The following is a 72,089-nucleotide window of genomic DNA, read 5'->3' on the forward strand; positions in this document are numbered from 1 at the left end:
CTCATTAAACAGTAGCCACAGACACTAGCGCCCCTGTGTCCAACAAAATTTTAATCTTTACAGTTCCTATCGATCCTACCACTAAGCATTCCACCGATGCAAACGTATTTGTAGAACTGAAATTAAAAGGGAGCTCCCTTAGTTGGGTCTTGGGCCCCCTCTGCCGTATAACGCTTGTCCACCTCTACTAACTCCACTTCTCCATCCACCTCGCTGCTGATTTCCACCCCTTCCTCCATTCCTCTGGACATGTCCCAGACGACCACACTTATAACATCTCATACTTGCTGTAAACACTGTGTGTCTATCATGTACCCCATGGCCACGTCTAGTTCCTCACATTGGATTGCCAGCTGAATGGCCGAATACAAATCTTTCGGAGTCCCTTCACGCACTTTCCGCAATATATGCGCCGGTAACACCCTCAAAAATACATCTGGTGCCATTTCCTCGGCCTCCTGCAACAGAACACCATTCACCTCATCGCTCTATCCAACTCGTAAGTATACTCGGTAATTTCTCTTATCCTGTCCACCATTTCTCTTCCATTCCCCCCTGTCTCTTCGTCATTGTACTCAACCTCTGTGTAAAGTACCGAGTGCTCATCCTCAAATGCCTTGCCAGAAAACAGAATAATCAAACTCGTGGCAGCTGGATCAATCTCCTGCTGTGGCATTCTGGGGAACAACGACTGATCCCATGTGGTTTCCCTCTCACTTCTAGATGTTAATTCACTACTGAACTGTGTATTGTCTGCTGTCAACTGAGCTACATTTTCCAACAAAATCCGTACCGCTTCTGGTTCCGACACACCTCGCGCTTCTGACTCGGCCATTCTGTTGCTTTCGTTACCCGTTAATCCCGAAACAAGACAATTAAATAGAAAAATAACCCGAGTCCCTACACCTCAGTATCATCATACTCAGTAACATCATACTCAAACGAATACAAAAGTAATTAAATGCCGCCAGCCGGAGTGGCTGAGTGATCTAGGCACTACAGTGTGGAACTGCGCGACCTCTACGGTCACAGGTTCGAATCCTACCTTGGGCATGGATGCGTGTGATGTCCTTAGGTTAGTTAGGTTTAAGTAGTTCTAAGTTCTAGGGGACTGATGACCTCATAAGTTAAGTCCCATAGTGCTCAGAGCAATTTAATTAAATGCCAGAAGAAAATCTTAGTGCCCCAAATACACTAACGCCTACTCTGACAACAAAAAGTAGTATGCCCAAGCAAAACATCTACAGTGTCCAGCCATGAGCCATACTCAAAAACCCTAAAAAGAAAGGAAATGAGCAGCACTCAGAAGAAAATTGGTCGAAATACACCACATCTTGTGACTGTAATGCAGGCGGTAGGCTCGAACGTCATACTGTACAGATAGCTTCTGCTATTCTGACACCAAATGTAGCGGTAAGAGGTAGAATGCACCATATTAAGACTTGTAAGAGCTTCCCAAGTGATTTACTGTTTCCAACTACAGTGCTGTGTTCCCCTCGGTCTGTGTCACCAGGTCCCACAATGCTGAGGACGCCACCTCAGTGACACATCAAGTGCTCTGCTAATGTGACAGCCTTGTTCAGCCGCAGTGATATGACGGCGCCAGGGCTGCGTCAGGAGCTGACTAACCAGCCTTTCCCCTGCGCTGCCTCAGCGCCACACGCTGACAACTGCAAGGTGGCCTGCACCATGCATCCCCGCTGGATGGCTTGGATTGTGGCGAAAACAAGCGCACATGATCCAGCAGCTGAATCTGCGGCCCTCGCCCTACCAGTGTGTGTTGGGAGCCAAGACACATGCCCGCAGTAGCGAGCCATGGTGTGTCCCACTGCTGGCTGGGTGCGGACCCTGCATTGGCCTCAGAGGGTCGAACCAGCAACCCGCTGTGTACTGGAACGCTGTCAACCCATCTGGTGCTGTGTGTAGCCGGTGGTGTGACATGCTCCGCTTTCCCGGAGAGCTGCCACACTTAAATGCTTTTTTAGTGAATCAGCACTTATTTCTATGCAGCTGTGTACCTCTGGTTTGTTAAACGCGCCACTCTGTGTCACATAATTATAACAGTTAGGTTGGCCAGTGGGCCCCTTCCGCCTGTGACTTGCACCACGCAAACTGCTGCATGTACTTTTTCCGATGGTTCTTCACCCCTGTGGCCTCCATCTTACTTCGGAACTGCTGGTGAGCAAAACTCACTGTAAACAGGCACGTGCATGGCTGTAACTTGCGCGCTCAGAAATATTGCACCAAAACTGACTTTTCCTATCCCAAATGATAGTGCCACTACACTAGACAGGAACTACACAAATACGCACTGTTGGACGTTCTACCTTATATGTAAACTGAAGGTTAGGGACTGATGGGAGGCGAAAGGAAAGGTATTACTGATGTGAGCTGCATCAGAACATTACGCGGTATACCAGACTGGGATTCGAACCTGGGATCTCATATTTACGAGGCAGGTACGTCAACCACTGAGCCATGTGGCACACAGTGTTATCGCAGCTGTGCGGAACATCCCCACACGCCTCATGGCCGACATATATTCCCACCGAGAACCACCTATCCACAGTCCCTGTCCATCCCCTCCACGCTCGCTACTCTGAGATTTCCGCAGGAGGTCTCACGTACCTGTGCATCCGCACTGAAAAAGGTGGATCCATTGCCCATTCAGGCGAATCAATTACATGAATGCATGGGGTCTGTTCACCACACATGCATATATAGACGTCTTACCAGTTACAGAGAATTATACCTAGAATCGTTTATGTGGCAATGGATAGTGTGTACATTTATGAAGAAACATAAACGTCGTACCCTGTCCTGTGTATGCTTCGCTCTTTTTGTAAAGCAGTGTAGATAAATCACCAGACGACTCGACTTAACTTTGTGCGCTTCCATAGAATGTCTTCATTGCATAAGATATGTTCTGGATTGTGCTGTCTGAGCACAGTAGACCTTTCTATGTCCATTCATGTTTTGTGTCACCGGACAGGATATGTGGTCTTTGCACTTTCTTTTCTTCTCCGTTCATTGGTCTCCAATATCCTCACTCTGACTCCTCGCGTATTTCTGATCTTGAAAAACTGAACACAGATCAATCGAGAAAACAGGAAGAAGTTGTGTGGAACTATGAAAAAAATAAGCAAAATATACAACCGAGTAGTCCACTTGCGCAAAATACGGAACATCAAGGTAGTATGAGCTCAGGAACGCCGTGTTCCTGTCGTTAGCGTGAGTAGCGGCGGAACGACAGGTCCTTGGTTCAAGTCTTCCCTCGAGTGAAAAACTTAATTTTTTATTGTCAGGCAATTATTATCTGTCCGTCCGTCCGTCCGATGCGAGATAACTGCGCCGTAGTATGGGGACGCTACACCTAAACAAACATCGAAACACAGTTTTCTGGGAGTGATAATCACATCCACAAGAAACCCTTAGTCGGGCAAGATACAAAAACCTTTTTACCCATTCGCCAAGTGTACAAGTTAGGTGGGTCGACAACATATTCCTGTCATGTGACGCACATGTCGTCACCAGTGTCGTGTAGAATATATCATACGTGTTTTCCTGTGGAGCAATCGGTTGACCTGTGACCTTGCGATCAAATGTTTTCAGTTACCATTGGAGAGGCACGTCCTTCCGTCTACTAATCGCACGGTTTTGCGGTGCGGTCGCAGAACAAAGACACTAAACTTATTACAGTGAACAGACGTCAATGAACGAACGGACAGATCATAACTTCGCGAAAATAAAAAAAGTAAACTTTCCGCTCGAGGGAAGTCTTGAACCAAGGACCTCTCGTCCCGCAGCCGCTCACGCTAACCATGGGACTACGGCGCTCACACTATCCTTGATTTTCCCTATCTGCGTATGGACTACTCAGTTTGTATATTTTGCTTATTTTTTCATAGTTCCACACAACTTCTTCCTGTTTTCTCGATTGATCTGTGTTCAGTTTTTCAAGGCCTATCCACTGTGCCAACTTATAACTAAATCTGAGCGGGGTGCGATGGGGAGGTTCCCTTGTTAGCAGCAACAGTGCAGTTCCTGCATCTCTTTCTTCGTTTCACCCATATGACTGGAGTAGAATATCCAGTAATCTGTGAATGATTCGAATTCACCCTACATTCAAGATGAGATCAAAAACATATTATTACTGACGGAACTCTCCAGTCGACATGTATCAGCGTCAAAACTATACCAGCTCTCCTCATCCTTACACATATCAAACGGTTTTGCCTAAATATAAGATAGTTTTGCAGGTTTTTCGTCACTCTCCCAACGGTTTGTCAAATTCTATGGAGCTGGTTCCCACTATGGTTTTGTATCAAGCGAGGCAGAGTGGTAGTTCTCACACTGTACTCCCACACTGGTGGACGACGCTTCATATCCCTTGCCAGCCAACTGCATTTAGGTTCGCCGCGTTATGTCTACGACGCTTAAGGGGAAATGCCAGGACAGTTCCTCTTAAAACGTCGCGCCCGCTTTCCTCACGATCGTCAACTAATTCGAGCTTGTGTTCCAATAGTCTCGCTGTCAGTGGGACGATAAATGATTTCTTCCGCTTTGAAGTATTTCTATTGGTATGTAATTACTCCCATTCGACTAGAACGCCACGTTCTGTGAAAATTGGTGGATCAGTGTTAACAAGCCCGCTGATAGTGTAGTAGCTGTACTACTGTGCTATACTATTATAACTTCGATTATTAAGTCTAGCTCTTGCACTCTACACACTGTGACGCTACCTCTCTAAGGATGTCTAGTTAGGGTTATGGCTGGAGGTGAGACCATAACGTCTCCATGTGTAGTAGTTAAATAAATACATAAGAAACAGTTGAAACAACACGAATTTCCCGCTACACATTCTCTATGTGCAATGGCGTAGCCTACTGCGTAAGCGGTACTCATTAATAGCCTTGTAAACAAAACTTTTTTATTGTATATTTGACCCTAGAGTGGGCTCATTATCTGCTTCGACTTCTTAAAAAAAGAACATCAAAGAATGTCTTTAAAAGAGAGGAATAGTAAAATGCTAAACCAATGAGTTAGGAACCAAACGAACCTCCCTATACACTTGCACGTACTGAACACGGTAAAGGTACGGAAAAAAGGCCAAAAGAGGGGGCACAGTGCAAGTGTACGAGCTCTCCGACACATGGAACTGAAGGTTACAGTTTCGTACATAATTGTTGCACCTTACAACTCTTACACCACGTAAAAAATATCATTCAAAAGTAAGAATTAATGAAAATTACGTCACTTAGTGTATAGTAGCTTCCGTACACTAGTAGTTGCGAAACGTATCTTCGTTTAGCCGATTGTGCAATGTTATATGCGTTGGTGAAAGTACACACTATTAACCATTACAGAAATGTCAGTTAGTAAAATGATCTATTCGTGTGTTCCAAGGCACAAAAATGTAATAAAGAAAAAAATTACTTATTCCTTACTTGACTAGAAAATGTTCGAGACTCTAACGCAGAATCACAACCGATAACACAGTAAGGAGTACGAGAACGGAATGAAGGAACAAATAAATAACAATAATAATAAATATTTTGAAATATTTCAACTAGGGGGAGGGAACCTATAGTTTAACGAGGAATCCGAACCACGTGACGTTTCTGGCTCATCTCCAAGTCATTGAAAGGTGAATGCTTGGTTGAAGTCAGAGTGAAAAATCCATAGTCGATATGGCGAAAAGTTTCCAGGGACCCGCATTACCGCTAGACTAACAAGTTCGGCAGCGAATAAATGATCAATAGCGAAAACCAAGTATTAAATTCTGTGGAGTCACCGCCAGACACCACACTTGCTAGGTGGTAGCTTTAAATCGGCCGCGGTCCATTAGTACATGTCGGACCCGCATGTCGCCACTGTCAGTAATTGCAGACCGAGCGCCACCACACGGCAGGTCTAGAGAGACGTACTAGGACTCGTCCCCAGTTGTACAACGACCTTGCTAGCGACTACTCTGACGAAGCCTTTCTCTCATTTGCCGAGAGATAGTTACAATAGCCTTCAGCTAAATCCATGGCTACGACCTAGCAAGGCGCCATTAACCATTTCTATAGAGAGTCTCACTTGTATCATCAAGAATGCTGTATACAAATGATGGATTAAAGTTAAGTATAACCACAGCTACGTACTTTTCTTTATAGCATTCATAACGTATCCTGTTCCAGCCCTCACGCCCGTCTGCGTTAGATTATAGCGTGCATTTCGGCCTCCTCTATCTACAAGGTGTTGGCACATTTGCCAACACATCATTGACGACGAGGCTTAAAACAGGACCTTGTTCTTTATACTTGCTCTGATTTGCTTGTCATGGCTTCGCCACAATCTCCAGATGTACTGTCCGAATTTTATCGCTTGCAGAATCAGCAGACGCAGGCCTTATTGGATGCCCTTGGACAGCTCGTCCAGGGTCAACGTGCAAAGCAAACCGATGCGGCCGCCGCCACTTCATCGCTACCGCCGCCACAACATGCTGTTGCACCCCAGTTCCGGCCCTTTGCCCCGGATGTAGAAAGCTGGACGGAATGGTCACGCCAATTTGGATTCCATCTCGCCGCCTACAGAATTCAAGGTAACGAGCGGCTGCCTTTTTTGTTAGCATCCGTCAGGGTGCAGACGTACCGTGTGATAGTGAAATTGTTTCCCCGCCACGACGTAGCAACTCAGTCCTACAAAGAAATTTTGTGTGCATTGGACGCATATTTCAAAGAAACAGTCAATGTCGTTGCAAAAAGGTATATGTTCTTTCGTACAAAACGTAAGGCCGGTCAAACTAATAGGGAGTGGGTTGCAACTTTGCAAGGCCTTACAAGGGATTGTGCTATTGAGTGTGAATGTGGACTCCCTTATTCAGATACTATGGTGCGTGATGCAATTTCACGGAACGTTTCTGATGTTCGCATAAGGGAACAGATTTTGAAACTAGTCAATCCCTCCCTTCAACAAGTGATAGACATATTGGATAGGCAAGACACACTTGACTTTGCTCAGGAATCATTTGAAACTTCCCCAGCTGTGTGTCACATTAACCGGCCCGCCGGGCGAGCTGCACGGAACTGTAAACTGCCCTCACGCACGTCTGCACAGCCACGTGTCCCGCGAAAGCAAGCAAATGCACTGAAATCATGCCCGCGGTGAGAACTAGACATTCGCGTGAAAATTGCCCACCACGCCAAGCTATTTGCATTTTCTGTAATAAGAAAGGACATGTTCAAAGTGTTTGCCAGAAAAAGCTTAGATCGGACACTCACAACCATTCCAGGCTCTTTCCTTCGCGCCGGAATCGAATCAAGGACACTCAGGCTCAGGAACCTTCGCCCATGGACATTCATGTAGTTAATGCCACTCCGCCCTGTGCTACTCTCTCTAACTGTGACTGTGTTCATCCCACAAAAAGTGTGCGTCGACGTCGATGGAAATCCCGTCACGTCGCAAGTGATTCTGTACCAGTGTCTGTTCAAGTTGCACAAAAGAGTCGCTCTTGTCGTCAGCAGGACAATAAACTTTTTGTAGATTTGGACTTTGCCGGACAAGTGATACTGTTCCAGCTCGATACCAGAGCTGCGGTTTCACTACTCAATCACGCCACGTACAAACAACTGGGCGCACCTCCGTTGCTTGCCGCAAATGTTCAGCTCACTAGTTATTCAGGACAGCATCTCCCTGTGTTAGGACAGTGCAGCCTTCTTGCAACATACAAGGGACAAACAAAACTTGTGTCTTTTTACGTCCTCCGTACTTCTTCTGCAGTGAACTTGTTTGGTTTAGATTTATTACAGTTGTTTAACTTGTCAATAGTCAATCAGGTCCTATCAGTGAACAGACTGTGCCTTCAGCCAGTGTTTCCCGTCTATGTGAAGAATTTGCAGATATTTTTGCACCGGGCCTTGGTTGCGCTAAGAACTATGAAGCACATTTGGAACTAAAAGTCAACGCGCAACCGAAATTTTTCGGAGCGCGCAAAGTTCCCCACGCATTGCGTGATGAGTTCGCAAGGACATTAAACGATTTAGAATCACAAGGTGTAATTGAACGTGTGCAGGCTTCTCTCTGGGCTTCACCCTTAGTAATTTTGCAAAAACCTTCCGGAAAACTGAGACTTTGTGTGGACTTCAAGGCCACGGTGAATCCACAACTAGTGACTGCCACTTTTCCTTTGCCCCGCCCGGAAGATCTTTTTGATAAACTGTGCCCGGGAAAATATTTTTCAAAGTTGGACCTAGCAGATGCGTACCTGCAACTACCGGTGGACGAAGAATCCCAGCGCGTGTTGTAGTTAACACGCATCTTGGTTTGTACCGATTCAAAAGACTGCCATTCGTGTGTGCATCCGCCCCTGCATTGTTTCAGCAATATTTACAAACTGTTTGTGCGTCGTTCCCTACTGCAGCAAACTATCTGGACGATATTGTGATCTCTGGAAAGACGGAAGCAGAACATTTCGCTAACCTACGAACATTATTTCAGGTATTGCGACAGAATGGTCTTCGCTTGAGGAAGGACAAATGTGTGTTTTTTGCTCGTGACTTACCATATCTGGGATATGTAATCAATGCTCAAGACATACATCCGAGTCCAGGGCACCTCCGTGCCATACAGGACTTGCCTTCGCCGCAGAATTTGAAGCAGCTACAGAGTGTGTTGGGTAAATTAACTATTACAAAAAATTTGTGCCGCGCGCTTCTTCCATTTCAGCTCCGCTTCATCGCTTACGCCGTAAAGGTGTTCCGTTCGTCTGGTCGACGGACTGCGAACGCGCCTTTAGCCAGTTGAAATCGGCGTTACTTTCAAATACTTGCCTTACGCCATTCGATCCCCAGAAACCCCTTTTGTTGATGGTAGACGCATCGGATTTCGGGATCGGTGCTGTGCTTGCGCACAAAGATGGTTCGCATGATCGCCCTATTGCCTTTGCGGCCAAATTGCTGTCGTCTGCGCAAAGAAATTATTCTCAGATAGAGAATGAAGCTTTGTCTCTCGTGTTTGGTGTTACAAAGTTTCATAATTCCTTGTATGGTCGTCACTTTACCATCATCACAGACCACAAATTATTGACATCGCTTTTTCATCCGAACAAGCCTGTACCTCCACGTACAGCGCAGAAATTCATTCGCTGGTCTATTTTCCTCTCGCAGTACCGCTACGATATCTTGTATCGGTCCACTGCTAAGCACGGAAACGCCAATGCGTTGTCCCGTTTGCCTGTTGCTGAGGATAAAGCATTCGATTCTTCCGAACTTGCTTGCATGTTCATTGATGCGGAAACCGATGACGTGGTTGAATCGTTTCCGATTGATTTTCGACGTGTAGCTACAGCCACAGCTGCTGACCCTGTCGTTGCTACCGCTTTGCGTTTCGTTGCTACGCAATGGCCCTTGTCCAAGTCCCGGATCGAGGATCCGTTGGTTCGCCGATTTTTTGCTCACAAGGAGAGACTTTTTGTTCGACGTGGTGTTTTGTTGTTGCGTTCTGATAATGGTCAGTCTAGGGTCGTGGTCCCACGTTCGTTACAGTCCTCTGTCTTACAGCTTCTCCACCACGGACATTGGGGTATAGTGCGAACGAAACAACTTGCTCGTCAGCACTGTGCTTGGTTCGGAATCGACGCTGCGATTACGAATATGTGCTCTTCTTGCATGGCGTGTGCGAACAACAATCCGCGCCACCGCGGAAATTCTTTGCATGGCCGAAAGCCACTTCCCCTTGGCAACGCTTACACATCGATTTTGCTGGTTCATTCTGGAATGCTCGATGGTTGGTTGTTGTCGATTCCTTCAGTAATTTTCCTTTTGTTGTCCTGATGTCTTCCACGACGTCATCTGCCACCATCCAAGCGTTATCTGCTATGTTTTGCATTGAAGGTCTTCCACAGACTATTGTTTCCGACAATGGCTCACAATTCATGTCCGCAGAATTTCAGTCATTCTGCAAGGCCAATGGTATTGAACATCTGACATCCGCGCCGTTTTCGCCTCAGTCAAACGGTGCCGCTGAACGATCGGTCCGGACTTTCAAGTCACAGATGTTGAAATTGAAAGAGTCGCATTCTCGGGAGGACGCGTTGTTGCTTTTTTTGTCTTCGTATCGCTCTCAGCCACGAGATGGTCGCTCGCTGGCTGAGTTGCTCCACGGTCGTCCTCATCGAACCTTGATGTCCTTGCTGTATCCGCCGCATCAGGTTCCTGTGCAGTGGCAGACTCCTGCTTTTGCTCCAGGCGACGTTGTATTCTATCGCAACTATCGCGGTTCATCGGCGTTGGCTCGCAGGGCGCATTCTTCGCTGCCTCGGCCGCGCGATGTATTTGGTTTTGGAGGCCTCTGGTGAGGTGCGTCGGCATCTCAATTAGCTGCGCCTCATTCGTCGCCTGGGTTCTGCCGCTCCCCGTCTGCTTTCAGCGACGGTGCCGTCCGGTCAGCGCCCTGGGGACCCATCTACTGCCTCGCCTCATCTCCAGGTGTTACCGACGATGCCTTCCATTTTGCCCCATGGCGTCGCGCATCCGCCGCCGCCGCAGCCGCCGCCGGCGCCGCCCGCAGTGGACGCTTCGCTGCCGCCGCCAAGCGCCTCCCTGGGTCACGTGCCGCCGATCGCTTCCCGTGACCAGCTGTCCTCCGCCATGGAACTCTTGCCCGCTCCGGACCACATGGCGTCATCGCGCGTCGGATACCCCGACGCAATGGAGGTCGATCCTTCGGCCCTTCCTGTTTCTTTACGGGCGCATTCACCGCATGTTGTTGTGCACCCTGGACTGGGTTTTCAGGCGTTTCCTAGCTCCCCTCGGACCGAATGGCCGGGTGCGGGTGGCACAGCCTCGCCTGTTGTTAGGCTCCCCACCTCATCGCATACGTCAACATGGGGCCCTCCCCACGGCGGGCGGAAGCCTTATAACACGACCGTTCGCCGATTTGCGGGGGAGGAATGTGGTGTCACCGCCAGACACCACACTTGCTAGGTGGTAGCTTTAAATCGGCCGCGGTCCATTAGTACATGTCGGACCCGCGTGTCGCCACTGTCAGTAATTACAGACCGAACGCCACCACACGGCAGGTCTAGAGAGACGTACTAGCACTCGCCCGAGTTGTACGACGACTTTGCTAGCGACTACACTGACAAAGCCATTCTCTCATTTGCCGAGAGATAGTTAGAATAGCCTTCAGCTAAGTCCATGGCTACGACCTAGCAAGGCGCCATTAACCATTTCTATAGAGAGTCTCACTTGTATCATCAAGAATGCTGTATACAAATGATGGATTAAAGTTAAGTATAACCGCAGCTACGAACCTTTCTTTATAGCATTCATAACGTATCCTGTCCGCCCCAGTAGCTGAGTGGTCAGCGTGACGGATTGCCGTCCTCCGGGCCCGGGTTCGATTCCCGGCTGGGTCGGAGATTTTCTCCGCTCAGGGACTGGGTGTTGTGTTGTGTTCATCATCATTTCATCCCCATCCGGCGTACAGGTCGCCCAATGTGGCGCCGAATGTAATAAGACCTGCGCCAAGGCGGCCGGACCTGCCCCGCGAGGGGCCTCCCGGCCAATGACGCCAAACGCTCATCATCATCATCATAACGTATCCTGTTCCAGACCTCACGCCCATCTGCGTGAGCTTAACGCGTGCCTTACGGCTACTTCCGAGTGGCGTGGCTGTCTTGCTACGCCACAACAAATTCAATGTGTGGGAATATAGGGCCTTAACAGGAACTGTTATCAAGTGTTGCCTGCGACTGGATAGCATGTGTGTTAAGGCATCAGAGAATAGTTCCGATAATTTCGCGGCCGGCCGGTGTGGCCGTGCAGTTCTAGGCGCTTCAGTTTGGAACCGCGTGACCGCTACGGTCGCAGATTCGAATCCTGCCTCGGGCATGGATGTGTGTGATGTCCTTAGGCTAGTTAGGTTTAAGTAGTTCCAAGTTGTAGGGGAACTGATGACCCCAGATGTTGAGTCCCATAGTGCTCAGAGCCATTTTGATAATTTCGCTTTACTAGAAAATGCTGTAATGAGCAAACTTGTAAGTCTGTGACTCGAATATATAGGGTGATTCATCTACCCCTATCGATATCGTTTCATACCAACCGCAATTTTATATGTGGTTCTTAAATACTAAACACGATATTTTCGTAAGCGCTCACTCGTTGTGTGCAAACCGTTAGGCCTACAAATGAAATGAACAGGGCCCTTTTGTAAAAAATTTAATGTAATTAAATTTCGTACTATTTTAGATTTATTCAAGAAAAATGTATAAAAGTCACCCTCAATCGCACTTCAACCCCCACCCTCATCCCTCACCAGACATGACTTCTAGTACATTATCCGTGGCACTCCTTTCTACCACAATACAAAAATTCCCGATCACACGATCTATTCCCGAGTTTTGGTCCCTATCACGCCACCAGCGTAGTCGGCTATTTCGCTAACATTATTAGTTTAAACGTGCCGCTGAGGGTAATTATGGAAAAACGTCTTTTTTAAACGTTATGCTAAAACTAATTACTGCGACAGTTTGATCGAATCATAACCCTTATTAGGACACCAAATTCGAAGTCAGAATGAAATGTAAGAACGTAATTGTTTAATATATGGTGTTAAAATTAACAAAATTGTTACGCAAATTCTACACAAACTTCGATTCTGCAATTTGTAAGTGCTCGATTAGGCCGGTGGCGTAATATGGGTAGTGAGTGAAGATCAAAATAAGGTTAAATGTGGGAAATATTTGTAATTCGTGCTGTCACAAATTTACCTGAACTGTGAGGACCGAATGTGGGAGTAATGGTCGGTTTGAAGGTTACATTTTTCTCTTAAGTCGAAGACTACGACCTCTAGCGAAAACGTGTCCCAGTGAAAAATTTAGCTATATTAAATTAAGTATCATACAAAAGGGGTATTTTCATTTTTCTGTCGGACTAATAGTTTCCACTTAGCAGCGAGCGAGAAAATATGAACATCTCGGGCATGGTTTTCAAAGAGAAGGTATAACATTGTGGGTTGCATAAAACACTATCGGCAGGAGCAACTGAATCGACCTGTACACAGAAAAGAATTGTGGATGTTTGGTGTAAAAGGCAGTCTGTGCTGAACTGATAATTACAGGAGAGGAAATAGCAATACGCTCTGTAACAGCAGTCACACGACTTACGCCGAAAGAATAAAAAAATCAATAAAATTATATGATCTCACGCATATGCAACAGCCATAATGTGTGAGTTGCTCGCCTTCTGTAGTTGGGGACTTTATGACAAAAACAGTACACAGGGATATAAAGCTACTACACCGCTGGCAATTAAAAATCCAGCATCATGACGGCGGAAAATTATCATGCAGATCACTACATGCTTAGATATTCGTATGATTGGATTCACATTTCAGTGTAATCATACTAAATAAGTGGGGGTCGAGTACTTTCAGAAACGGTATTAGTCATCGAAACAAGGAAAATAAGTCCAATAAACATAGATCCGAAAACACATTCCTTCTGAGAGAGTCAGGTAGCAGTAGCCGACAGCGACAGACGCAGCAAAAGATAAGCAACCGCGTCATTTACGAGTTCGTAACCAGGAGGGAATTTTATTATATCGTCTGTGTGTTTTAATAGTTTAGTTTCTTGAGTTTCTGCACGTGCTGATAGTCCGTTTATCTGCACAGTTTAGTTTTCCACGGTCTTTAGTATGAACAGGGATTGCGATTGTTGTGTGCGGATGCGAGCCGAGTTGGTGACACTTCGCTCTAGGCTTCAGGCTGTGATGGTTTCCGTTACACAGCTTGAGGCTGCAGTGGATGGGCACCACTGTTGTGGACCGGCCGTGGGGATCCAACAGACGTCCAGCACGTCAAAGTCCTCCGATCGGTCCTCACCGGTGGCCAACCCAGTTACTGCTCGCATTGAGGCTGACCCCCCACCTGTGGTCGAGTGGGAGGTCGCCCCGGAGTGAAGCAGGTGGCGAAAGACTTCCCAGGTGGCCCCACATAAGGCCTCCCCGGTTTGTCTGACAAACAGGTTCCAGGTGCTGTCTGTGGCTGACACTGTCGCTGAGCCAGATGCAGGCGCCTGTCCTGTTTCAGAGGAAACCACTCAGCCTGCAAGATCCAGGCAATGGCAGAGGGTGGGATTATTGGTAGTTGGGAGCTCCAACGTTAGGGGGCGTTATGGGGCCCCTTAGGGACTTGGCTGAAAAGAAGGGTAAGAAATCCAATGTGCACTCCGTGTGCATACCGGGTGGAGTCATTCCAGATGTGGAAAGGGTCCTCCCGGATGCGATGAAGAGCACAGGGTGCAGCCAACTGCAGGCGGTTGCTCACGTCGGTACCAGTGATGTGTGTAACTTTGGATCAGAAGAGATTCTCTCTGGTTTCGAGCGGCTAACAAAAGTGGTAAAGGTTGCCAGTCTTGCATGCAAGATGAAAGCAGAGCTGATCATTTGCAGCATAGTCGACATGACCGATTGCGGCCCTCTCGTACAGAGCCGAGTGGAGGGTCTGAATCAGAGGCTCAGACGGTTCTGCGACTGTGTAGGCTGCAGATTCCTCGACTTGCGCCAAAGGGTGGTTGGGTTTCGGGTTCCACTGAATAGATCAGGTGCCCACTATACGCAGGAGGCGGCTACACGGGTAGCAGGGGCTGTGTGGTGTGGACTGGGCGGCTTTTTAGGTTAGAGGGTCTCGGGAAAACACAAGAAGGGCTTCAGTCACAAAGGGTGCAGGTTGAACACAGGAAAAACGTAGATACATGAACCATTGGTATAACAGTTGTATATTGTCGTAGCTATGCTGGGAAAGAACCAGAGCTCCAAGCGCTAATAGAAAGCACTGATGCTCAAATCGTTTTAGGCACTGAAAGCTGGCTAAAGCCGGATATAAGCTGAGTCGAAATTTTTGCGAAGAACCTAACGTTGTTGTGAAAGGATAGGCTAAACACAGTTGACGGAGGCGTGTTTGTTGCTGTCACAAGTAGTTTAACTTGTCGCGAAATTGAAGTAGCTACTTCCTGTGAGTTAGTATGGGCAGAGGTCATTGTTGGCTACCGGAATAAAATAATAATTGAATCCTTTTACGAACCTCCCAATTCAGATGATACAGTTGCTCAAAGGTTCAAAGAAAACATGAGTTTGATTTCAAACACGTACCCGAATCATATGATAATACTTGGTGATGACTTTAATTTACCCTCGATATGTTGGCGAAATTACATGTTTAATTCCGGAGATACGCATAAAATACCATCCGAAATTGTGCTAAACGCATTCTCTGAAAATTATTTCGAGCAGTTAGTTCATGAGCCCATGCGAATAGTAAACGGTTGTGAAAACACACTTGACCTCTTAGCAACAAATAATCCTGAGTCAATAACCAGCATCAAAACCGATATAGTGATTAGTGAACACACGGCTGTCGTAGCAAGATTGAATATTGTAATCCCCAAATCCTCGAAAAATAAGTGAGAATTATACCTATTCAAAAAAGCAGATAAAAATTCGCTTGACGCCTTCCTAAGAGACAGTCTCCACTCATTCCAAACTAATAATATAAATGTAGACCAGATGTGGCTTAAATTCAAGGAAATAGTATCTGTAGCAGTTGACAGATTCATACCAAATAAATTAACAAACGACTGAGCCCATCCTCCTTGGTACACAAAACGGGTTAGAACACTGTTGCCAAAACAACGAAACAAACATGCCAAATTTAAACAGACTCATAATCCGCAAGATTGGCGATCTTTTGCAGAAGCTCGAAATTTAGCGCGGATTTCAATGCGAGATGCTTGTAACAGTTTCCACAACGAAACTCTGTCTCAAAACCTGGCATAAAATCCAAAGCAATTATGGTCGTATGTGAAGTATGTTAGCGGCAAGAAACAATCAATGGCTTCTCTGCACGATAGCAATGGAGATACCATCGAAGACAGTGCTGCCAAAGCAGGGTTACTAAACACAGCCTTTCGAAATGCCTTCACAAAAGAAGACGAAATAAATATTCCAGAACTCGAACCGAGAACAGTTGCCAACATGAGTAACGTAGAAGTAAATATCCTCGGAGTAGTGAAGCAACTTAAATCAATTAAAAAAAGCAAGTCTTCAGGTCCAGACTGTATACCAATTAGGTTCCTTTCGGAGTGTGCTGATGCATTAGCTCCATACTTAAAAATCATATACAACTGTTCGCTCGACGAAAGATGAGTACCCAAAGATTGGAAAGTTGCACAGGTCACACCAATATTCAGTAAAGGTAGTAGGAGTAATCCACTAAGTTACAGGCCCATATCGTCAACGTCGATACGCAGCAGGATTTTAGAACATATATTGTGTTCGAACATAATGAATTACCTCGAAGAAAACGGTCTATTGACACACAGTCAACATGGGTTAAAAAGCATCGTTCCTGTGAAACACAACTGGCTCTTTATTCACATGAAGTGCTGAGTGCTATTGACAAGGAATTTCAAATCGGTCCCGTATTTCTGGATTTCCGGAAGGGTTTTGACACTGTATCACTCAACCGGATCGTATTGAAACTGCGTGCTTATGGAATACCGTGTCAGTCATGTGACTGGATTTGTGACAATCTGAGCAGCCGTGTTCGGTTGTTTGCAGATGACACTGTCGTTTATCGACTAATAAAGTCATAGAAGATCAAAACAAACTGCAAAACGATTTAGAAGAAATATCGGAATGGAGCGGAAAGTGGCAGTTGACCTTAAATAACGAAAAGTGTGAGGTCATCCACATGAGTGCTAAAAGGAACGCGTTAAACTTCGGTTATACGATAAATCAGTCTAATCTAAAAGCCGTAAGTTCAACTAAATGCCTAGGTATTACAATTACGAACAACTGAAATTGGAAGGAACACACAGAAAATGTTGTGGGGAAGGCTAACCAAAGGCTGCGTTTTATTGGCAGGACACTTAGAAAATGTAACAGATCTACTAAAGAGACTGCCTACACTACGCTTATCCATCCAGTTTTAGAATACTGTTGCGCGGTGTGGGCTTCTTGCCAGATAGGACTGACGGAGTACATCGAAAAAGTTCAAAGGAAGGCAGCACGTTTTGTATTATCGCGAAATATGGGAGAGAGTTACACAGAAATGATACAGGATTTGGGACGGACATCATTAAAAGAAAGGCGTTTTCGTTGCGACGGAATCTTCTCACGAAATTCCAATCACCGACTTTCTCCCCCGAATGCGACAATATTTTGTTGACACTGACTTACATAGGGAGGAACGATCACCAAGATAAAATAAGGGAAATCAGAGCTCGTACGGAAAGATATAGATGTTCAGCCTTCCCGCGCGTTATACGAGATTGGAATATTAGAGTATTGTGAAGGTGGTTCGATGAACCGTCTGACAGGCACTTAAATGTGATTTGCAGAGGATCCATATAGATGTAGATGTAGATAAACACGTCTTTATAGGAAGGGCTACCCAACGCGTTGATGCGTATATTTACCACATTCTTTGCATGGGCGCTCCGTGAAATGTGGCGGCAGTGAATTATGATGTCTTACTCACAGTACTCTACCTACCATTAGGTGGTCTGCATTCAGTTGTGTGGTTCGAGTCGTGTTGCAGCTATGTTAGTTTTCATCGCGTTGCGTGCCTTATTGTAGAGCACTGTCTGTCCTGGTTAGGCTTTTTATCTTCTTCGAAACGCGGATTCACTTATGTGTTTACTGTTATTGGGCTGTTTGTACATACAAATAGTGTAGTACATTTACATTTTCTCTCTTGCTCCTCTGACTTCTCGACAAGTGAAATGGCGGATATGATATTCTGCAACTGTTTGGTAAATGGACTAGCCTGCGAACCAGTGCCATGCTGGAAAGTATCCACAGCGCAGAATGCCCTATAATAAGCTGTTCGGCAGACTTTTCCAGTGTCTGAGGGACACAGATACCCTCCCATCTCGGAAGACTGACAGTGGAAAGCCCCGCACAGTCCTCTTGCCTGACGTGGAGGAGCCTGTGCTGCATTCTGTGGGAGAAACCATGGGATCCGTGTGCGACGATTAGTGGCAGCAGAAGGTGTCTCCCACTCTCTTACCAGGGGGGGGGGGGGGGGAGATGCGGGTGTACTTCTTGAACAGTTGCTGTACCCACATCACCTACAGCGCGTTCTGCCCCTAAGGCCACAGAATCATCATGACTGTGGTGTCACCGCCAGACACCACACTTGCTAGGTGGTAGCCTTTAAATCGGCCGCTGTCCGTTAGTATACGTCGGACCCGCGTGTCGCCACTATCAGTGATTTCAGACCGAGCGCCGCCACACGGCAGGTCTAGAGACACTTCCTAGCACTCGCCCCAGTTGTACAGCCGACTTTTCTAGCGATGGTTCACTGACAAAATACGCTCTCATTTGCCGAGACGATAGTTAGCATAGCCTTCAGCTACGTCATTTGCTACGACCTAGCAAGGCGCCATTACCAGTTACTATTGATGCTGTAAAACATGTACCGTCAAGAGCGATGTTCACCATTTATGGATTAAAGTTAAGTATTCCACAGCTATGTCCTTTTTTGCTAGTCTAATTCCTTGACCTGTTCCAGACCTCACGCCAGCCTGCGTGAGCTAAAACGCGTGCCTTTCGGCTTCCTCTCATAGTGGATTGGCTGTCTTGCCAATCCACAACAATGACAGACGGCGGTTCTGTCAGTGATTTTAGCAGAGGTGTGCCGCAGATCCACCGCTCACACCCAAAAATCTTATTTACCAATGTGGCATGGTTCACAAGAGATAGTGCTGTGAACTTCTGTAAGCAGTATGTATGGACAGCTGTAAAATCCCAAGCTATCCAGGAAAGAGGGAACCAACATCGATTCACAATCAACTATTGGGCGGGCGTACTTGCGGCCACATATGTTACCACGAAGGTTAACTGTTGCACATTATCTGTACTTTATCATTGCCTGACTTGCTGGAGGCAGAGCAGTTTCAGCAGCATTACTCGTTCCCCAAAACTCAATCCCCTAGGCTTTTGGTTATGGGGACACTTGAAGGTATTCGCCTACGCCACCACCATCAACGACGGGCGGACACTACACGGTCGTGTCTCCAGTGCGTGTGCACAACAGCAAACGGGTATACTTCATACGCAGCGTCATTCCTTACGCCGGAGAGCAGAGGGGTGCATTGTCATCAATGGACGACATGTTGAACACCTCCCGTGAACATGTGCTTATCGCAGAAAGTACGTATTACTGGACGCATGTTTATTGGACTTATTTTCTTGTATCAGTGACTACCACCTCTCACTTTTCTTTGAACACCCTGTATACATTCTGCATCCATGGAAATAATACACAGAGGGCTTCTCATTCGAAAAACTATTTCATTATTGTTTGCTTATGAGAAGATTGAGTCATGCCTAGAGTAAGAATGAGAAATATGTGCCAACACGTGTGGAATTCAACAACGTCATCGTAATTTACGAGACCGCGTTTAATAGTGCCACAATAATGCTAAACGTGTTGATCGGGATGCTGCGACTGTAATGTGAATATGGAATACGCGGGTTCTGGAGGGCCGTGTTCAACATCATGCAGGATTCCAACAGCCGAAACCTACTAGCACTCGAGTCGACATCCATGTCCCATTCGCCCGTGCAGGATCGAATACCCACGTGTCTTGAGTCACGTGATGAGTACGACTGCAGCAAACCTTATCCACGCGGACAGAGTGACTATATATCCAACTCCACGGACTATCAGCTCGACAACCATTGTTGCATGTTACCTTAACGCGGCATCATAGTCGCTCTGACAGTGGTACATCGAGGACAACAACGGTCTCAGCGTAGGCACCAAGTCGTTTTTTCACTTTCGGTTAAGTTTCCAGCATCTCGACGGCTGTGCCCGTGTGTGGAGACTCCAAGGAGAACGGAAGTTCCACATTTCATTCGTCATCGTCCCACGATCCCCTACCTGATGTGATGAACAGGGTGCTATTGGTTACATAGTATGGTCACCTCTGGTTCTCATAGCACGTAGTTTGGATAGCAGCTATTATAGGTCTATTGTGTTATGGTAGGAGGCTGTGTTATCTTCGAGGACGCCGTGGTCTTACCTCTCAACAAGATAACGAAAGACCACATGATTCACTTCCTGCCCTGTCCAGCTTCGATGCAGAGGGTGGTCGATTGTTGCTCTGGGTAGCATGTAATCAACATGTCTCACAAATTCGAGACACCTGGGTATGAGACACTGGGAGATTTCTGTGCACCGCGCAACAGCCGCCATGTCAGATGAACTGAGTTCTATACTAAGCTCTGCATCCTGTATACGTCCTGTGTTATCATGGTCATCAGTCCGAAGACTTGATTGACGTAGCTCTCCATTCTACTCCATCTTGTCCAAGAGTCTTCATCTCTGAATAACTACTGCAACCAACATGTTTCTCAATCTGCTTACAGTATTCATCTCTTGGTCACTCACTACGATTATTACCTCTGACTCTTCTCTCTAGGATTGATTGGTATTCCATTAATGTCTCAGAATGTGTCTTATCAACCGGTCCCTTCTTCTAGTCAGTTTCTGTCACAGATTTCTACTTTCCCAAATTCTGTTCTCCACCTACTACCATCTAGTCTACAGCATTATTCTGTAGCACAATATTTCAATAGCTTCTATTCTCTTTCGGTATCAATCGTTTATTGTCCATATTTCATATCCATACACGGCCACACTTCATAAAAATACTTTCAGCAAAATCTTCCTGACACTTGAATCTATATTTAAAGTTAACAAATTTCTCTTCTTTAGAAACACTTTTCTTGCCATTGCCAGTCTACATTAGTTATCCTCTCTACTTCGGCCATCATCATTTATTTCGCTACCCAAACATCATACTTCATCTAGTACTTTATGTATCTCCTCTTCTAATCTAATTCCCTCAGCATCACCTGATAAAATTAGGTTACATTCCATTATGTTTTGCTTATATCCTCCCTTCAAGACACTGATCACTCCGTTGCAATTCTGTTACAACTCCCTTGCTGTTTCTGACAGAATTGTAATGTCATCGGCAAACCTCAAAGTTTCTGTTTCATCTCCCTGGACTTAAATTCCTACTCACATTTTTTCTTGGTTCCCATTATTGTTTGCTCAGTGTACAGACTGAATAACAATGAGGATAAGCTACGACCCTGTCTCACTCCCTTCGCAACCACTGATTTCCTTTCACGCCCCACTACTCTTAGAACTGCGTCTGGTTTCTGTACAAGTTGTAAATAGCCTCTTACTGCCTTTATGCCCCCTAATCTCCTAATCTTCTGTACTTTTTACTCACAGTAAACTAAATTCCGTTATTTGCTCTATTTCATGGTGCTACAGTTTTCATGGCCATTAATGCGTAATGTCTTCAGCACTACGTACAAGAACAGCAACAGAAGTAGTTTCAGCAAACAACAACAGTTGTGACGGACGTATGTGAAGCGCCAGAAGCAATTGGAAATGCGGCACAAACAACCTTAAGTACAGATGCAGTCCCTGCCCTCTCTGAATTCAGCAGCGTCTCGTCATTACGTCCCGTCCGCTTTTACAGAGTACTCAGAGGAATGGAAAGTCCGCCTGTGAAGACTTGAGGACCGTTCTTCGGCGTTCTACCTTATCTTTCCTGTCCAGTAGCGGTAACTGCATTTCGAAGTCGTCTTCTGATATTATTTGCTTAGTACGCAGACCACACACTTCGTTAGACAGTCCAAACTATCTCTTGATCTTAGTGCCTAGCTATCGAAGATAGTAGTACTTGGCAAATCTCACTGACTCCAACAGTGATCTGAATGCATAACTACTCCTAAGAGCCTTGAAAGTAAATGCAGAAGACAGCATAAGAATTGGCTATTAATATTTTTAAGGTAATGGTGAAAGAAATAATCTTGCTTTTACTTGTTTTCTATTTTCTGTCGATTAATTATTCCATTTCGTTGTTGTTGTTAGCACAGTACGTCTAGTGGTATAATCTTGATTGCTAAACAGATTTCAGGTTTCCAGTTTGGTTTTATATGTACTGTAAATTAAACTTGTAATAGCGGACTTACCTTCTTTTCTCCATTTTATATTGCGATATTCACCGACAATCACAATCATTAGCAAGCGACGCATCATCATACTCCACAACCAATTACTTACAATCGTCCGATTGTAACTTTACCTCTTCCCTCCAATGGGATTCAAGCGTCGAAACGTCCTAAGTATCGCTCGCATGCGAAACACAATCACGTCATAAGTATCTCACATACAACTTATATTTATAGTCATTTTATCTTTTTCCCGTAGTTCCTTAATTAAATTAACATTCATGGATGTATTTACCATATTGCAGCTAAATGAAAGGCAGTTTGTTCTCTGCTCACGCGTTTCGCTTCTTTTATTTATAGAGCGTCTTCAGTGGTTGTTTGCAGTATTGTTACTTCATGCGTATCATCCAGGAAGTATATTTACTTGGTGTAAATGCTCCAGATGACCGGTTTTGAACACTTTCTCGTCTATATTTATTACAGCACTTCACTTGCACTTTTCACTGTGTGTTGTACGTGTGTGTGTTTACAGTTTGTAGTGACTACACACGCTTGTGTAGTAACTACACATACGTGTGTATTGAAAATGGTTCAAATGGCTCTGAGCACTATGGGACTTAGCATCTGAGGTCATCAGTCCCCTAGAACTTACTAACTTAAGGACATCACACACATCCATGCCCGAGGCAGGATTCGAACCTGCGACCGTAGCAGTCGCGCGGTTCCGGACTGAAGCGCCTAGAACCGCTTGGCCACCGCGGCCTGCCGTGTGTATTAACTCCAATCTGTGAACACAATGAAATATGCAAGTGAAGTGTTGTAATAAATGTGGTAGAGAAAATTTTGAAAACCGGTCATATGGAGTACTGAAACCAAGTAAATACATTTCCTGGATGACACACATGAACTATCAACATTGGAAATCGCCACTGAAGATGCTTCGTAAATAAAAGAAGCGAAACGAGTATACAACATGCGGCCTTTCATTTAATTTCCAAGTCGGAATATACTTCCATGAGCCCATTTTTAGTTTACAATTTCAATAGCCAGCATTAATACCATTATAATACTACTACTAATAGTAGTAGTCAATATTTCTAGTTACTCTAATCCACAAAATGTGTACGATAAGTTGAAAATTACATTATCAGAATGTAACTCTTTTTCATATGCGTTTTACATTGGTGGATATGTCAATAATACCTGAATTCTTTAAACAAATATCTTTTTTAACAAATAATGCACACAGCCAATTCAGTGCATAAATGTTATTGTAATAAGCCTTGATCAGGTTTCAGTACCACTAGGGATGCTGAAGGAATAGTTCCCGACAATACTTTAAATATATTACGAAAATAAACACTTGAAACAAATTATATAACCTCGTACAACAGAGAAAAGAAGTACACGATATAAAAATCGTACTTTCACAGCTTACATTACATTAAAGTTGTACGCATACCTTATGAGCTAAAACGCTCAAGTCAAACTGCAGAAAGCATGGATAAAGTCCTCCGCGAAAAACAGCCAGAATTACTCACCGGTGCGGCTTGTTATATGAACAGACAATGAACTAAACGTGTGGCAACTAATTACGATGCCAAATAGACGTGGCGTAGAGCGAGCTCAACCGTATCAAACGTAACAGAAGCATCATACATATGCAGGTGTTTTAAACAGAATAAATAGTACACAATGTAAAAGCAACGACATTATAAAAGAGGATACAAATGGAGTAAGGTAATTTTTTTGACAAAAAATGGCCACTACAGTTTGTAGCACAAAATGAATAAAATTGTTAGTTACAAAAATGTACTGAAAATGGGAAAGAATGTACTTTAGCTGAACTTAAAGATATTACATTGCGCAAAAAGGAGAAAAGGTCTTTATGTAGAATCTGCATAAACAGTTTACATTTAGGACGGTGTATATAGGGGCTACATTCAGTTCTGGCACTTTTTGTTTTTCTATACTGTAGCAATAATTTAAAGTTCTGCTCAAAGAAGCGTTTTATCTACGGTCACTATGTCAATAGCATCAAAGATCGTTTAGAAATATTAGTACAACATTTTTCGAATTCAGCAACTCATAGCGAATGATTAGCTTTTAACTATGTATTTGTTCAGAACACGGTCTTCCCTTATTATTGCTAAAAGCAAGAAAACTTGTATCCGTTGTCGGTTTTTAAATTTCAGAAGTAACTTCGCTTTCCGCTGGATCATCCGTTTGCATTGCAGTTTTATTAATAACTTGATGTATCCAGGATAGGCACTACCTCTGGCTGTCATACACGACATTCATTTCGAGAATCACTCCTTGCTTATGCCAGTGAGTGCAGGTTCCAGGTGAACACTGCGAAGAAAAACTGTAAGTAGTAGGCATTTGAAGGCGTGTTCCTAGTAAAAGGCCATCACTTACAGCGGAATATGAAGCTACAACTCTATAGTGGGCCAAGCGGCACAGAAATAAGGCAGTGTCTGTCTTTAGGCGTATACAGTGGTCCAAGTTGTCATGAATTCTGTATAAATAGTCGAGTGCTGCCTAGTGAAGCGTCGGTGGATCGAGCGTAGTTTAGGCCAGACGTCTTTCTGTGATATTCTGGGAGTGTTTGTGAATCAAGACGTGCTCACTCATTCAGCTTACAGTGAACGGGAGGCATGATGTCTATTACAGCATACTTTCTGATCCGTTGTTTCCCATTGTGACACATCATGCTACATCGTCATGGCGTGTATTCAGGAGACGTTTTCGTCTTCCAAGATGATAGTGTTTGCAGGGTTGCATTTATTCGGTCCTCGCTGTACGAACACTCAGTTAGCCTACTTCACCTCTACTAGCTCACTAAATCATACTTAATCCCACAGATAACGTCTGGTACTATTAGGATCAGTGGGTGATAAGTTGCTATTATAATTTCTGCAACTTCGAGACTCTGTGGGATGGTATGATTCTCATGAGAACCCTCAGCTACATACGGAACACCTGAATGTTGCGTGGACGCTCTTCTTGCCAGAATTGAGGTCATTATAAAAGCTTGACGTGCTCTTACACGATGTTTGCTTGATTTGTACTGAATATAAGTAATTTGTATTTATTATGTAACTACCACCCGTGGTCCAGGGATAGCGTCCTGGATTGATAATCAAAATGCTTTCACTGCCGGTTTCGAAACCCGCAACCGCAGAGATTTTGATAAGTAATCAGTATTGCCGGCCGAAGACTTCGGGCAGAAGAAGTCACCCTCATTCTGCCAACGCCCTTTTCAAGGATGGTGGAGGAGCGGACAGAGCTTCAAGCCACTCTCTTGTATTGGGGGTGGGAAACTGCCCCCAAAGGCGGAAGAATCAGCAATGGTCAACGGCATGAGGACGCAGAAGCAATGGAAACACTGCATTAAAGACACATGACGAGTATCCACAGGAAATGTGGCCTATAACTGAAAAAGTGTCAAGATGATCTCTCCATTGACAAAAGATTCCGGATCTTCGGGAGGCGACTGCCAAAGGGAAGGTAACCATAAGAAAAATACTGAATAACCAACGGAATGATAACGTTCTACGTGTCGGGGGCGGCATGTCAGAATCTTGAACGTGCCAGAGAAGTTGTAAAACCTGAAAGGGAAATGAAAAGGCTCAATCTAGATATAGTAAGTGTCAGTTAAGTGAAATGGGAGGAAGACAAGGGTTTCTGGTGAGAAAATGGTATAACGGGAACAGGATTCGCTATGGATAGGAAGGTACGGCAGAGAGTGAGTTACAGTGAACAGTTCTGTGACAGGGTGTCTCTTATCAGAATCGACAACAAACCTGCATTGACAGCTATAGTTCAGGTACACATGTTGACGTCGCAAGCTGAATACGAAGAGATAGAGAAATTATATGAAGATGATACAGTGCGTGAAGGGAGATGGAAATCTAATAGTCGTAGGGGAATAGAATGCTGTTGTAGGGGAAGATGTAGAAGAAAAGTAATGAGAGAGGAAAAAGACTAATTCAGTTCTGTAATAAATTTCAGCAAGTAATATCGAATACTATGTTCAAAAATCAAAAGAGAAGAAGGTATACTTGGAAAAGGCCTGGTGACACGGGAATATTTCAGATAGATTACATCACGATCAGACACAGATTCGGAAATCAGATACTGGATTGTAATGCGTGCCCAGGAGCTGATATAGACACAGATCACAATTTACTATTCATGAAGATTAGGCTGAAGTCTGAGAGATTAATCAGGAAGAATCAGTACGCAAACAAGTGAAACTCCGAATACTAAGGAATGACGAGATACGTTTGAAGTTCTTTATAGATACAGCAATAAGGAATAGTTCAGTAGACAGTACTGTTGGAGAGGAATGGGCATCCCTAAAAATGGTTATGACAGAAATTGGAAAGAAAAACATTGGTACAAAGAAGATAATTGCGAAGAAACCATGGGAAACAGAAGAAAAATTTCAGTTGATGGATAAAAGAAGGAAATACAAAAATATTCAGGGGAATTCAGGAATACAGAAATACCAGTCGCTGAGGAATGACATAAATAGGAAATGCAGGGAAGCTAAGACGAAATGGCTGATTGAAAAACGTGAAGAACTCTAAAAAGAAATCACTGTCGGAAGGACAGACTCAGCATACAGAAAAGTAAAAACAACGTGCGGTGAAATTACAAACAAGAGTGGTAACGTTAAGGGTACAACGGGAATTCCACTGTTAAAAGCAGAGGAGAGAGTGGATAAGTGGAAAGACTACATTGAAGACCTCTATAAGGGGGAATATTTGTCTGATATGATAGAAGAAGAAATAGGAAACTATTTAGAAGAGACGGGGGATCCAGTATCGGAATCGGAATTTAAAAGAGCTTTGGAGGACTTAAGATCAAATAAAGCGGATGGGGTAGATATCATTCCATCAGAGTTGCTAAAATCGTTGGGGGAATTGACAACAAAACGACTATTCGGGTTGATGTTAAGAATGTCTGCCGCCATAGCATCTGGCTTTCGGAAAAATGTTATCCACACGATTTCTAAGATTGCAACAGCTGACAGTAGCGAGAATTATCGCACAATCAGCTTAAGAACTCGTGCATCCAAGTTGATTAGAAGAAAAATAGCCAGTAAAATAAAAATAACATTGAGGAGGGGCACCAGGAAGGCAATTCTGACGTTTCGGTTGATGATGGAAACAAGACTAAAGAAAAATCAAGACGCTTTCACACGATTTGTCGATCTGGATAAATCGTTTGACAGTGTAAATTTCCGTGCGGTCTAAGGCGCCTTGTCACAGTTGGTGCGGCTGCCCCCGTCGAAGGTTCGAATTCTCCCTCTGGCACGGGTGTGTGTGTTGTCCTTAGCGTAATTTAGTTTCAGTTAGATTACGTAGTGTGTAAAGCCTAGGGACCGATGGCCTCAGCAGTTTGGTCCCATAGGAAGTTACCACTACCTAAAATGGTGCAAGATGTTGGAATTTCTCAGGAAAATAAGGGTCAGTTATAGTGAATGGCGAGTGATACAACACGTACAATAGCCGAGAGGTAGTAGTAAGAATGGAAGACCAAGTGCTCAGATTAAAAAGAGTGTAAGAGAGGGATGTAGCCTTTCACACCTACTGTACAATCGCTACATCGAAAAAGGACTGAATGAAATTCAAGGTGAAAAGATATCAACGATAAGATTCACTGATTACATTTCCATCATCAGTGAAAGTGAAGAAGAATTACATATACTTCTGAATGGAATGAACAGTCCAATAAGCACAGAATATGGATTGAAAGTAAATCGAAAAAAGACGAAAGTAATGAGTAGTAACAGAAATAAGAACAGAGAGAAAGTGAAAATCACGATTTATTGTCACGAAGTAGATGAAGCTAAGGAATTTTTTACCTAGACAGCAAAATAATCAATGATGGACGGCGCATGGAGGACATCAAAAGCAGACTAACACTGAACAAAAGGGTATGCTCGCCAAGAGAAATCTACTAGTATCAAACATAGGCATTAATCTGAGAAACAGACGTCAATGTACGTTAGGAGCACAGCATTGTACGGTAGAGGAACATGGACTGTGGGAAGACCAGAAGGGGATCGAAGCGTTTGAGATGTGGTGCTACAGATGAATGTTGGAAAATTAGGTGGACTGATAAGGAAAGGAAAGAGGATATTCTGCGCAAATCAGAGGGGAAAGAGATATGCGGAAAACACTGACAAGGAGAAGGGATAGTATGACAGGACATCTATTGAGACATCAGGGAATGATTCCTTGGTACTAGAAGGAGCTGTAGTGGGAAAAAACTGTAAAGGAAAGCAGATATTAGAACACATTCAGCAGATAATTGAGGACGTAGGTTGCAAGTACTACTCTAGGATGAAGAGGCTGGCGCAGGAGAGGAATTCATGGAGGGCCACATCAAACCAGTCAGAATACTGATGACTAAAAAGAAAGTGAGTAGCTGTGCCCAGCCACACTTTGCTGTGTCTCAGTCTGCTTAAATGGAAAAGAACCAGATGGCATTCCAGTAGGTACATAGAAACACGTGCTTATTCGAATGCAATGTTGTGTAAAAATTTCAAAGCAGTCCTTGAAGAACTTTCATAGATTTGAGATTTTGAAGAAAGGAATATCTACATTTGTGGTTATAAAGAAACATTATTGTTGTGGGTTGACAGGAGAGCCAACACCGTATTATTAGAGGAAGCCGAAAGGCACGCGTTTTAGCTCACGCAGGCTGGCGTGAGGTCTGGAACAGGGCAAGGAAATTAGACTTTAGAAAAACGGACGTAGCTAGTGGAATACTTAACTTTAATCCATTAATGATGAGCGTCGCTCTTGACGGTACATGTTTTACAGTATCAATAGTAACTGGTAATGGCGCCTTGCCAGGTCGTAGCAAATGACGTAGCTGAAGGCTATGCTAACTATCGTCTCGGCAAATGAGAGGGTATTTTGTCACTGAACCATCGCTAGCAAAGTCGGTTGTACAACTGGGGCGAGTGCTAGGAAGTCTCTCTAGACCTGCCGTGTGGCGGCGCTCGGTCTGCAATCACTGATATTGGCGACACGCGGGTCCGACTTATACTAACGGACAGCGGCCGATTTAAAGGCTACCACCTAGCAAGTGTGGTGTCTGGCGGTGACACCACAAATATATTTTCCTAGTCGTCATATCTCCGAAAGATTTTGACCGAATGATTTGAAATTTTGACACTACGGTGCTTTCGAGCTCAAGTGTGTCTTTATTTATATATTTTTCTAATATAAGTAATAAATAATTTTTTATGAATTTGATAATTGCGAAACGTTGTTACAAAAAGTCTCAAAAAGTTTTATTCATAACTTACAGAAATCAGTACCTAAAAACACGCCTGTGTCAGAATGAAACGTTGTGTTAACATTTCAAAGCAGTCGGTCAATAACTTTCGGAAATCCACGATCTTCAACAAACAAAGATTTACTTATGTATTTATATAGATTGTACAATGTCTGCGTTGACAATTCACTTGAATCCATGTTTCTTCTGACATGGGTGCATGCATTTCGTGATAAGTATTACATGATTTGACGATTTAAAACGAGGATCATATCGCATGTCGCCCTCTGGCGGGAATCATATTCCGCGTGCCTCTCACAGCCGAGTTCTCAGCCTGTGTTGATGTGCAGTGCGGCGCTCTGCAATGTAGCTCACAAGTTACGTAAACAAGCGTTACTGTACATGTATGCCGTGTTTCTCTGCGTAGCCATTGCACTTGTGAATAATAATCGTCCTTGCTCATTGTCTTTGCGTATTGTTCATGGTGTTTCCGCTTCGTAGTTATAAATCAAGTTCATGAGTTCGATCCAGAAGAATCCTTTGAAAAGAATACAAAACTGCGGCTTCCAAAATTCATGACTGACTGCATGAGAAGTTTGTAACTTCTGGTAACGAGACTGAGTTCATTCAAATGGATACTGAGAAATACTGCGTTTTAGCTACATTTCATCTGTTATGTTTGTCAAATGATCACTGAAAGTCCAGAGCAAATTTGAATTCCGTCATCGGGATGACTCTGTCAGTACCATTGATATGAGTAACGCTAACAGTGACCTCAAAACTGTCAGGGCGCTAATTCTTCTCCAAGAGCTAGACAACGCTTTGAGACAGGTACTTTCTAATTATGGACAGCTCAAAGAAATACAATTCGAGAAGTGTTCTAATAGATACGAGATTCGGTACCACATCGAGATTACATCTGTCTGAATGTTTGTTCCGTTCGACGTCCTGTCCCACTGTCGTGTAGGCGGTGGCAAGGCCCACGTAATGTCTGCTGGGCAGTCTCCTACATGTCACCTATGCAATGAACCAGGAGGTAGTCGGGAAAACTGTTCATCACGGGTGTTTCATCTACGAGATAACCTGCAACAGCGGACAAGGTTTAAGGCACAGGAATTATCTACATAAGTGATTCAGCAGGCAATATCAAGATTTTTCTGTAATCCACTCACCAACCCTTTGTTTTAACTGGAAAGGGAATTCCTACGCTTCAATAAAGAACTAGCAAAACCTGAATTCTGGAGAAATCTGACAACATTTTCGAAGATCAAACCGATAAAGACCGTTCTGAAACTACGTTCCAGGATACAGCTATACAGCCCAGGAAATTTCAGTTCGCCGACAAGATGACGACATAGATATGAGTGATGTAAGCTCTTCTAGTTCTCGTCTCTATCAAAAAGGTAAATAGTGATCACTGGGAAAGAGTATACGACTTCCGAAGAGGAACCTGAGGAGAACTGACACTGATCTCTAGTATACACAAACCCAATATCGTTACCGCGAAACCGGGTGGATCCGACATGGAAACGAAAAATCATGGAGAAACAGCTTTTCCCTAATCCCGACAATCAGACGAGGCGAACCCCATGAGTCGTTCTCGGCAGGACAATTAATGTCAGACGATGCAGAAAGCAACTAGCCAGGCAACCACAACATGGGAACAGTTGGGTGAAACCACAGCAGCTGTTATAGAAACATGTGAACAGGGAGGTAAAGTGATATATCGTGCTGAACCAAATTTTACAATCTTGACAAAATCATAGAAAAACTTAGTAAGGGGAACAGAGGGATATATCAGCAAGCACAAGGCTACAAACCTCAACGTGGTACGAAGGCACCAAATAATAAAGTCAAAATCAATCTAAATGTGGCACGTACAAAAAATTTTAAGAAAGAATAGAATACAAAGTTGACTAGAAGGGAGGAAAAGGTAGTGAACCAGTGGAAACGACTCTGGTCAAGAATATTAAATTAAGTGATTCAGAAGGACAATCAAAACTGAAAATTAAATTTACAGTGGACAATACGGTAGTTCTTAATCTCTTCAAGCTAGGATGTTGCTATGGACGTAGATGAGCGATAGCAACAGCTTTAGGCAATGACACACGTATAGTACGTAGGAAACAACTCCATGTGATCAAAGGACTTGGAATTGTTGGACGTGAGCACGCAGTGATGTAAAATAGTGACCGTCAACATCAAACGAATTGAGACAAAAAATTAAAATACTTAATCGATTATTTACATTCCGTGATCTCCTCTCCTACAAGAAATCACATCATAGATTTCATATTTATGTGGATTTTATGAGATATATTTCATAAAAAAACTATGCAAAAATGATATACAATGTACGTTTCAATCGTGCCTAGGGTCAGGAAAAGGGACTGCTGCCGTGACAGGGAATGTGCTCCTCCTCAACGTACACGGTGATTCAGCTGACCTTACCTATGGGTTTTATACTGCCAGCAACGTCTCCTAATACCACGTGCAAGATTTTCATATTCTCTCCTTCACTACGTGCAAACTGTTAGTCCTACAGAGAAAATGAACAGGACCTTTTTGAAGGAAATTGAAAGTAGTTGAATGTTGTACCATTTTTGCTAGAGGCCGTAGTTTTCGAAATATTCAAGAAAAACATACCAAAGTGAACTATGAAAGTGTTTTTCTTGAATAACGAAAACCGTTGACTCCACCGCAAGCTTTATGCTAGTACAAAATTTTACTACTAAATTTCCTACAATTTTCCTGTAGGACTGATAGTTGGCGTGTTGCGAGCGAGAGAGTACGACAGTCTCGCATGTGGTTCACATGGCTCTGAGCACTATGGGACATGCCCAACGCAGGATTCGAACCTGCGACCGTAGCGGTCGCGCAGTTCCAGACTGTAGCGCCTAGAACCGCTCGGCCACTCCGGCCGGCTTCTCGCGTGTGGTTTTTCAAAACATTGTGGGTTGCGCAAAACCCACACGTAAGGGCAACTGATTCATACTGTATACGCCCCAACTGGTACAAACAGTAGTGGAGAGAGAGGTGATTATTTCAAGACGGACTCGCAGTCTTCTTACTATTGCACGACGAAACACGGTATGAGGAGGAGACTTCAATTGTGTGATGAGGAAAGAATAGCTTAACAGCTTGCTCTGACCTCAAAGACACTTGTATCCATCTCCACCCTAGTGTTACACGCTACACATACGTCAATATTCAATCACGCAGTAGACCAGAATGAATTTAAATCTCGCACTACTTAGCAGCGTTACGAATGTACAGGCTGTTTCAAAATGACCGGTATATTTTAACGGCAATGAAAACTAAACGAGCAGCGATAGAAATACACCGTTTGTTGCAATATGCTTGGGACAACAGTACATTTTCAGGCAGACAAACTTTCGAAATTACAGTAGTTACAATTTTCAACAACAGATGGCGCTGCGGTCTGGGAAACTCTATAGTACGATATTTTCCACATATCCACCATGCGTAGCAATAATATGGCGTAGTCGCTGAATGAAATTACCCGAAACTTTTGACAACGTGTCTGGCGGAATGGCTTCACATGCGGATGAGATGTACTGCTTCAGCTGTTCCATTGTTTCTGGATTCTGGCGGTACACCTGGTCTTTCGAGTGCCCCCACAGAAAGAAGTCACAGGGGTTCATGTCTGGCGAATAGGGAGGCCAATCCACGCCGCCTCCTGTATGTTTCGGATAGCCCAAAGCAATCACACGATCATCGAAATATTCATTCAGGAAATTAAAGACGTCGGCCGTGCGATGTGGCCGGGCACCATCTTGCATAAACCACGAGGTGTTCGCAGTGTCGTCTAAGGCAGTTTGTACCGCCACAAATTCACGAAGAATGTCCAGATAGCGTGATGCAGTAATCGTTTCGGATCTGAAAAATGGGCCAATGATTCCTTTGGAAGAAATGGCGGCCCAGACCAGTACTTTTTGAGGATGCAGGGACGATGGGACTGCAACATGGGGCTTTTCGGTTCCCCAAATGCGCCAGTTCTGTTTATTGACGAAGCCGTCCAGGTAAAAATAAGCTTCGTCAGTAAACCAAATGCTGCCCACATGCATATCGCCGTCATCAATCCTGTGCACTATATCGTTAGCGAATGTCTCTCGTGCAGCAATGGTAGTGGCGCTGAGGGGTTGCCGCGTTTGAATTTTGTATGGAAAGAGGTGTAAACTCTGGCGCATGAGACGATACGTTGACGTTGGCGTCATTTGGACCGCAGCTGCAACACGGCGAACGGAAACCCGAGGCCGCTGTCGGATCACCTACTGCACTAGCTGCGCGTTGCCCTCTGTGGTTGCCGTACGCGGTCGCCCTACCTTTCCAGCATGTTCGTCCGTCACGTTCCCAGTCCGTTGAAATTTTTCAAACAGATCCTTTATTGTATCGCTTTTCGGTCCTTTGGTTACATTAAACCTCCGCTGAAAACTTCGTCTTGTTGCAACAACACTGTGTTCTAGGCGGTGGAATTCCAACACCAGAAAAATCCTCTGTTCTTAGGAATAAACCATGTTGTCTACAGCACACTTGCACGTTGTGAACAGCACACGCTTACAGCAGAAAGACGACGTACAGAATGGCGCACCCACAGACTGCGTTGTCTTCTATATCTTTCACATCACTTGCAGCGCCATCTGTTGTTGAAAATTGTAACTACTGTAATTTCGAAAGTTTGTCCGCCTGAAAATGTACTGTTGTCCCAAGCATATTGCAACAAACGGTGTATTTCTATCACTGCTCGTTTAGTTTTTATTGCAATTTCAAATATACCGGTCATTTTTGAAACACCCTGTATATAACAGCAAATGACAACGACATATAAATATTTCAACTTGTAGAAAGTAGACATGGCTTAAAGCCAAAACATCTGCACTTGAGAATGACGTAAGGCCGAAATTGCAATAGTGGCAATAAAAAGTTTAACAGCCACTTGCGTTAACACGATGTCTTTCAAGAAATTTCACATGACTGTGAGTCCCAGTTATGAAAAGTTAATTAACATGTTAAATAACTTACAAGAATTTGACATATAGCCGCCCAACATTAGCGACTATTGAGCTTGCCATATAACCATTACACATACCAGACATAAAACATCCCCAGGGAGTGGCGTATGGCAACTGAATGTGTTACTGCTTGACGATAATACAGTAAGACATTTGGAAGATATGTTTAGATATCGAGCAGTGGTGGTTGGACTGGATAAAGATACAAATTAAAAAAAAAAACGCGTCATCCATTTTGCACAGAATAAATCGTACTGGAGGCGAAATAGTCAGGCTTATTACTTTATAAATTTACGAGAACTATACAACCAGCCTGGCGCTTTAACTGCCAACCTAATTTGAAGTCATAAGAATTAAAGGACAAATAACAGCACGAGTTTGCGAAACTCTAACTGGTATTAAAGTACGGGCTCGAGATATAGATGACATCAACCATGAAATTGCATCTGTCACCATATAATAAGGGAAGCAAAAAAAACTGACAAACAAAAATTGATTACTAAACTTGTAGATGGCGGTGGAAATGAATTTATTCAACAAACACCGACCAAGGAACATATTGTGAGGTATGATAAAGACGTCTACTCAGAAGCAAATGTAGAAGAAAGATCTTCAGATTACCTTTTGAAGTGGATAGTTGATGAAGTAGATGGACTGCCCATTGAACTTTACGAACGACTTTGGATGTGATTGGAGAGAAACTGGCGCGCGTTATGAACAACAGAATGAAACAAATGCTACGTAAAGTAAGTAGACCGTACCAAGCTAGTGCATGTTCAGGGAGGTTAATGATAAAACTTTTATCCGTGTACAGAGATAATGTATCTTAACATGGATATGCAAAACGAGACTATCAATAGCTTTTCTAGATTTTAATAAAGCCTTTGACAGGGTTAATCAGAAGTTTTCATTTCAAACTATGGATAAAATGGGTTTTAGTGAGCCCATTATGAAGCTGATAAAAATGCATAGTTGACATAGGATCGAGGTTGAAGATTAATGAGCAATTGACAGCTCGGGTTCCGATTAAACGAGAAGTACGACATGGGTGCCCCCTCCTCACCTCGCTGTTCGTCATAGTGTTGTGTACATAGTGACGCGTACTCAGCGCGTACATAATTTTCCCACTAGAGCGCGCCCCGCTAAGCACAACAGCGCAGGCGCAGAGCTCGTCCATCTCCGCACTACGAGATGGCGCTGTCTTAGAGACGGACCAAATTCAGCTTCCGCAGATCCGCGTATTAATATCACGCAGCCAATGAGATTGCTGCTAACATACAACCTTTTCTCCTCGCGGATCACACTCCCGCAGTGATACCTGAACGTGCGAGGTATTATAACGAGTATACAGACCTCCAATTAGTCAGTCTGCATCAGTCTGCATTAGTCTGCATTTATCTGCACCTGTCTGTACCAGTCTAAATTAGTCTCTACCACTCTATAGTCAAATTTGTCCACGCCTAATAAGATTATCATACTCCTGTACTTAGCCATGAAGATAAATGAATAGACACTTTGTCAAGTATCAGAGATATGTGAGAATAAGATTAACGTACCAAGACCAAAGGAACTTCAGATTGTCAATTGTAAATAGCATCCAGAACCAAGTTAAGTTATTTTTACGCTTGTTATTATTTTAATAAATGTGTGTGAAAATCAATCAAGTTCTGTTTAAAGTTGTACACCGTCAATCTGCTACTCTAAGCGTGCAAGTGGCATTTCTATCGTCTGACCTAACGGCAGAAGATAAACACGCCACGATAAGACCACGAGACACATTGCTGACACTCGCCTACTTCGTTAGAGCGAGAAGTCAAATAATCTAATGGTGTGTGTACCGAAGGTCTCACCGTACGCACACCACACTTAGCAATACAACCTTTAAGGCGTAAATTACGCAGCCCCCTACAAGACTTTCAAAAACTTAATACAAAAAGAGTAAGTCAGGGTTATTCATATGTCATGAGTGTGATCATCAGTTCCATGGAGGAGTTCGACATAGTTAGACGAACAATAAAGAAGTATGAAGATGCAACCGAAACGAAACTAAGTTCTAACAAATAAAAAATAATAGTCCTAGGCTCACAAACAGAATACATAGACCAAATCTGGCTACAGCACACGAAAGTTCAAACGGCTCTGAGCACTATTGGACTTAACATCTGAGGTCATCAGTCCCCTGGAACATAGAACTACTTAAACCGAACTAACCTAAGGTCATCACACACATCCATGCCCGATGCAGGATTCGAAACTGCGACCGTAGCGGTCGCGCTGTTCCAGACTGAAGCGCCTAGAACCGCTCGGCCACACCTTCCGGCCACATGAAAGTGATTAAACGTGTAGGGTTCGCGATAACGCAGAATCCGAAGGATACGGTCAAAATGAACTGGGAAATAAAACTTACCGGATTACGGCATACATTCAGAAAGCACACCACGTGGAATTGTCACCGAAATCAGAATGTTACCTTTCTCCATTGTTTTGCAGAATATACGACATGGATGCGATATTTACAATTTCAACGACTGTATCAAATAAAATTTTAACCCTCATTTGTTGATATATCTCGAGAGGAAATATCTTCGAAGTCAGCTACAAGGCTAGGGATCAAAGGTACCCAGTCACAGTGCACAGCAATCTCCGTCTATAAGGAAACTTTACGAAACAAGTATCTGATATGTTAGATACTAAACACAGGACTCTACCATAGAACAACGGACGCATCGAGACAGCACTGGAATACACACCTGGAAATGGAAAAAAGAACACATTGACACCGGTGTGTCAGACCCACCATACTTGCTCCGGACACTGCGAGAGGGCTGTACAAGCAATGATCACACGCACGGCACAGCGGACACACCAGGAACCGCGGTGTTGGCCGTCGAATGGCGCTAGCTGCGCAGCATTTGTGCACCGCCGCCGTCAGTGTCAGCCAGTTTGCCGTGGCATACGGAGCTCCATCGCAGTCTTTAACACTGGTAGCATGCTGCGACAGCGTGGACGTGAACCGTATGTGCAGTTGACGGACTTTGAGCGAGGGCGTATAGTGGGCATGCGGGAGGCCGGGTGGACGTACTGCCGAATTGCTCAACACGTGGGGCGTGAGGTCTCCACAGTACATCGATGTTGTCGCCAGTGGTCGGCGAAAGGTGCACGTGCCCGTCGACCTGGGACCGGACCGCAGCGACGCACGGATGCACGCCAAGACCGTAGGATCCTACGCAGTGCCGTAGGGGACCGCACCGCCACTTCCCAGCAAATTAGGGACACTGTTGTTCCTGGGGTATAGGCGAGGACCATTCGCAACCGTCTCCATGAAGCTGGGCTACGGTCCCGCACACCGTTAGGCCGTCTTCCGCTCACGCCCCAACATCGTGCAGCCTGCCTCCAGTGGTGTCGCGACAGGCGTGAATGGAGGGACGAATGGAGACGTGTCGTCTTCAGCGATGAGAGTCGCTTCTGCCTTGGTGCCAATGATGGTCGTATGCGTGTTTGGCGCCGTGCAGGTGAGCGCCACAATCAGGACTGCATACGACCGAGGCACACAGGGCCAACACCCGGCATCATGGTGTGGGGAGCGATCTCCTACACTGGCCGTACACCACTGGTGATCGTCGAGGGGACACTGAATAGTGCACGGTACATCCAAACCGTCATCGAACCCATCGTTCTACCATTCCTAGACCGGCAAGGGAACTTGCTGTTCCAACAGGACAATGCACGTCCGCATGCATCCCGTGCCACCCAACGTGCTCTAGAAGGTGTAAGTCAACTACCCTGGCCAGCAAGATCTCCGGATCTGTCCCCCATTGAGCATGTTTGGGACTGGATGAAGCGTCGTCTCACGCGGTCTGCACGTCCAGCACGAACGCTGGTCCAACTGAGGCGCCAGGTGGAAATGGCATGGCAAGCCGTTCCACAGGACTACATCCAGCATCTCTACGATCGTCTCCATGGGAGAATAGCAGCCTGCATTGCTGCGAAAGGTGGATATACACTGTACTAGTGCCGACATTGTGCATGCTCTGTTGCCTGTGTCTATGTGCCTGTGGTTCTGTCAGTGTGATCAAGTGATGTATCTGACCCCAGGAATGTGTCAATAAAGTTTCCCCTTCCTGGGACAATGAATTCACGGTGTTCTTATTTCAATTTCCAGGAGTGTACATTCGTCGATATCTCACGGAAATAAGTTACATGCTAAACAGCCTACAAAAGCTTAATAGCAGACAGATTTACAACCTTATCATCACCTCGCGGAGTGTCAAGCCACACTGAAGAGAAGTAGCCTCACAGAAACTGGAAGTTCACATGGGGCAACATTGACTGTTCCGCGCTAAAGGCGTAGGTGCACTGTCGTACAAGGCGGTAAATGAGGTAGTTCCCATAAGTGACAAGGTGTGTAATACAAACCCCGAGACCAATCCTGATGTGTTGCCAGAAGAGCCAACACCGTGTTGCTAGAGGAGGCCAAAATGCACGCGTTAAGCTCACGCAGACTGGCGTGAGGTCTGGAACAGTTAAGGGAAATTACAGTAGCAAATAAAGTACGTAGTTGAAGTAATACTTAACTTAAATCCACAATTGGTGTACATTGCTCTTGACGGTACATTAATAACAATCTCAATATAAACTGGTAATGGCGCCTTGCTAGGTCGTAGCAAATGACGTAGCTGAAGGCTATGCTAACTATCGTCTCGGCAAATGAGAGCGTATTTGTCAGTGTAGCATCGCTAGCAAAGTCGGCTGTACAACTGGGGCGAGTGCTAGGAAGTGTCTCTAGACCTGCCGTGTGGCGGCGCTCGGTCTGCAGTCACTGACAGTGGCGACACGCGGGTCCGTCGTATACTAGCGGACCGCGGCCGATTTAAAGACTACCACCTAGCAAGTGTGGTGTCTGGCGGTGACACCACAAATCCGAATTGCGAAAATGTCACCTCGTCGCTACGTTATCACACACTTTCATATGCAGTGATCACAACTGCATATGGAAGTGACCTAGGAAGAAATTGGCAGTTATTAATCGGACATCGGAGTCATCCATAATGGTCGAAGATATTATAAAACCCTAACGGCGATTATTCCCTACTACAAAGAATAACAGTTACATTTGGCTCTTCGGTCACTATCTTTATTATTTGATGACAACACCTTAGAATATCTTCAACATCAGCTGTGAATATATTAAAAAATCCTAGAGTATGTATCGCACATCTTGTGTGGTCACCGTCGTATAGCCAAACAACCCAAGTATCAACGATGGTTTCGGTAAGTTTCATTTGTTCTGTTATCGCAAGAAGCAGAATAAGGATTCTGTATTCTTTAGCACAATGAGAATAGATTCTTTCTCTTCCATAATAACTGAATGAAGAACTACACTTCACAGAGTCTTAACAATAGTGTCAACTAAAGCTTTAATTTATCTCCTTATTAAAACAGCAAGAAGTGTGATTTATATTGAGCATGGTTACCTACATGCATCCATACGATCTCAAATAATGATTCTAAGGAATGGATGGCAGAGGATTCCTCATTAATTCATTTACTATCCATTTAGTATAAAGAAGCTTTTAATCTACTAAAGTACAATTACTTTATTTGATATGAGGAATGAAAACAACTTTTAAAGAGATGGTTCTAGAAATTAAAAAAGTGTAAATAAAAGTGCATTAAAAATAGCATCATAAATAAAAAAACGACGGCCTCTTAAGATCACGTATTGATTTTAAGTAACAGAGGTATTTAGTTAATTTTACGAAGGAGAATTTCGTATATTAAGGAAAATACGAGTACAGCTGAAGGAAGCTAACCGATGAAGGCAATGCCTGGCGACTTTATGTTCGGAGTATAGGTATGGATGAAGGTCAAAAAATAAAGTAAGAAATGAAGACTGTTACGGCGAGTTTTCACATAAGCAGGGACTCCGATTTCTAATTCTGGTCCAGCACAAATTTTCATATTTCATTGATGAAGATTACAGCTGAAACTAATTTAGATTCGCAGTTTCGTAATATTTAATTTTTATTTGTGATTGTGTGTCTATCTCGGCAATAACCTTCGAAAAAAAATCTATCTTCCTTTTCGCTGGTCTTTTCAAACAGGTGAAAACTACTCTCGAGATGGCTGCAGTCACCTAGATATTAAAACCTTACAAGTGTGTGAATTGCTGATGCGGTCAGTGTAGGAATTTAATATGGACTCGTTTCATCCGTGAGGTATGTATGCTGTGTCTCAGTGACACAATTCATTAGGGAGCTGAAAACTTGGAAAAGAATTGGAGCGGAATAAGCGGAATTAAATCCCCAGTGCCCCTGAATAGACACCAGTCGAGCTTCACTTCCTTCCCCAAGCGACATTTCCGTGGTTCATGAATCCGAGAACAAAGGACATCGATTACGAAAGGCGAGAGAGCGATAGACGCTGCTAATGGAATTACCGGCACGGTTTGAGGGATCAAGGTCTCTCACTTGAAACCTTAAAGCTTACCATCATTTAAAGACTGTAACATAAAAGAGATTAATACGGATTTCTGTGAATTAATATAAATTTTCGTCTTTATTGCTATTTTATTTTATAGATTGCACAACCTCTAACGTAACCGCAGGCTTCCGCGGCCGTTGTCACTGTCAGTAAAATTCTTCTGGGTTTGAGGCCGCATTGTCATCTATAAAATTCGACGTTTCGGCGACTGTTGCAAGGCGCCTTCCTCAGGGTGTATTGCACAAACGTACTAAGGTGTACCGTTTGATAAGACATGTGAGACTCGTGCTGTTGTAAGGCTAAAGGCCTGAAGTGGTATAACATATGAAATAAATAACGAGCGAGCCAGTGAATTACATTAATCCCAAATCAATAGTTACATAAGCAGTGATTTCTTTGTAGGCGGATGTATGCACTCTTAGTACACAACGCTATTCTCACGTGAATGTACGGTAGAAGAAAAAAGGAAATAACAAGAGCTGCTATTCTGACAGCAGAAGGGTCAGTAGTGTTCGACCGACCACCGTGTCCTCCTCAGCCGTGATGTGTTACGGGAGGGTCTTTGGTCAGCCGCTCTCCCGCATGGCTGTCAGCTGCGCTGATTACTGAGCTACAAGTGGCGGTCGAAGCTCTACGAATGAAACACGAATCAGTTTCCGTCACCTTGCACGGTGTTCTGAACATAGCAAAGGTCTCTACCCAAAAGATCATCGACTAATGCAACTCAAATGTTGCAGCTGTATAATGCAGATCCAGATGATTTCTTGGCAACTTAATTACCGTGTACGAATACTTGTAATGTTACTATGATCCATAAGCAAAGGAGCAAATAATATGTGTATTAGACACCGCCTAAAACTTCGAACACACATGACCGGGCTAATCACTACCGAAGTCACGGAACGCGGTCACGGGAAACTGAAAGGACGAAACTTCACGCGAAGTCATCCTATGGAGCGCTTTACCTGTACCGACAAAGCACTAGATTCTCCACAGTACACACCCATCTATGCTGAAGTTTTGGCTATCAAATTAAGCCTCACCTTCCCCTCCGCCCCTCTACCTGTCACCATCCAGTGACTTCCTCCTCTGTCCTCGGAGGGAACCGTTAGGGATCAGACATTTGAAGCGAGGAGGAAATAGGTCAGGCGTGCACTGCAGGCAGGTAGCGGAGTATACGTGTGGCGTGCACAGGGGGCCTTTTTAGTATAGAGAAATTCTCCATTAGGTTCAAAAATGATTTGCCTATAAATTTGCTACAATGTCCTCATCGAATGTTCGTCACCATAGATCAGAGATATCAAAGGCTTATATGATTTTAGTTAACTGCAGCAGCATCAAGGGAAAGGTCACAGAATTAGTATCGCTTACTGAATGTTATAATGAATAAACAGTATTAGGAAGAGAAAGTTGTTGAAAATGAGCAGATAGTATTAGGGGCAGAAAGTTGGTTGAAAACAGACGTTATTAAGGGGCTCTGGAACGCCCTATACTTGCAATGTTAAAATAACGCTGATAAATTACATCTTTCCTCACAAAGTATTTGAGGTAGGAAGTTGAACGTTTTACAGATTATTTATTGGAATATGGGCTACAACTTAACACAGGGATTTTACAAAATTTTAGTTCAGTTATTAAAGATGATTTTTTTTCAATTGTAATGAAAATTCACAACATTTTTTGGAATTTTTTAATTATATATTCAAAACATTACAGTTTTTTGGAAAAAGGCTGTGTTAAATTATGCAGAAGGTACTGTGTAACATTTACTGAAAGTTTGAAACAAATATGTTTGGAAGATCCTTAGAAAACATGTAATTAGTATGAGAAAATAAAAGTTTTGGGAATCGAGCGACAAAGATTGGATTAACTTTTTAGTGCATTCCAGGTCCATAGGATGGATTATCTTCATCCTCTGCAAACTCCTCCTCCAGCTTCCTCTTGTTCCTCCTCCTGTTTACTCTTGCTTGTATTTCTAGACTCTTTACAGCCCTGTCTGCAGCCCGTAGGCGTTCCTTGTCTAAAGCAAGCATCGCTCGTACCATACTAGAATGTTATTATTTACCGTAATAACACATACCTTTGGCTTTCCAACATTTCTCCTTTTCTTAAAAGCCTTCAGAGGATTTCTAGTAACTTTACTTTTACTCATTATTATACTTCAACAACACAGAGACTCAAGAAACAGAATTAATTACGAATATTTTCGAGATAACGACAGAGTAAATAAACATGAAACAATCGACAATCACACCAGCGATATATATTGAACCATCACAGGTTAGCCACAACACATACTTTATCTCACATCACTAAAATGTATCTGATGAACACGGACGTTAATAATAACACCATTTTACAGCAGTTTAACAGCGCCACAGTGGGTCACGCCCATGTAGAACACATTTAAAAAAAAATTTAAAAATAGTTGTAGTCTTCGGAGTTGAATAAATTATATATCTATTAAGAGATAATAGTCTGTAGATTCAGAAAACGCAAAAAAGTAAAAGTTGAACTTTTCATGATTTTGAGCCTTTCCGGAGCCCCTTAACGACTAAATCCTATGTTCAGACGGGGATAATTATCGTCAGGAGAGCTTAGTCACCAATGATGGGGGCGTGTTTATCACAGTAAACAATGCAAAAAAAATCTAGCTAGGCTATCACGGATTTCGATTGTGATTTAATCTCGGGCGAGTTAAGTATCAAAGATCGGTAAAAATCGGTAGTCGAATGCTTTTAAAGACCGCTTGGGTCAGGAGCATTAGTAGTAGAGCGCTTCAGACAGAACTTGCAGAATAGCGTTAATAATTTTCCTGATCATGCTGTTGTACATAGGCGGTGACCTTCAGTTTGTCTAGTATAGATTGGGAATGTCATACTGTCAAAACAGGTGCCAAAGGCTGGGTTTCGTTTGACATTGTTCTTGATGTCTTGTCCGAAAATTACTTTGAGCAGATAGCTAGAGAACCAACTCGTAAGGATAATATCGTAGATTTCTGTCAACAAACAGACCACAACTTCTCGAATCGGTGAACGTGGAGGAGGGTATCAGTGATCATAGGGCTGTGATAGCATCTATGACAACTGGTCGCGTAACGAATGTTAAGAAAGGTAGGAAGATAGTCCTGGTCAGCAGGAGTGACAGGATATATATTTCAGAGCACCTGAGCAGTCAGCTTCAAATATTCGGTGATGAGAACGAAGATATGGAAAACAAATTGAAAAAATTCAAAGGAAATGTGCAACATGCCCAAGACAAGTATGTCCCGAGTAAGGTTTTAAGGGATGGGAAAGACGCACGTAAACACTGATAACTTCACTTGCGATTCAAGAGAAGTACAGACCTATGTGAGAAAGAAAAGGTGAATGAAGCGAAAATGAGCGTAAGGAGTGGAATGAGAGAAGCGTTCAACGACTTTGAAAGTAAAACTTTATCAACTTATCTAAGTAAAAACTCTAAGACTTTCTGGTCATATGTAAAATACATAAGTGTATCAGAATCATGTATTTATTCACCCTGTGACCACATTGGCACCAAAATGGAAGACAACAGAGAGAAAGCTGAAATACTTAATTCTATCATCCGAAAATATTTCACCGCCGAAGATAGCAACAGGTCACTCCTTTCAATTGACGTCCGAACGTCAAAATGACAGATATTCAGATAACCGATAGTGGAATAGAGAAACATTTACAATCGTTTTGTAGTGGAAAGGCATCAGGACCAGATGAGATACGTACAAGATGCTACAAAGATTATGCGGAAGAACTTGCTCCCCTTCTAACAATAATTTATTGCACATCGCTTGAGCAAAGAAGGGTGCCTAGCGTCTGAAAGAAAGTGAAAGTCATTCCCCATTCTAGGAGGGGCCGTAGGACAGATACACGCAATTATAGATCTATATCGTTGGCTTTATCTGTTGTAGAATTATGGAACATGCTTTATGCTCAAGAATTATGGCGTTCTTGGGGAAGATAAACCCCCTCTATAAAAATCAACATAGATTCCGCAGACAGAGATCCTGAGAAACTTCGCTCTGTTCCCCCATGACATCCACAGCGGCGTAGACAACGCCGCTCTGGATGATGCCGTGTTCCTTGACTTCAGGAAGGCATTTGACGCTGGACCGCACCGCCGTTTAGTGAAAGAAATGCGAGCTTGTCGAGTATCGGACCAGATTTGCGACTCGATTCAAGACTTCCTTGCAGACAGAACTCGACATTTCGCTCTTAACGAAACAAAATCGACAGATGTAAACGTCCTTTGCGGAGTACCCCAAGAAAGTGTGATAGGACTAGTACTATTCACAATATATATATAAATGATGGAGGAGAAAGCGTCGGATGCTCTCCAAGGCTGTTCGCAGATGATGCGGTTATCTACAACAAAGCACCAACGCCTGAACGTAATAATGATTCGCAGAATGACATCCGGAGAATTGATGAATGGTGCAGGCTCTGGCTGTCGACCATGACCGTAAATGTAACACACTGCGCGTACATAAGTAAAGAAACCCACTAGTGTATAGCTACACTACTGATGACAAACCTTTGGAAAGTGTATCTGCCGTAAAGTATCTAGGAGTAACTATCCAGAGAGACGTTAAACGGAATGACCACATAAAATAAATAGCGGGAAAACCAGATGACAGACTCAAATTCACAGTAAGTATCTTAAGCAAATGTAACTCATCCACGAAGGAAGTGGCTTATAAGGCGCTTAATCGACTCAAAAAATGCTCAAATGTGTGTGAAATCTTATGGGACTTAACCGCTAAGGTCATCAGTCCCTAAGTTTACACAGTACTTAACCTAAATTATCCTAAGGACAAACACACACACCCATGCCCGAGGGAGGAATCGAACCTCCGCCGGCACCAGCCGCACAGTTCATGACTGCAGCGCCTTAAACCGCTCGGCTAATCCCGCGCGGCCGCTTAATCGACTGGTTCTTCAAAGTTGTTCATCTGCATTGGATCCCTATCGGAAAGGATTGATAGGGAAGACACAGAAGATCGAACGAAAAAGGGCACATTTCGTCACGGAATCGTTTAGTTGACACCAGAGCGTTTCAGACATACTCAACAAACTTCACTGGCAGACGTTACAAGAGAGGTGTTTCGCATCACGGAGAAAGCTATTACTGAAATTTCGAGAGTCGGACAATACATTACTTCCCCCCCACATACGTTTCGGGTAATGACGACGAGGAGAAAATTCCAGGGATTAGAGCCAGTACAGAAACTTGCTGACTAATTTTTCTCACGTGCTGTTCGCAAGTGGAACAAGGTTGAAGGGCTCAGTTAGTGGTACAAAAAGTACCCTCCGCCACAAACCATTAGATGGTTTGCGAAGTATGATGTAGATGTAGAAGATTCATGGTAGCAGCATGGTTTTCTCCAAGGTGACAATAAAAATTTTATGATTACCAATCGTAGTGCTATTGTGATTGCGGTCTCATATTCTGATTCTGTGCTATTTACTGATGAGGATTCTACCTTTTTAAAAGGGACCTAAATGTAAAGACTTGGTTTATAGTGAAAATAAGATTGTACAGTGGTGTGCTAAGCTGAACAATAAAAAAAGGTGGAATGTGGGTCACAGTGCACAGTAATGCGTGCTCTGCAGGGTACTCCCACGCTTACCACGAGGTTGTTCAGGAGGTTCTGTGGTAGGGCGCTCCACTCCTTCACCAGAGCGTTGACGAGTATTGGATTCTCGTTGACGTATATGGACGGACTGAAATACGTCTCGTCATCGCATCTCATACCTTCTCCTTTGGATTCACTTGAGGTGGCTGGGGAGTGGGTTTTTGCGGGGTGGGGAGGGGGGGCGGGGGGGAGGGACAGCAGGTCAGTGCAAGAACTCTTCTTCCACTACACTGTTCGATACGTAAATCAAAGCGAAATGCGACCCTGAAACGACGTATGTGAGGAAGGAGTACAGTGTCACAATAATATTGACCGGTGTGCCGTTTTCAAAGATTTGGAGGTCAGTACGCCAGTGGAACAATAAGCCTTCCCACACCATAACACGTGGACCAACAAAAGTATCGGTTTTGATTACATTTCAGGATACATTTCGTACCCTCATACGGCAAGGGTGGGAATACGCAATGCACCCGAGAACAAACATCATGATTTTGGTGGTGCACGTATTATGGTATGAGACGGCGTGATGTGACCGTAGTGACCGCCAAATCTTTGCATACGCTACATCCAGTGGTCAGTGTTATAGTGACGCTATAGTCCTTATCCTGACTTGATTTTTCTGTATTACAATGCGCCACCGCAACGAATTGCACAGGTGAATGAGCTATTATTGGAAGCAGTCGATATTCCGCGGATGCACTGCCCTGCCCGTTCCCCGTGACTTAAACCCTATCGAGCAAAAGTAAAATGTGTTGATGAAACGTGTTACAACACTTTCACACTCACCAAAGACCAATCATCCCTGGTCAACTGCTCTGACGGAGGAATTGGATGCCCTACCACAAGATTTCCTTGCCAGCCTAATAACCGGCATGGGAGGACTTTGGCGAGTATCCATTGTCATTCGCAGTGACCATGTCGTATATTAAGAACCTTTTGTAATGTCCAGAGAGCAATCTAGAGCAATCAGAAATACCGTAATTTCAGTTTAATAATTGTCTTTAAATGACAGTGTCCTTTCTGCTAGTCTCATTGTGTAATTCTCCCAGTTCCATTGTGTACTGCATTTCTTTCTATGCATAGTATTAGATTATCTTGTTCGTTGGCATTGCGATATCATGCGAAAGTCATTTTTGTCGTCAAACTCTGCACACAAGTATATAACGATGAGCCAAACCTTTATGACCACTTGTGTAATAGCGTATTGTCCCACTTTTGAAACAAAGTACAACAGGGATTCTACTTCGCGTGGATTCTAAAAGTCATTGGCGGTGTTCCAAAAGTATGTGGCACCAGACGTTTACGCACAGGTCAAGCAATTCCCGCAAATTACCGGGTGGTGAGTTGCGGGCACTCAGCTGGTGCCCGATATGTGTTCCAATGGGTACAGATCAGGCACATTTTCTGGCCAAGACATGAATTTGAGTTCATTATAACGCCCCCCAAACCACTGTAGCACGTTACTCACGTTGCAGCATGAACAGTTATCCTGCTGGAAGATGTCACCAGCGTAGGAGGAGACTTCAAGCATGAAGCGATATAGGTGGTCTGCAACAATGTTTACATAGTTCACTGCTGTAACGATGCCTTCGATTACCACCACAGATCCCATGAAAGCCCATCTCAGTGTACCCGATAGCATAATACTGCCCTCACCGGTATGCATCTGTATCACGATGCCTGTTTCGTGCAGCCATTCGCCTGCATGATGGCACATAAGGGCCCAACCATCGACCTGATGTAACGAAAGAAATGCGATTCATTTGACAGGCAACACGTTTCTATTGATCGACGGTGAAAACTCACTGATGCTACGCCCATTGCCATTATAACTGACGATGTCGTTGGGTCATCACAGGAACAAGTAGAGGTCGTGTGATGTGCAGCTCCATGTTCAACAACGGCATTTGAACTGTGTGCTCCAAAAAACCTGTGCCTGTACCAGCATTCTACTCTGCCGTGAGATAGTCGCTGCGTATCCTCGATGCACAGTGGGGAATCTCCGACCTCTAAGTTTTCTGATTAGACGACCTACTTGTTATTTCACCATCCTTCAACCAGTTTCCGTAGGAGCTCAAGACAGTAGTACTCCAAGAGGGTACCATCTTGGCCGTTTCTGAGATTCTCGTTTCCAGCCTCCAAATGATAAAGACAGTACGCATTTACTGTAAAACCCCTAACAGTTCTAGCAACGGATGAACATAGGACAAAACTTCTTTACATGATCGGTCGAATTCATTGTTTAGAATAGTTATATAATACTTTTGAATATTGTGCTACCTTTGTTATAATACTGAGTAGCGTTGAAACAGATCCTGGAGGCAAACACAAAGCTTTTGATTGCGAAACGGCCCGTCGGTTCATTCATGCTTCGCTGGTATGCAGAACTGATGCGGTAAAATGTTTCTCTTTAGAATACACGTACATATTTTCGTCGCAGCGTTCCATATTATCTTACAGAAATTGCTGATCGCAGTATTTAAGAGGTATTCGCATCCAATAATTCTGGTTCAGAGAATAAAAACAATGCGCGCACAGATTTTGTATCACGTCTTTTCATAACATCTGAAGTGAAATCATTTTCAAGTAATGGATGAACTACTTTTTACTTACAACAAGACCACAGAGCAATTGGACTTTCTTAAATTTTTATACTTCTGAACGTGACGTTCAGAACTGAAATATCGATTCCTGAAGCAGTTGGATACAACTCTCGCAAGTTGAGAAAATCGATTTTGGAGTTTAGCGGCCATCGTTAATACGCTACAACAAAGCAGATTTTTTTTCGACATATAATGTGGCTATGGGGCATGCTATTTGTTTGGGAAAAAAATGGTTCAAAATGGTTCAAATGGCTCTGAGCACTATGGGACAAAACATCTGTGGTCATCAGTCCCCTAGAATTTAGAACTACTTAAACCTAACTAACCTAAGGACATCACACACATCCATGCCCGAGGCAGGATTCGAACCTGCGACCGTAGCAGTCGCGCGGTTCCCGACTGCGCGCCTAGAACCGCTAGACCACCGCGGCCAGCTATTTGTTTGGGAGAGGACGCGTTCGATTCCTGGCGGAATCAAACTTTCAGCTGTTCTGAGAGGTTTTTCATGAGACGTGGAATATGTCAGTAGCGCTCGAGACATAATCGCTGGATCGAGCCACGTTCCATTCATATTTTTTTTCGACTTTTATCGTTCCTATCGAATACCTACGTTATTTAAATATAAAATTCATTAAACATATGCTACCGAACACACCTAACTCTCATCTTTATGAAAAACGCACGTCCTGATATTTCTAATTACATACTGCATAAAAAAATCTCGTAGTCAAAAATGGTTCAAATGGCTCTGAGCACTATGGGACTTAACTTCTGAGGTCATCAGTCCCCTATAACTTAGAACTACTTAAACCTAACTAACCTAAGGACATCACACACATCCATGCCCGAGGCAGGATTCGAACCTGCGACTGTAGCGGTCGCGCGTTTCCAGACTGTAGCGCCTAGAACCGCGCGGCCACCCCGGCCGGCCATCTCGTAGTCATTGGAAACATTAATTCTTAATTATTGATATTTAAAAACTGTTTTAATCAAGATTGTTTACATTAAAAGAAAACAAAAAACTAATTTTTCCCAACATTACCTATTTTACACTTCATGGAAATGGTCGTAGAAGATGCGTCTTTTCTAAAACTCTGATTTGACAGGGAATCGAATCCACGCAATTCACAAGACTAGAATGCACACTGCTACATAGCCCCACTGCTCCTCGAAAATCTAACTTATTTTAGCGTATTGAAGATGGTTGGGAAGTTTCAAAGTCAATTTTCTTGAGAATTTTTGAGAGTTGCGTTTAATGGCTTTTGGCAACTTGATATGTGAGTTCCGAACTTCACGTACCATAAATATAAAAAAATACAATAATCCTATTGCCATGTGGCCTGCTTCTTAGTAATAACTTTCCCCTTATTCGTTTGAAGGACCTCATGACCTTCATAGCACGAACATTTTGAACAGTCCACTATTGTCAGGTCTGGTTTGGAACTTCACTGAAAGAGATTAACTACATTAAAATCCAAGTCAGGAAGGTTTATTTTGTCTGACTTACGTATGTGTATTCTAATTATTAAGCTTCAGCATACAAAACTAGAAAAATAAATTGTCCTCTTCAAACTGTAAATGTTTTCTAAAACAAAATACTTACTTTAAAGGTCTAATAGTCATCTTACAAAGATCATTGAAAAACTGATCTTCTAAAATAAATGGAAATTTTTTCGAAAATTTCTAATTGTCTCCCACACACTCTACATTCTACAATCTACGGCTGAAACAGATTTTAAACTGAAAACTATTCTTCCAACAAAAGACTGTATTTGCAGTAACACAAAGTAGACTCTTCGCACAATTGGTCTCACAAATCAGCAGCGTCAGTCTGACGCCCAGTTGAAAGACCAATTGGTCTACAGGCGCAAACGTGCGTGCTGTAAAAACCACTAGTGTGTTCAGCAGATCAGGGAACACTGAAAGGTGCTGAGTGCTAAGATCTGTAGAGCTGCGCTGTATTCAAACTAAAAAAAAAAGAAAAAAAATCTGGTTAAGTGCGCTTAATTGATTACACAGCTGGTTTATCCATTCCTGGAATCGATGCGTTTACTCGTTCTTGAGCAAGCGGGTCTTTACAGACGGAGAGACAGACGGATAACTAGTGACAAAAAATTTTTTTCTTGTGATATAATTACAAATTAACAATTTTCAGATTTTTTCCATCATTTATGTTGCTTATAGCCAAATTTCATAGTTCTAGGAAAAACCCTATAAGTTTTGATGCGTGAGTTTGCGTTCTTCTAAGTATGTGACATAAATGGCTGTATACAGTACCGCACCGATCTAATCTGGGCTGGGCGCCCTGTCCCTCTTCGATAACTGAACTGCAACACAAACTTCCTCCTGTGCCAGCCGTAATACAATCGGCGACGCAGTCTCCGGCTCCTAAGTTGCTGCTGTTCTTCGTTATCCTCCTCTCCGTCGTCCACTTGCAGAGTAAAGGCATTCCATCCCTGTCCCTGTCCTGCATCTGTCTTCTTCATTGTCGACATTACCAGTAACTAACGAATTTTTCCGTTCCTACTTCGAAAGGGATTCCCAGGATTTAGTTTCAACGTTGTTCATGACAAGTGTTTCCCATGCCTTAGCTTCGACTTTTATATTTGTACACTTTCTTTTCCGACAGTGGCGCGGTCAATTTCGCAATATCTCGGGTGCGTTGGCCGATGTACTAGCGCCCACTTCAATGCTGCCCCAGTCAATGTGGGACATATCTCACCGAAGCGGTCACATTTCAAGTTTTTTTTTTTTTTTTTTTTTTTTTTTTTTTTTTTTTTTTTTTTTTTTTTTTAGCTATGTCAGAGATTCCTTCCCAACAACACGACTACCGACGACGCGAGATGTATACCAACTCTTACTGCCCCGGTGACCCAGGAATACCCTGGAAAAGAAGTACCCAGACAAGAACTGGCGGAACGTTTACCTCCCAACGTCGGTACGCTCAACATGGTATGTGGTGGTAAATAGGAAGTTCGCAACGAATCAACGGCGGCACGCTATTCATTTGGCAGACACTCCACTATGTTTAGACTGCGCAACATTGGACACTGATGAACATCGTTTAGCATGTAGTGGGACGGCTCCAGTGTTGCACTTGGCACAACAGATATTGGCGTTCCTGTTACGCTCCGCACCTCACACAATTTCATCAGACACACTTTTTTTCCCCCAAGAATCTTATTTTCCGGTCCAAAAAACCAATGCAGTGACATGGGTACGGGGAATGGTGGTGGGCTATGTATATAACGAATCGGAAAAGAATAAAATTGATTTTTGGCATTTTCTCCTGGATGGACACACGAAGCTGCAACAGCATAAGAAATATGGGTAAGACTTCGCTAATTACTTGCGACTTACATTTACCGACTCGCCGGCCAGATGGGGTGTGACGGGTGAGAGATGAGATAGACGAAGAAGCCGAGATAGACATCGATCACACTTACGGACCCTTAGTTAATTTCGAGAAGACGACCCAGTCTTACACCAACGTCTGGAGAACGAGTCGATAGATGGCTCTCTTGCTACATCGAACGTCGGGTCGTGAGCAGATGTCACCCCCCACACGAATTTCATTTCATTGCTACAGGAGCTTGTTTCTTTTGTATTTGTACTATCCGCAATGTCTTCATGTCTTTCATTTGGGCATTTTTAGTTTTATTCATTTCCTTAATTAATTAATTTTCTAATTAGCCACTATTTGTCAACATATGGACATTGTAGACATAATTTATGCGGTAGTCCAACAAAATTTATGTCAGCAAAGGTGGTAGGCCTGACATTGAAAAAAATAAAAAAATAAAAAAATAAAAAATATATAAAAAAAGTTGGTTGAGCACTAACAAAACTACTTTGGCTATCCGTGCACGAATCACGGCCAGATACAGACATCCATATGTCGTCGTCCGTATGTCACAACATGCACTCCTATGTTGCGTATATTCTCGTACAGAAGTCTCGTATTTACTGAGAGAACTAGCTGTGCCCATGTAATTAAGAACTAGATGCAATGTTAAAAAAAAAGTGGTTCAAATGGCTCTGAGCACTATGGGACTTAACAGCTATGGTCATCAGTCATCCAGAGGCAGAGAAAATCCCTGACCCCGCCGGGAATCGAACCCGGGAACCCGGGCGTGGATGCAATGTTCCTTTAGTCATATATAAATTGCTGTTTCGTACTTATTCGCCAATACCAAACCCTCGATTGTCAAGAAATATGTCCTCCATGAGCGGGAAGATAGGTAATGTACGAATGCACGTTGGGACACACGGACGATCTCAAACGGAAGTTTGAGCCTGACCGTGATTCGTCCACTAATAACAGAAGCGGTTATCGCGAACGCTCGCGTAAAGCGGGAAATCTGGGTTCGAGGCCCGGTCTGGTATGGATTTTTACTGTTGGCATTCCAGTACACAGGCGATGGCGGGATTAGCCGAGCGGTCTCGGGCGCTGCAGTTATGGACTGTGCGGCTTTTCCCGGCGGAGGTTCGAGTCCTCCCTCGGGCATGGGTGTGTGTGTTTGTCCTTAGGATAATTTAGGTTAAGTAGTGCATCAGCTTAGGGACTAATGACCTTAGCAGTTATGTCCCATTACGTTTCACACACATTTGAACAACAGGCGATGACGATTCATGTTAGCAATTGACAATGCATTATCTATGTTACAATGTGAGTATATTTGTCTTTTCAGCTTTCGAAAAGCACTACAACGATTGCTGTACAGTACTACTACACAGTAAACGTTTCAGGATTCCTAGGAATTGTCATAACTGGCTTTGTATATTCAACTTTGACCCATTTTTTGTACCATATAACGTGTCAATATGTTAAGCTACACACGGGAACCTGCAAATTACTAGTACTCTGTTTCAGTAGTTGCGCATCATACGAAGGTAGTTTGAAAATTTTTCGGAATGGAGTTGAAAGAAAGGATTTACCTCAGTGAAACTTTCTTATTTTTGAAGGTCGTCTCCCTGTACATTCGTGCACTTGGTTCAGCGATATTCCAATGCGTTTATTCCACCTTGAAAATTACATTCTGTCAACTTTGGGTGTCACTTCTTCGTTTGAAAAGAATTTCGTCCAGCGCGGAAAATTTTTAACTTGGGAAAGATGTCGAAGTGTGATGGATACCACATCAGGTGAATGTAGCGCGTGTGGCAGTAATACGCATTTTCTTTCACAAATTTTTGTCTTGGAAACTATACTTGAGTGTGGACGGGCATTGCCTTGATTAAAGACAACTTCCTTCCTTGCCAAAATCAGGCCCCTTATTTACTAATCTTATGTTGCAGTTGGTGTTGGAGATTAGACTAGTGTTTCCACGTAATTGTTTGACCAGTGGGAAAGTAATCTATCAGCTGAATCTGTAGCGCATCCCAGCGCATCTTTGCTCTGAAAACAACATACAGAAGTCCGCACCACGGAGCAGCACCCGCATAACTGAAACGACACACGTTTACTAGTAAAGGATGACCTATTACGAGAAGGCAACTTCGTTGCGCCAGCGCTAATATCTGTTGGTAATTCCGCAAACTTTTCAAACTACCCTCATTGTACATAGCCATACCGGTCCTATAATTGGGCCAGAAATTTGATTTTAGAATGCTTTGTAACACACACAAACATACATATACTCCCAGGCAAATACTACACAGGCCAACGAAAATTTTTATTTTAAAAAACGTTTTTTACTTTGATAGCTGATCTTTATAGAGTTTTATGAGCTGAATCCAAATCTAGCCTTAGTTGTTTGTTATCACCCATTGTTTTCGAGCAATATGCTTTTCGCTATATGGTATAAAAATCCTAGGCTATACGGTAAATGGGAAAATTAATGAAAGGCTTTGTTACAACAGAAGCATGGTTTGTGTTTACAGCAAGCTACTTAAAACAATGATATGGGTTAACAGAGTTTTCACTTGTCAGCTGGAATTGGTTTGCATTTTCTCTCTCTTTTTTTCTTTGAAGCTTCTTGTGTAGCCTTTTCTACGATGAGTCGCTTGCTGAACTTCTCGGTGAAGTGACCAACAGTAGTCTTCCATAATGTTGGTTTTCTAGCGGCCTTGGCAGCGGTTTTCCATCACTTTAATGTTCTGGTGAAAAGGCTCTACTTGCTCCTCACTAACATCTCCCGTATTGTCTGGGGACTAATCTAGGTGAGTGTTCAAAAAGTGAACTTTCAGGCTCATTAAACATCCTAAAGTTTTAACTTCTTAAAATTGTAGCTACAATAGAAACATATTCTGGGTCTTTTTCATGTCCTAAGAACTTTGTAACGACTTGCTTGAATAATACCCATGCTTCTTTCTCATTTAAGGTCATTGTGGATTCAAAGTTAACATCAAACATCAATTTGCTAGTGTCAGGTCCGACGAAAACGCCTTCTTTTAGTTTAGCTTCTGAAAGGTAAGGTAACTTTTGGCAGAGATACTTAAAACATGACAAAGTCTTTACAAACTGTTCCATTAGAGCAAACTTCATATGTAGAGCTGGTAGGGGTACTTTTTTTGGATCTACAAGGTTTTCGCGTAGAATGTTCTTCTCACCAGATTTTAAAGACTTCCTCACAGGCCAGTTCTTTCTGCACCAGTGTTGATTCCTAGTTCTAATGTCCCAGTCACAGAAGAAACATGGAAATTCGGTAAAGCCACTTTGCTGACCAACGAGCATGCATGTTACTTTTAGATCACCATATATCATCAGCCCCCCCATGAACCATGGACCTTGTCGTTGGTGGGGAGGCTTGTGTGCCTCAGCGATACAGATAGCCGTACCGTAGGTACAACCACAACGGAGGGGTATCTGTTGAGAGGCCAGACAAACGTGTGGTTCCTGAAGAGGGGCAGCAGCCTTTTCAGTAGTTGCAGGGGCAACAGTCTGGATGATTGACTGATCTGGCCTTGTAACAATAACCAAAACGGCCTTGCTGTGCTGGTACTGCGAACGGCTGAAAGCAAGGGGAAACTACGGCCGTAATTTTTCCCGAGGGCATGCAGCTTTACTGTATGATTAAATGATGATGCCGTCCTCTTGGGTAAAATATTCCGGAGGTAAAATAGTCCCCCATTCGGATCTCCGGGCGGGGACTACTCAAGAGGATGTTATCAGGAGAAAGAAAACTGGCGTTCTACGGATCGGAGCGTGGAATGTCAGATCCCTTAATCGGGCAGGTAGGTTAGAAAATTTAAAAAGGGAAATGGATAGGTTAAAGTTAGATATAGTGGGAATTAGTGAAGTTCGGTGGCAGGAGGAACAAGACTTCTGGTCAGGTGACTACAGGGTTATAAACACAAAGTCAAATAGGGGTAATGCAGGAGTAGGTTTAATAATGAATAGGAAAATAGGAATGCGGGTAAGCTACTACAAACAGCATAGTGAACGCATTATTGTGGCCAAGGTAGATACGAAGCCCACACCTACTACAGTAGTACAAGTTTATATGCCAACTAGCTCTGCAGATGACGAAGAAATTGAAGAAATGTATGATGAAATAAAAGAAATTATTCAGATAGTGAAGGGAGAAGAAAATTTAATAGTCATGGGTGACTGGAATTCGAGTGTTGGAAAAGGGAGAGAAGGAAACGTAGCAGGTGAATATGAATTGGGACTAAGAAATCAAAGAGGAAGCCGGCTGGTAGAATTTTGCACAGAGCACAACTTAATCATAGCTAACACTTGGTTTAAGAATCATGATAGAAGGTTGTATACATGGAGGAACCCTGGAGATACTAAAAGGTATCAGATAGATTATATAATGGTAAGACAGAGATTTAGGAACCAGGTTTTAAATTGTAAGGCATTTCCAGGGGCAGATGTGGACTCTGACCACAATTTATTGGTTATGACCTGTAGATTAAAACTGAAGAAACTGCAAAAAGGTGGGAATTTAAGGAGATGGGACCTGGATAAACTGAAAGAACCAGAGGTTGTACAGAGTTTCAGGGAGAGCATAAGGGAACAATTGACAGGAATGGGGGAAAGAAATACAGTAGAAGAAGAATGGGTAGCTTTGAGGGATGAAGTAGTGAAGGCAGCAGAGGATCAATTAGGTAAAAAGAAGAGGGCTAGTAGAAATCCTTGGGTAACAGAAGAAATATTGACTTTAATTGATGAAAGGAGAAAATATAAAAATGCAGTAAGTGAAGCAGGCAAAAAGGAATACAAACGTATCAAAAATGAGATCGACAGGAAGTGCAAAATGGCTAAGCAGGCATGGCTAGAGGACAAATGTAAGGATGTGGAGGCTTATCTCACTAGGGGTAAGATAGATACTGCTTACAGGAAAATTAAAGAGACCTTTGGAGATAAGAGAACCACTTGTATGAACATCAAGAGCTCAGATGGAAACCCAGTTCTAAGCAAAGAAGGGAAAGCAGAAAGGTGGAAGGAGTATATAGAGGGTCTATACAAGGGCGATGCACTTGAGGACAATATTATGGAAATGGAAGAGGATGTAGATGAAGATGAAATGGGAGATACGATACTGCGTGAAGAGTTTCACAGAGCACTGAAAGACCTGAGTCGAAACAAGGCCCCCGGAGTAGACAACATTCCATTGGAACTACTGACGGCCTTGGGAGAGCCAGTCCTGACAAAACTCTACCATCTGGTGAGCAAGATGTATGAAACAGGCGAAATACCCTCAGACTTCAAGAAGAATATAATAATTCCAATCCCAAAGAAAACTGGTGTGGACAGATGTGAAAATTACCGAACAATCAGTTTAATAAGCCACAGCTGCAAAATACTAACACGAATTCTTTACAGACGAATGGAAAAACTAGTAGAAGCCGACCTCAGGGAAGATCAGTTTGGATTCCGTAGAAATACTGGAACACGTGAGGCAATACTGACCTTACGACTTATCTTAGAAGAAAGATTAAGGAAAGGCAAACCTACGTTCCTAGCATTTGTAGACTTAGAGAAAGCTTTTGACAATGTTGACTGGAATACTCTCTTTCAAATTCTAAAGGTGGCAGGGGTAAAATACAGGGAGCGAAAGGCTATTTACAATTTGTATAGAAACCAGATGGCAGTTATAAGAGTCGAGAGGCATGAAAGAGAAGCAGTGGTTGGGAAGGGAGTAAGACAGGGTTGTAGCCTCTCCCCGATGCTATTCAATCTGTATATTGAGCAAGCAGTAAAGGAAACAAAAGAAAAATTCGGAGTAGGTATTAAAATCCATGGAGAAGAAATAAAAACGTTGAGGTTCGCCGATGACATTGTAATTCTGTCAGAGACAGCAAAGGACTTGGAAGAGCAGTTGAACGGAATGGATAGTGTCTTGAAGGGAGGATATAAGATGAACATCAACAAAAGCAAAACGAGGATAATGGAATGTAGTCGAATTAAGTCGGGTGATGTTGAGGGTATTAGATTAGGAAATGAGACACTTAAAGTAGTAAAGGAGTTTTGCTATTTGGGGAGCAAAATAACTGATGATGGTCGAAGTAGAGAGGATATAAAATGTAGACTGGCAATGGCAAAGAAAGCGTTTCTGAAGAAGAGAAATTTGTTAACATCCAGTATAGATTTAAGTGTCAGGAAGTCATTTCTGAAAGTATTTGTATGGAGTGTAGCCATGTATGGAAGTGAAACATGGACGATAACTAGTTTGGACAAGAAGAGAATAGAAGCTTTCGAAATGTGGTGCTACAGAAGAATGCTGAAGATTAGATGGGTAGATCACATAACTAATGAGGAAGTATTGAATAGGATTGGGGAGAAGAGAAGTTTGTGGCACAACTTGACCAGAAGAAGGGATCGGTTGGTAGGACATGTTCTGAGGCATCAAGGGATCACCAATTTAGTATTGGAGGGCAGCGTGGAGGGTAAAAATCGTAGTAGGAGACCAAGAGATGAATACACTAAGCAGATTCAGAAAGATGTAGGTTGCAGTAGGTACTGGGAGATGAAGAAGCTTGCACAGGATAGAGTAGCATGGAGAGCTGCATCAAACCAGTCTCAGGACTGAAGACCACAACAACAACAATATCATCAGCAGTATTTCTAGGTTTTCATAGCTTTCTTTCATATGTACTGAATGTCGAACAGGTATAGATGCATACATGTTACCATTGTGTAATAAAACAGCCCTTAAGCTAGTTTTGGATGAACCAATAAACAGCCTCCAGTCTTCCTTTTTGTATTCAGTACCAAACTCATTCATCAGACTGGGAATGTCTCAGCAGTACACTAAACCAACCTCTTGTTCAAAAACTTGGAAAATTGCTGCTCTCTCTTTCTATACATGAATGTGCTGGTTCCAATTGCAAATGAGGTCTTTTCTTTTAATCTAGAGCCAAGCAATTCAGCTTTTTCTTTCGTTAAGCCCGGACCCCTAACCAAATCGTTAAGCTCGGTCTGAGTAAACAACTTGGGTTCTAGACTTTCTGTACTACAATGGAATTCATTATCAGCTGGTTCATATAAATCAGATAGTACATCAGAAAATACTTCTGTTTGAATAGAATTAAAATCATCTGGTGGCTCAGGAACCGGCAAATCTACATCATGCCCTACTGGTCGGATGGTGGACGGAAATTTAGGGTAGCTTATTACCTTCTTGTTTTTCGAATTATGACCAGTAATATCAACACTGCAAAAGTAGCAATCATCGGTATGTTTTCTTGGCTCCCTCCATATCATAGGAACATCAAATGTAAAGTCTTTTTTCTCCATTTTCGACCATTTTCTCAGATCTTGAACATACACATAACATACTTTATGCAGCGCCCAAGATTTATCTTGATCATCATGTTAAAATTCAAAGTATGATAGGTAAACCTTTTTCACGAAGTATGTAACGTTTCTTTGGTATTTTTAATCACACTTCACCACAAACATAACAAAAACTGTCAGCAGACATTTTACAAAAACGATTAGACATTGTACTGAGCACATGTACAGGAATCTGGAAAGTGAGGTTAGGTTGACAGTAAACAAAACACCATTTGTTAAGACGAAAATAGAATCGACCTTTTTGTCAGCAAATGTTTTTTCAGCAGTGTAACCAACGTCATCTACATTCATTACACTTGCTTTTCACATAATTTCAACTATAAAAAAGCTGTCAAATTCGTTAAAAAGTCACTTAATTTAATGAATTTAACTGTAAAATGTAAAGAAATGCTGGGGAAAGAGTATTTTAAGGATCATATTGGATTTTCCACCCTAAAAACATAAGAATATGGTATTTTGAACAAAAAAATATTTTCCATCGTTGGCCTGTATTATCTAAGAGTTACTACTGACAGAGTGCATACACAGAGAGAGAGACACACAGGCAGAGACACACAGACAAAAACACGCACACACACACACACACACACACACACACACATATTCTATAACTTTCTGCCTACATGACGTCGGTGCGATATTCCTTGATAGCACGGTGACTACCGAACGGTACGTGAAGGTTTTGGAAGATGATTTCATCTCCATTATCCAAAGTGACCCTGATTCCGACAAGATGTGGCTCATAGAAGATGGAGCTCGATCCCATCAAACCAGCATAGTGATACGCTGGAGGAGTACTTTGGGGACTGCATTCTGGCTCTGGAGCACTCAGAGGCCACTGGCACGAGCCTCGGTTAGTCGTCATATTCTCCGGATCTGAACACATGCGACTCCGTTTTGTGGGGTTATATTAAAGACAAGGTATACAGCAATAACCAATGAACCGTTGCTGCGATGAATACACTCAGGAGGTCATCGACAGCATCGATGTTCCGACACTTCAGCATGTCATGCAGAGTTTCTCTATTCGTCAGCGCACATCATCGCCAATGATGGGAGGCATATCGAACATGTCGTAACCTAATTCGGAATATCTGTAGTGGCATTTACATGTTGGATAAAGCGTGTGCATGCCGAGGTTTGTAACTAACATACGTCTTTTCTCATATAGTTCAGTAATATTCACCCTGTATACTCATATTTACTACTTTGGGACAGGAGCCGAACAAAAGAACTTGTCACTCTCCTCCGTGATCCTGGAGCAGGAACAGTATTCCAAAAAGAAGTTTGAATAACTCCCTATGTCGGGAAGACACTTATTTTTACAATGACTGAGGCTTCACGTACATTCTTATTTTTATCTTATTTAATTTTCTCTGCACTTTTCAATATTTCGCCCATCGTCTACCTCACTCTCCTGCCCCTCCCCCCTGCCCATCCCTTATTTTCACTTCCTTATTTCCTCCATTCCCGATATCTCTCTTCCAGCCACGTCCGCACCTTCCCCTCTTTTTTCCATGTCATTCTTTCCTATCGGTTCCAATATCTTCGTTTTGTTATTCATTGGTTTCCATATATCGTCACTAACTCTAATCTCAGAACATCTTATTTTGCAGACTTTTTGTTGTACATATTATACATTCGGATATTCCCCTTTCTTTTTCAGTACTGTATAATTTTAGTTTCTCCTTTATCATTAGCACTGGGTATGTATAAGGGGCGTTGAAAAAGAAACGAGTCGGAGGCATAATTACAGAAACCAGTACCTGTATGTTAGAAGTATTGACCCTGGCTGTTGGGACACTTGTCCCACTGTGGCACAAGACGGTGGATGGCTGTCTCACAAAATTCCCGGGGCTGCGATGTTAACCAGTTCCGCACCGTCCAAGGTGAATCGTTTGCCCATCAGAGCCTTCTTAAGGGGACCAAAAATGGCGTAATCAAAGGGAAAAGTTCCGGACTGTATGGAGAGTGGCCGACAACCTCTGATTTGAATTTCTGCACGAGAGCCGTGACTGTGTTGGCCGTACGAGGCTTTGCACTGTCGTGGAATAAAATGACCCCACAGGTGAGATTGCCTGGTCGTTTTGATTTGATCTCTTGGCGAAGGGTGGTCAAAGTTTGCGAGTAACACTTCAGTCAGTGTTGTCCCGTACTGCAGGAAGTGAATCAGAAGGGGGCCATGTTCGTCAAAGAAGAACGTCAGCATAACCTTTCTTGCACTAGTGTGGAGGGCCTTGGCGTTTTTGGGTGGTGGTGGGCCCTGGATGCTTCCTCTGGCGACTTTGTCGTTTTTATTCTTGTTCGAAGTAATGACATCATGACTCATCTCCAGCCACCACTCGTGCCAGGAACGCATTCCCTTCCCGAGCATAGCACTTCAGATGACAGTGAGCCATTCGACATGCTTCCTGGTGTGGTTGAAGAATGTGGGGCACCCATTGGGCACACACTTCGCACATGTGATGTCGTACCTTCATAAAGTTGTGAACACTCCCGACGCTCAATCCTACCACGGCGGCTATAGCTTTCACTGTCACTCGACGGTCCTGGGTAATGACTGTATCCACCAGCTGGATGATGTCATCGGTAATGCAGTGTGGTGCTCCAGACCGCGCATGTGCCACGCCTTGACCCTCGCAAGAGACATGCAGTGTTCGCTGTACACTTGTGACATTCGGCGATGAATGTCCGTTCCTCCTACTCCTTCCGCTGTCAGAAAACGAACAACACCTCTTTGCTCTTCGTTTGACACCTCCATGTCACTGTTTGCAATGCGACTCGCAGCACTGGACGATTGATGCATGGTGCCGTTAGCGCTGTATAGTCACGTGACGTGCACGCATGCCGTCTAGCGACGGGATATGAACTTTCGAGCTCTGGTCGGAACCACACCTCTTAACAAACTGCACGATATTACCCTCCTGTCACCCGTTTGCGTATTCCAGATTCCGGCTCGTTTCTTTTCGACGCCCCATTATAAAATTCAACGTCTTTATTTGGTATGAATTTTTATTGGAGTTTATTTTAACGGTTTCCCCTTGTGTTGTATTTATGTGTATGCACCTCTGCTCTGGTCTCAGCAGCGCCTCTCGTATCTTTATTGGGCCTCGCTAGTTGCTCTTAGGTTATAGAGGGCGACCCATTTACTCTGGTGTATACGTAGATTCGCTGCACTGCCTTTTCTGCACCGATTTCCACTTGAGCTTGGAGAGCGTTTACTTTCGTTTTATTGTTATTCCTTGTCTCACGCGGGCTTAATATTGATTTCGATATCAGTAAAATTGTTAACAGTTTTAGTGTAATGATACTTATCTCGTCACTGTATTCCGTCCTCCTGGTCTAAACTTGATGACTGCGTATTTCGCTTTAACCTTGTGTTTTCGAGGATTCCCGTTATGTGACTAATACGGCTTTCGCTGTTTTAAAGCAAACACAATAAATGTTATACATCGCCATTAGCTTAAATTCGGTGATTGTTCCAGCCAGATAGATTCGCGTATTTTCATAGGACGAAAACATTTTTGTTCTTACTTGCAGATAATCTGAAGCTGCGTCAACCGTAAGGCACGCGTCACTATCAGTAAAGCCTTTTGCTACAGAGACTGTTCCTTCTATTTTTTAAATAATTTGTTTTTATTTTGGGGAGGGGGGGGTGGACTTCTATAGGTACATACTTTTCAGACAAAATATTTTTATGGCTACTGTTAGAAAGCGCTCTTAGGGTCGGAAATCTAGAGGTGAATGGTTCTTTATATTATTTGCGGAGTCACTTTTTGTCTCCAACCACAGCCCTTCTTCGACCTCCCTTCCCCAATTTTTGGTAGCCTGTGGATATTTGCGATATTGCGGGCATTGGAGCAGATGAGGTGTGTTCCCAGTCTTAAGTTTCTCATCTGTTCTGACTCCCTGAACGCCCTTCAGACCATGCAACACTTGTACCCAGTGGATACGGTCGTCCAGAACATCCATGATGCCCTCCTCCACCTGCAACGGCAGGGTGCCGGGGAACGTGGGTATTAGGGGAAATGAACTGGCGGATGTGGCTGCCAAAGATGCATGTTCCCTCCCTCACGTTGTTGAATGTGCCGTCCCCCTCCATGCTGTTACCTCCCTCCTGCGTTTTCGCGCTATGCGTCAGTGGGAAGAGGAGTGGCTGGCAGTCGGTGACAATAAGCTGCGTCTGGTCAAGGCTAACACGCGGCCATGGCGTACGTCCTACCAGTCATTCAGGCGGGATGAGGTTCTCCTCACTCGCCTCCGCATCGGGCACAGTCCCTTAACGCATGGTTTTTTACTCCGGCGGGAGGACCCCACCCATTTTGCAGTTCTTGTGGCGTCCAGATTACTGTCCGCCACATTTTACTTGACTGTCTTTTATTCTCTGACCAGAGGGCGGTGGTTTCTTTGCCACCGGATTTGCCCTCTCTTTTACAAGATGACGCAACGACTGTAGTTAAGGTCTTACGGTTTTGTGTCCTATCCAATTTGTTGCCTCGGATTTTAGGGAGAGGGTTTTAACGTGCTGCTGGATGACTGGCTCACCCAGGTTTTAGGTAAGAGGTCAGCCAGTCACAATTACCTCCTTGTTTCCCTTCGGTTTCAGTTCTCTTTTCCTTGTGTCTCCTTTCCTTTTTAGTGTGTCCCTTCTCCTCTTGTTTTCCCTCTGTATGTGAGGCTTTGGAACTGCGTCAGGTCTGTGTCTTTTCGCCGTTCTCCTTGTTCGCTGTTTGTCCTAGTCCCTTCACTGCATGTGTTCCTGTTTTTATGCGTTTGGGCGCTGATGACCTCGCTGTTTAGCGCCCGTAAACTTCAAACACACACACACACACACACACATTTGCGTACAGCAGTCGTATCACATATCGGTACTGCTACTGGAACAGCAGCGATGGGGCCGCAAGAGCAGCCGCGGAACCACCGCTTCTAACACGGTTGCTAATTCCAGCCGGTTACGTGGCATATTGAAGGGAAATTCCCACCGGAAGGCATCGTGCTCCTCACAAACGGATAGCCCACCACCAATCTGCTCTCGGAATTACCCTGCGGCGGGTTCCCGTAATTGAGGCTTTCACTAACATGCGCACCGACTTCTCAAATATGCAGTCTCGGTTCGCCCCGCCGCTAGCATCTCACCGGCCCTCCTTATCAATACTTGATCACCACACCGCAGCACGGAGCAGCCCATTTCTGCGAGGCAGTACCTCATAACAACCTATCTGTATTACCGCATTATACGCAAACGAATAAACCAGGCTCTCCTCGATGAAATCTCCTCCGGCCACGAGCGGAGAGGTGGCGTTGTGTTGTCGAAACATTTCGACGACTTTTACGCTGATCAGCCAAAACACTACGACCACTGCCAACCGCAACGTTGGATGTCGGCTGGTGCCGTGGCGGGCACGTGACGCGGCAACAAAAATACCTAATGGAACAGACACGGACAGGGGATCACCTGGAGAAGATACGGGCTGCATACGAGAAAATCCATTGAGATAAGCGATTTTGACGAAGGGCGGATTATTACTAAGCACAGTCTGTGAACGAGTATCTCGAAAACGGCGAAGCTGGTCGAATGTTGACGTACTACTGTTGTGAGCATCTACGGAAACAGTAGAAGGACAGTGAAATTACCACTAGAGGCTAAATGATTGGACGTCTGCAACACTTCACAAAACGTGGGGGTCCGAGGCTTGTATACTCTGTAAATTAGGGCAGATGGTCGTCTGTGGCATCTCTGCCGAAAGAACACAATGCAGGTGGATGGACGCACCTAATTCATAAGTAATACGTACTACAGATTACATAGAGAACTCATCCTGAGGAAATAAGGAGCATAATGACGGATACGGGGGTCAGTGACCGCAAGGTCGCTGTAGCGAGGCTGAATATCGTAACATCCTAACCCAAGCAAAATATATCTATTTAAAGAGGCAGAAAAAAATTCGCTTGACGTCTGTCTTCCTGTGCGATTATGTAAGCAGAGACAAGACGTGGTATTTCATTCAAAGAAATAGTATAGAATGCAGTTGAGTCATGTATACCAAATATATTAATAAGAGATGGGAATGATCGCCCTCGTTACACAAAAAAGGTTAGAACACTGTTGCAGAAGAAACGAAAAATGCAGTCCAATATTAATAATGTTGTACAGACGCTTGAAATTTAGTACGAACTTATTCGCGAGATGCTTTTAATAGTTTTCATAACGAAACCCTGTCTCGAAATCTGACAGAAAATCCAGAGAGATTCTTCTCGTTCGTGACGTATATCAGTGGTACGAGTCAGCCAATACCTTCACTGCCTTATATCACTGGTGATCTTGCTTATGGGAGTGCGACTAGAGCAGAGATATTAAACACGGTTTTTTCGAAATTCATTCACTAAATAAGTAAATGTTCTAGAGCTCGAATCAAGAACAACTGCCAACATAAGTAACTTAGAAGTAGATATCCTCGATGTAGGAAACAAGCTTAAATCACTTGACGAAGGCAAAGTCTCCGCTCCAGATTGTATACCAGACAGGTTCCTTTCAGCGTATTCTGATACATCTACATCTACATCTACATCCATACTCCGCAAGCCACCTGACGGTGTGTGGCGGAGGGTACCTTGAGTACCTCTATCGGTTCTCCCTTCTATTCCAGTCTCGTATTGTTCCTGGAAAGAAGGATTGTCGGTATGCCTCTGTGTGGGCTCTAATCTCTCTGATTTTATCCTCATGGTCTCTTCGCGAGATATACGTTGGAGGGAGCAATATACTGCTTGACTCTTCGGTGAAGGTATGTTCTCGAATCTTTGACAAAAGCCCGTACCGAGCTACTGAGCGTCTCTCATGCAGAGTCTTCCACTGGATTTTATCTATCATCTCCGTAACGCTTTCGCGATTACTAAATGATCCTGTAACGAAGCGCGCTGCTCTCCGTTGGATCTTCTCTATATTTTCTATCAACCCTATCTGGTACGGATCCCACACTGCTGAGCAGTATTCAAGCAGTGGGCGAACAAGCGTACTGTAACCTACTTCCTTTGTTTTCGGATTGCATTTCCTTAGGATTCTTCCAATGAATCTCAGTCTGGCATCTGCTTTACCGACGATCGACGTCATATGATCATTCCATTTTAAATCGCTCCTAATGCGTACTCCCAGATAATTTATGGTATTAACTGCTTCCAGATGCTGACCTGCTATTTTGTAGCTAAATGATAACGGATCTATCTTTCTGTGTATTCGCAGCACATTACACTTGTCTACATTGAGATTCAATTGCCATTCCCTGCACCATGCGTCAATTCGCTGCAGATCCTCCTGCATTTCAGTACAATTTTCCATTGTTACAACCTCTCGGTACACCGAAGCATCATCTGCAAAAAGCCTCAGTGAACTTCCGATGTCATCCACCAGGTCATTTATGTATATTGTGAATAGCAACGGTCCTATGACACTCCCCTGCGGCACACCTGAAATCACTCTTACTTCGGAAGACTTCTCTCCATTGAGAATGACATGCTGCGTCCTGTTACCTAGGAACTCCTCAATCCAATCACACAATTGGTCTTATAGTCCATATGCTCTTACTTTGTTCATTAAATGACTGTGGGGTACTGCATCGAACGCTTTGCGGAAGTCAAGAAACACGGCATCTACCTGTGAACCCGTGTCTATGGCCCTCTGAGTCTCGTGGACGAATAGCGCGAACTGGGTTTCACATGACCGTCTTTTTCGAAACCCATGCTGATTCCTACAGAGTAGATTTCTAGTCTCCAGATAAGTCATTATACTCGAACACAATACGTGTTCCAAAATTCTACAACAGCTCTATACACAGCAATCGAACAACACACAACTGTCCTCTCTTCGAAATATGCCTATCTAAAGGATGGGAAGTCTCATAAATCGCACCATAACCCAAAAAGGAATTAGCAGTATTTCAAGAAATGATTGGCCCATTTCACTAACATTGGTTTTTAGTAGGATTCTCGAACATATACCTTTTTCGAACTTTAATAATTACTTCGAAGAAAACCGTCTACTAACAAACAGTCGACTTGGATTCAAACAATATCGTTCCTGTGAATCCATCTTTATCCTTATGAAGTAATACGTGATATGGACAGGGAATGTCAAATTCATTGAGTAGTTTGGTCTACATGGCGCTGCGGCAACTGCCATAGTAGGATTGTTGGACAGGGACAGAAATGATTAGCGAAGAAGTTAATACAGCAAACAGAAGATGTACTTAACCTCTGTTTCTCCAAGCGTACGAAGAATCATTACACATGTCATGAAATGAGACAGCCTGGGCTGCTAATTTTTTTTATTTACAGGAAATGAAGCGTATTGCGCTTCTGGGGCATAATCAGATTGATGTAGAGATCAACGAGGAAGACCAACATTCGTACAATAATTTTTACTCCAATCAGATGATGCCCCAAAAGGGGAATTCGCGTCTTTTTCTGTACTTAAAGACGATTCTTCAACCGAGACTGTGCTACTTCAAAAAATTCATAACTGGTTGCTGTACCAGGCGCCCATATGAAGTGGAACCAATTTTACTCATTACACAGATTGTAGCAAGAAATAGAGTCCAGATGTCACAGCGTTATCAGGGAAGAATGTTCAAATGTTCAGATGTGTGTGAAATCTTATGGGACTTAAATACTAAGGTCGTCAGTCCCTAAGCTTACACACTACTTACCTAAATTATCCTAAGGACGAACACACACACCCATGCCAGAGGGAGGACTCGAACCTCCTCCGGGACCAGCCACACAGTCCATGACTGCAGCGCCTTAGACCAAGGAAGAGGCTCGCTGCACCAAGCACGAACGATGCTGTTGAAGTGAAGAAGCCCCGACTGCCAGTGGTAAGTGGCTGCTGCCGGCTGTCCTACAATGCGGCGGCAGAGGGCACTCGTAGTCCAGAGCCGCCCATCGGACGCCCGCCATTGGGTCCCTCACATCCCTTGCGACCGCTGTCGGCGTCGGACGGAAACTTGCAGTTCCGTTGCCATCTTCTTGATGCCTATGGGGTAGTATCGATATGTGATTCCACAACCTCAGTTGTATCCGTGATTTCCTGTTACAGAAGGACATAGTTCATAGTAATTGATGGAAAGTCGTTGACTAAAAGAGAAAGAGTATATGGCATTCGCAAAGAAAATGTTATGGGTCCTCTGCTGTTCCTGCTCCAGGTAAACAATCTAGGTGACAGTCTGAGCAGACCTCTTAAGAGTGTTTGGCATCGATCCTGTCACTTACCCTACTGTAATCAGATGGCTCTGAGCACTACGGGACTTATTTTCTGAGGTCATCAGTCTCCTAGAACTTAGAACTATTTAAACCTAACTAACCTAGGGACACCACACACATCCATGCCCCAGGCAGGATTCGAACCTGCGGCCGTAGCGGTCGCGCCGTTCCAGACTGTAGCGCCTAGAACCACTCGGCCACTCAGACCGACCTGTAATCAGATGATGAAATTCATTGCAAGATCATTTAGACGTGATATTTATATGGTGCAAAAAGTGGCTTTTGACTACACATTATGAAAAGTGTGAAGCCATTCAAATGATTAACAAATGGAATCAACAAGGTTTCGGTTATGCGACAAAACACACAAATTTAAAACCTGCAAATTCAAGGAAATACTTAGAAATTACATTTATATATAACTTAAACTGGAAGGATCACACAGATAATGTTGTGGGGAAAGCAAACTTAAAGACTTCGATTCTTTGGCAGAACACTTAAAACTGAAACTGGTTTACTAAAGTGACTGCTAAATTTCCTTTACTTTACTTCTATGGTCAAATTTTTTTGTCATCAGACTACCGGTTTTGGTCTGCAACGGGCATCTTCTGATCTTTTTTATGAGAAAACATGTCATAATACGCTGGAGCCACAGCGGCATCGTCAAAAGCTACACACTATGGCTCCAGTATATTAAGACACGTTTTTATGAAACAGATCTGAAGATGGTCTTTGCTCGGGCGTAACGACAAGTTCGGGCACGAAGATGAAGAATGCAAGAGCAGGAAAGGCTGTGAGACGGCGTCGGCCAATAGCCAGCTGACTAGGACCTCGCCACGACTGGAGCGGCCTCTGTCTGAAGAGAACATACGCGCCGCTCCTGCCAGCTTCGGCAGGACAGTAGAAGACGCGCACTAGCAGAGGCACTAGCAGACCTGGACTAGAAACCACGCACTAGAAGATAGGCACTAGAAGGGCCGTGATTGATGATCCATACGAACTTGTGTGAATTACTTATATGGACATTGTATATAGCGAAGGAAACTGATTATTCACAAATCGCCATTTGCTTGCGACCCAAATTTAAGCGTTGTGCATCTGCTTTATTGTAATATGTTGTGACTAGGCTAGACAGCCAAGCCACTATGATGGGTAGCCGAAAAGCACGCGTTAACGCTCACGCAGGCTGGTGTGAGGTCTGGAACAGTTATAGGAGTTTATAGTAAGAAGAAAAGTACGTAGCTTCGGGAATACTTAACTTTAATCCATAATTGGTGAACATCGGTCTGACGGTACATGCATCACAAGATAAATAGCAAATGATAATGGCGCCTTGCTAGGTCGTAGCAAATGACGTAGCTGAAGGCTATGCTAACTATCGTCTCGGCAAATGAGAGCGTAACTTTGTGATATTAGTAATTTTCGCCTCACAAACATTAATATACGCTCAATAGTAAACGCCTGATGGCCTAAAGTTATCGAACAATTGTAAAGTAAAAGAAATGAACCATCGCATATCAGTGACAGAATCTATTATTCTTTATCTTTGCCGTTCTTGCGCGGTGCCAGTAAATCTCTATGTACATGTTTCGATTAATGGTGTAAAAAAAGAATTCTGTTGTTTCAAGACAAATGAGGTTTTTGGCGCCTCACCTTTTACTGTTTGTATTCCATGAGAGGCGGACGCGGACTTGCTGCGTTCCGCAACTGTATTTTATATTCTATGTAAAAGTATTGAGTGAATATGCTAATTGTTATTTTTTCCAATCAGAAAACATGTAGTTTCTTGTAACTGATATCGAACAGACAGAGTCAAGAAGACATTTTTACTGTTATGTATAAAGTATCTAACCACAATGGTCATCTATTGTAATTTAATATGAAAAGGTACGTAGCATTAAAAAACGTGTGTTAAAGATAAGTGTGCTTATTTTAGTAAATTAACCTTGATGATTCCATCTCCTTATTTATCTGTATGATAATTATTTTTGTGTTACTTCATCACCAGAAATACGATCACGCTGATGGGCCGAATGCAGCATGAGGCAGAAGGAACATTATCGTTTTCCTATTATTTCTGAACCAACTCCTTTTTTTTTAATTGTGTAGTGTTGCAGTTCTTTTAAAGTCTATAAATCTTCTGGTCCCTTAGTGTTGATCCGGGTATGACTACATCGCGACTATAAAAATGCACAGAAATGATAATGTTTCTTCCGAGCGATCTCAAATATATATATATATCAATATGCTGCTCTTATTCAGGTATTTAACGGTCAACGTATACTATTGTAATAGAGTAATCAATCCCTGATTCTGTTGCCAAGTGGCCCACCAAAGTATTCACATTTTCTACATTTTTTTCAAAAAAAATAAATAAATAAAATATCAATTCTTTTTATTTTCGTCCCCCAAGAGCAACGCTACACTTGGCGCCCGAACAGGGACTCGATCAAAAAATCATTTCATTTATGTGTTTAAAAATTTTTCAGTGCTTGTTCTAATAATTGTTTCATTTTTTCATGTGGATGCAATTCAACCGAGAAAGAGAAGTGGGAAAACCTTTTAATTAATTCAGAAGAACGATTGATGAAATTACCAAAAAAAACGCGAGTATTCATCTGTATCACCATCAAGACAGCCATAGTAAGTGAAATTTTTATACGCAGTAGCCAAGCTTTCGTAGTGACGTAGCATCTTTCGAGTTGATCAGAACGTAAACCTGTCTTTCCTTGCCTTGAAACAGCTTTATTTCAATTTGTCCATAGTCCATTCTTATGTAGTTAAATTCAGTGAAAGTGTATCATTGTTGTCAGTGCATAAAAAAAATTACGATATGGCGGATAACTACGCTCAAAACGGGTAAAACGTGTGATATTTCATTTGTTTGTAATTAGTAGGAACCATCTTGTCTTCTTGGCGTAAATGAACGTCAGTTGTTACCCAGAGTTTAAATTTCATCTTAGGTCCCAGTAAGCCATAGCACTACGTCACAGACAA

Source organism: Schistocerca cancellata, unplaced genomic scaffold, assembly GCF_023864275.1.
Source record: "Schistocerca cancellata isolate TAMUIC-IGC-003103 unplaced genomic scaffold, iqSchCanc2.1 HiC_scaffold_1101, whole genome shotgun sequence".
Classification (NCBI taxonomy): Eukaryota; Metazoa; Arthropoda; class Insecta; order Orthoptera; family Acrididae; genus Schistocerca; species Schistocerca cancellata.